Source organism: Arachis ipaensis, chromosome B9 (genome assembly GCF_059453495.1).
Source record: "Arachis ipaensis isolate K30076 ecotype BB chromosome B9, ASM5945349v1, whole genome shotgun sequence".
NCBI lineage: Eukaryota > Viridiplantae > Streptophyta > Magnoliopsida > Fabales > Fabaceae > Arachis > Arachis ipaensis.
Window position 1 is genome coordinate 64,999,612 of NC_142444.1, and position 72,089 is coordinate 65,071,700.

At 37.0% G+C, this 72,089-nt stretch overlaps 3 protein-coding genes across 9 annotated transcripts; all 3 read right to left on the reverse strand.

Moving 5' to 3' along the window:
• Nucleotides 1-870: 870 nt before the first annotated feature.
• LOC107615612 (uncharacterized) lies at nucleotides 871-2,779 on the reverse strand. Its single transcript, XM_088499011.1, has 4 exons — nucleotides 2,516-2,779; nucleotides 2,110-2,428; nucleotides 1,509-1,580; nucleotides 871-944 (listed from the first exon to the last, which is right to left on the reverse strand). Exons 1-4 carry the CDS (start codon nucleotides 2,777-2,779, stop codon nucleotides 871-873), a joined length of 729 nt encoding a protein of 242 aa, XP_088355137.1.
• Nucleotides 2,780-3,284: 505 nt separating this feature from the next.
• On the reverse strand, nucleotides 3,285-14,858 carry LOC107615611 (uncharacterized). The gene is made up of 5 exons (XM_088499012.1): nucleotides 13,719-14,858; nucleotides 13,455-13,523; nucleotides 13,209-13,331; nucleotides 3,696-3,977; nucleotides 3,285-3,596 (listed from the first exon to the last, which is right to left on the reverse strand). The coding sequence occupies exons 1-5, from the start codon at nucleotides 14,856-14,858 to the stop codon at nucleotides 3,285-3,287; spliced, it is 1,926 nt and encodes a 641-aa protein (XP_088355138.1).
• Nucleotides 14,859-26,919: 12,061 nt separating this feature from the next.
• On the reverse strand, nucleotides 26,920-59,680 carry LOC107615610 (ARM repeat superfamily protein). 7 transcript variants are annotated; one of them, XM_088500343.1, is made up of 29 exons: nucleotides 59,328-59,680; nucleotides 58,887-59,112; nucleotides 58,347-58,577; nucleotides 57,925-58,106; nucleotides 57,500-57,626; nucleotides 56,120-56,347; nucleotides 55,776-55,992; nucleotides 55,519-55,664; nucleotides 55,287-55,444; nucleotides 55,055-55,204; nucleotides 54,936-54,984; nucleotides 52,527-52,715; nucleotides 49,067-49,246; nucleotides 47,882-48,021; nucleotides 47,549-47,669; nucleotides 46,698-46,838; nucleotides 46,525-46,602; nucleotides 42,255-42,394; nucleotides 41,754-41,871; nucleotides 40,317-40,451; nucleotides 37,573-37,763; nucleotides 37,325-37,472; nucleotides 37,115-37,228; nucleotides 36,880-36,984; nucleotides 36,337-36,786; nucleotides 34,706-34,755; nucleotides 29,039-29,139; nucleotides 27,272-27,333; nucleotides 26,920-27,155 (listed from the first exon to the last, which is right to left on the reverse strand). In XM_088500343.1, the coding sequence occupies exons 2-29, from the start codon at nucleotides 58,980-58,982 to the stop codon at nucleotides 27,129-27,131; spliced, it is 4,074 nt and encodes a 1,357-aa protein (XP_088356469.1). In that variant the 5' UTR covers nucleotides 58,983-59,112; nucleotides 59,328-59,680; the 3' UTR covers nucleotides 26,920-27,128. The 7 variants fall into 7 exon arrangements, 6 of the variants coding, with proteins under 6 accessions (XP_088356469.1, XP_088356466.1, XP_088356468.1 ...); XM_088500340.1 differs by having other exon boundaries at nucleotides 27,263-27,333; XM_088500342.1 differs by having other exon boundaries at nucleotides 26,920-27,174; nucleotides 27,263-27,333.
• Nucleotides 59,681-72,089: the final 12,409 nt, after the last annotated feature.

The window sequence follows — 72,089 nt, forward strand, 5'->3', positions numbered from 1 at the left end:
TACGAATACAAACTTCGCATACAAGCAACATGATTTACAAAAATGGTGTCATAGAAGCTTACAATCTTGTTGGGAAGCTGAAATAGTTGAAAACAAAATTTAAATTTGAGAAACAGGGCGTGTACGTATGCACAGAAGTGTGCGCGCGCACGCCCAGGAGAAGTTTTAAAAAGTGTGCGTACGCATAGAGGTGTGCGTATGCACAGGTACAAAATTTCACAATTCTGTTTACTTGCACAAGCTGTGCTAGTGCCCTCAACAGAATGACCTTCCCAACGTGTGCGTGCGCACAGGGCTGTGCATACGCACAGGTTGTAAATCCTCATTGGTTATGTGTGCGCACAAGCTGTGCTAGCGTTGTAAACATTAAGCCTTTCCCTGCCTGTGCGTACGCACAACACTGTGCATGCGCACAGGTTTAAAATTTTGCAGGGTTGTGCGTGCACACAAGGCTGTGCGTGCACACATACCAGAAATCACAAAATTCTACAACTTTGCAAAATTTTAGATTTTTGACACCAAACCTTGAATGATCATAACTCCCTCTACAGAAATCCAAATTTTGCAAACTTTATATCGATTCAAAGAGTTTTCAATGGACTTTAATGCTAAACAAATTTTGACAAATTTTGAAAAATAAGACATGAGTTATAATCAGATAAAGTTCACAAAAATTCCTTTTTTACCAAAAGTTCACTAATTACCAATCTCCCAATTTTCACAACTCAAACCAACCAAAATCAATTAAAACCATTCCATACTCCATTTTTCATCAAAATCTACCCTTTATAACATATTACACCATTCTTACTAATTTTTCCTTCACATTTCATTATTATCAACCCCAACATCAAATGTATAACATTATAATCAATCCTCATTCACATTTTCCAACAACATTACTATTTCATCAATCTCAACATCACATATATCATTACCATTCACTTTTCAATCCACATAATTATTCATCGTCATCATATCATCATCAATCATCATAATTACTCAAATTCATCAACCCATTATAAATTATCATACATCATCATTCAACAACTCAACAATCATTTTAATTCAACCGATCCTATGGGTCACTAGTCTAAGTGTCCATGAATATTATAGACTACATAGAGGAAACCGAAACCATACCTTGGCCGATCCCCAATAAGCTCCAAAACCTTAATATGAGCTCAAGATAAGCTTTCAACCACAAGCAAGCCTCCAATTCCACTCCAACAAGCACCATCAAGTTCCAAAGCCTTCCAAACTCACAATAATCAAGCTATATACACACAAATTATCACTAATCAACCTAGGGCTCAATTTAATCATAATCTCACAAGGGTTTCAAGAGGTCTTACCATGCCCAACAGTTTTAGAATCCAAAACCACAAGCAATCAAGTGCTAGAGTGTACCTAAACACCCAAAACATAAGATTTCACTTAAAACCAAACCCAAAAATTTGAATTTCACAAGGGCACGAAAACTGGGAAAAAAAATTCGAAAATCTTACCACAAAGCTTGAATGGAGTGATGGGCTCGGCGAGAGCTTCGTGTAGCCGCTGACGGTACGCGAATCGAAGTACTGTAGCTCGAGATATCACAGATTAAAGTGAGAACTGAATAGTGCTTCTTCTTCTCCCTTCTTCCTCTTTGCTTTCAGCTGTGTGTGTTGTGTTTAAGTGAGTGTGGTGCTGATTGGGTTCACTTATGAACCTATTTATATGTTGGGCTTGGGCCCAATTTAGGCCCGGTCCAACCCGTTAGCGTTTTTAGCCCGTTTGGCCCAACTTTGGGCCAAACCTTTAAAATTAACGTCCGGTTTTTCATTTCTAATATTTTTCTAAGGTTTTTGACTGTTTTAACTTTTTCTCGCGCAGCACCGGGCAGACTTAATCTGGTTCGACCGGTTCGGCTGCCGATTCGCGATTTTTCTCGGTTATTCGTAGAAAATACATTTTCCGACTCAAAAAAACCTACTGAGTCCAAAAATCATATTTAAATCCTCAAATTTTCGTTCTAAATTTTCAGATTCTATTTTGGACCATTTAATTATCTAATTAGGCTCGGTTCCCACCAAATAAGAAATTTTACCCTCAAAATTTAGTGATTACCTGAGAATAACTTGGGATAATCTTTCCGCATCTCGGACTCTAATTCCCAAGTATGCTCTTCTACTCCTGCTCTTTTCCAAGCAACCTTAACCAATGAAACTTCCTTTCCTCGCAGCTTCTTCACACTAGTGTCATCGATACGCACCGGTGTTACTTGAAATGTCAAGTTCTCCTTCAACTCGACCGACTCAGGCTCTAACACATGAGCCACGTCCGACGTGTACTTACAGAGTTGTGACACGTGGAATACGTCATGCAAGTTTGACAGATGAGGTGGCAAAGCTACTTGATACGCCACCAGCCTGAATCGCCTCAGAATCTCAAACAGTCCAATGAACCTCAGATTCAACTTCTAGGTCTTGATAGCTCTTCCAATCCCAGTCGTCGGTGTAACCCTCAAGAATACATGTTCTCCTACATGAAACTCCAACGTCTTCCTTCTCTGATCCGCATAACTCTTCTGTCGACTCTGTGCCGTTAGAATTCTCTCCGGAATCTTCTTAATCTTCTCAGTGGTCTCTGCTACCAAATTAGGACCCAAAACAATTACTTCACCAGTCTCATACCAACAAAGTGGAGATTGGCACTTTCGTCCATACAGGGCTTCATACGGAGCCATTCCAATGCTCGCACGAAAGTTATTGTTGTACGCAAACTCCACCAATGGCATGTAACGGTCCCAACTTCTGGTTTGATCCAATACACACGCCCTTAACATATCTTCTAACGTTTAAATAGTCCTTTCTGACTGTCCATCTATTTGTGGATGATATGCGGTGCTGAGACACAGCTTCGTACCAAAAGCCCTTTGAAAAACTCCCCCAAAATCTTGATGTGAATCGGGGATCACAGTCCGACACTATACTCGATGGCACACCATGCAACCTTACTATCTCCTTGATGTACAATCTCACCAACTCCTCCATAGAATAGTTTACTCAAATAGGCAGAAAATGAGCGGATTTGGTTAAACGATCCACGATCACCCAAACCGCATCAAATCCTGACCTAGTCCTCGGTAATCCGGTCATAAAATCCATCGTAATTCCTTTCCATTTCCACTGAGGAATCTCAAGTGGCTGTAGCATTTCCGATGGTTTCTAATGCTCTATCTTTACTTTTTGGCACGTCAGGCACTTGGATACCACTGTTGCTACATCACCTTTCATCCCAGGCTACCATAACATCTTCTTTAAGTCGTAGTACATCTTTGTACTTCCGGGATGAATAGAAAACTCACCGTTATGAGATTCCAAAAATAAGTCTTGCCTCAAACTCCCGACATCCAGTATACAAATTCTTCCCTTGTATCTCCATAATCCTTCACCATCCTTAGTGAATTCTCCACGCCTCTTATCACCAACTGGTTGAAACAATTGCTGGAGCTTTTGCTCATCTTGCTGAGCCCTTTGAATCTCCGTTTTAAACGTACCTGAAATTTGTAACTGGTTCAAACAAGCTCTTCCGGCAACTTCACCAATATCTAGCTTAAGATCCACAAACTTATCCACTAGCTCCTCTTATTTGATTCTCATCCATGCTATGGTTAAAGACTTCCGACTTAATGCATCCGCCACCACGTTCACCTTTCCAGGGTGATAACTCAGTTTACAATCATAATCCTTTAACAACTTCATCCACATCCTCTGATGCATATTGAGCTTTTTCTGATCAAAGATGTACTTGAGACTCTTATGATCAGAAAAGACACTAAACCTCACTCCGTACAAGTGGTGTCTCCAAATCTTCAATGCAAACACAATCGCCACTAATTTCAAGTCATGATTTGGGTTTACCTCATGCGGTCTTAGCTGATGCGATGCGTAAGCCACCACATTCCGGTGTTGCATCAGCACGCAACCCAAACCCTTCAAAGAAGCATCACAATATACTTGAAACGGTTCATGCGGTTATGGTAAAATCAAAACAGGTGCTGAAGTTTATTTTTGCTTCAAAGTTTGAAAACTTTCTTCACACTCCGACGTCCACACAAAAGGCACTTTTCTTCCTTGTCAACTAGGTCATCGGCAGTGCTATCCGGGAGAATCCTTCGATAAATCTCCGGTATATCCAGCTAATCCTAAAAAGCTCCTAACTTCCGTCACTGTAGTTGGTCTTTCCCATTCCATCACCGCCTGATGAGCGGATAATTTATACGCTTTTTGGCATTATTTTTAGGTAGTTTTTAGTATGTTTTAGTTAATTTTTATTATGTTTTTATTAGTTTTTATGCAAAATTCACATTTTTGGACTGTGAGTTTGTGTATTTATCTGTGATTTCAGGTATTTTCTGGCTGAAATTGAGGGACCTGAGCAAAAATCTGATTTAGAGGCTAAAAAAGGACTGCAGATGTTGTTGGATTCTGACCTCCCTTCACTCGAAATGAATTTTCTGGAGCTACAGAAACCCAATTGGCTCTCTCTCAATTGCGTTAAAAAGTAGACATCCAGGGCTTTCCAGCAATATATAATAGTCTATACTTTGCTCGAGTTTTGATGATGCAAACTGGCGTTCAAACGCCAATTTCCTGTCCTACTCTGAAGTTAAACGCCAGAAACAGGTTACAAACCAGAGTTAAACACCACAAACAGGCTGCAACCTGGCGTTTAACCCCAAGAGAAGCCTCTACACGTGTAAAGCTCAATGCTCAGCCCAAGCACACAGCAAGTGGGCCCTGGAAGTGGATTTCTGCACTATCTGCACTTAGTTACTTATTTTCTGTAACCCTAGCTACTAGTTTAGTATAAAAACTACTTTTAGTGATTTATTTCACATCTTTAGACGTTTAGTCCTTAGACCTAGGTCTTGGTTATTCTGGTTCCCCCTCTGGGGCCGAAGCCAATGAACACCATTATCACTTATGTATTTTCAACGGTGGAGTTTCTACACCCCATAGATTAAGGTGTGGGGCTCTACTATTCCACATGAATTAATGCAAAGTACAATTGTTTTGCATCCAACAGTACTAAAGAAGCATCTTCTGAAGAAGAAGCTTATGATCCTGAGAACCCTGCAATAGCATAGGTGAATTACATGGGAGAACCCTATGGAAACACCTATAATCCTTCATAAAGAAATCATCCAAATTTCTCATGGAAGGACCAACAGAAGCCTCAACAAGGCTTCAACAATAATGGTGGAAGAAATAGGTTTAGCAATAGCAAGCCTTTTCCATCATCTTCTCAGTAACAGACAGAGAATTCTGAACAGAGCCATTCTGGCCTGGCAACCATAGTCTTTGATCTATCCAAAACCACACTAAGTTTTATGAATGAAACAAGGTCCTCCATTAGAAATTTGGAGGCATAGGTGGGTCAGCTGAGTAAGAAGATTACTGAAACTCCTCCCAGTACTCTCCCAGTGACTAACATGGCCGAACCTGGAGAGAGTGAGGAGGACGTGAGTCCCAGTGAGAAAAGCCTCATGGGATGTCCTCTGGATAGAAAGGAGTTTCCCTTTAAGGAACCAAAGGAATCTGAGGCTCATACAGAGACCATAGAGATTCCATTGAACTTTCTTCTGCCATTCATGAGCTCTGATGAATATTCTTCTTCTGAAGAGGATGAAGACATCACTAAAGAGCAAGTTGCTAAGTACCTAGGAGAAATCATGAAGCTGAATGCCAAGTTATTTGGTAATAAGTCTTGGGAGGATGATCCCCCCTTGCTCACCAATGAACTGAATAAATTAATGAGGCAGACATTACCTCAGAAGAAACCAGATCCCAGAAAATTCTTCATACCTTGTACCATAGGCACCATGACCTTTGAGAAGGCTCTGTGTGACCTGGGGTCAGGGATAAACCTCATGCCACTCTCTGTAATGGAGAAACTGGGAATCTTTGAGGTACAAGCTACAAGAATCTCACTAGAGATGGCAGACAAATCAATGAAACAGGCTTATGGACTAGTAGAGGACATGCTAGTAAAGGTTGAAGACCTTTACATCCCTGCTGATTTCATAATCCTAGACACTGGGAAGGATGAGGATGAATCCATCATCCTTGGCAGACCTTCCTAGCCACAGCAAAAGCTGTGATTGATGTTGACAGAGGAGAGTTGGTCCTTAAGTTGAATGAGGACTACCTTGTATTCAAGACTCAAGGTTCTCCTTCTGTAAACATGGAGAGGAAGCATGAAAAGCTTCTCTCAATACAGAGTCAAACAAAACCCCCACATTCAAACTCTAAGTTTGGTGTTTAGAAGCCACAACCAAACTCTAAGTTTGGTGTTGAGAGGCCCCAACCCTGCTCTGATTATCTGTGAGGCTCCATGAGAGCTCACTGTCAAGCTATTGACATTAAAGAAGCGCTTATTGGGAGGCAACCCAATGTTATCTAATTATATCTATTTATTTTCCATTGTTATTTTATATTTTCTTTAGGTTGATGATCATGTGAAGTCACAAAAACCACTGAAAAATCAAAAACAGAATGAAAAACAGCACACCCTGGAGGATAAGCTTACTGGCATTTAAACGCCAGTAAGAAACATCAGACTGGCGTTTAACGCCAGAAAGAAGCATCAAGCTGGCATTAAATGTTAACACTAGAAACAAGCACCAACTTGGCGTTAAACGCCAATAAAGGGAGTGATGGATTATTTTGGAAAATAAATTCCAACACCCAAGACTCACCGGCAAGTGTACCGGATCGCATCAAGTAGTAATAACTCACATGAGTGAGGTCGATCCCACAGGGATTGAAGGATTGAGCAACTTTAGTTTAGTGGTTGATTTAGTCAAGCAAATCAAGTATTGGTTTGAGTGGTTTGTAATTGACAGAAGCTAAATTTCATGAATTGTAAAGGGAGAGGGAAGAATTGCAGTAAATTATAGAGCAAAGAAAGTAAAGAAGCTGAATCTTAAAGTGCAAGTAATATAAATTGCAGAAACTTAGATTGCAAGAAATGTAAACAACTGAAGCTTAAAGTGCAAGAAATGTAAATTGCTTGAATAATAAAAGGATCTGGGGGCTGGGATTGCAGAATTTAAACAAGAAGAAGTTAAAGACAATTAACAGAGAAGTAGAAGAAGAATTAAGATGCAGCAGATTTAAACAAGGAAAGGAAAATTTCTTTGAACACAAAAAGAAAGTAGAATGTAATCCAATTGCAGTAGCTAAATGGAAATTGAATATCTCAGGGGTGGAAGAGACTAGAAAACAAGTCTAGATCTCAAGTCCTTCCTTGATCTAATAAGAACAATTGCAAAAGAAATGGAAAAGTAAATTGCAGAAGAAGTAGAAAAGAAAGCAGTAAAGAGGATTTGGATTCAAATCTCAATTGCTAAAATTATGCAGAAAAATGACAAAGAGATCTCAAAGTGAGATTAAAACAGAATTTCTTCAATTCTTCACCCAAGATCCAAGACAAGAAGTAGAGAATGCAAAGGCAAGAACAAGGAAGAAGAGAGATCAATTCTCCTTCCCAATTCTCCAAAATAAACTCAGAAATCCAAAATCAAAGTAAAGCTCTCAAAATTACAAGTTAAAATTCTAAAAGAAAGTAAAAGTCCCTATCTAAATCAAACTAGTTTCTATTTTTGCACTTCCTGTTTTTGGATTTTTGAATTTGGAGTGGGCCTTTTAATTTGGTGAAAAATTGAATTTAAATTGAATTTTGGTTCAATTGTGGTCCATGGGTGTTTGCTCCCAGTAGAGTGCTCTGCTCCTGGTGAGAGCGTAGCATTGTGGCTCATGTCCTTGGCCCTTTGTTACGTGCCAAGCTTGGGTAGCACCAGGGTAGCGCTCTGCTCTCCTTGAGAGCGCAGCATCATGCTGCCTTGGAGCTTGTCTTGTGCGCACCAATCCTCCCTGGGCCGTGTCCATGTTGCGCGCATCATGCCTCCTTGGCCGAGTCATACTTGCGCAAGGAATAAGGAGAGTAGCACTCTGCTCTTGGCAAGAGCGTAGCATTGTTACTCCAAGGGAAGGTTCCTGGTTCGAATCTTGCTGGAGGCATGCGCTGGCCAATTTCTTTTGTGCACAAAGTGGCGCCTTGCTTCTTGCTTCCTTGAGGTGCTTTGTTCGATCCTTGGGGATAGCATTTTAGCCATTTTTGGCTTATTTTCCTTTGTGAGTAGCGCTCCCTTCCTTCCTTAGGTGCCTGGTTCGAATCTTGTGGCAAGCATTGGCAACCATTTTCTTTGAATTTATTTTTGGAAGGCCCCCGATAATGCTCTTGACAAGAGCGGAGCATCATGCTTCTCCCCTTTCTTTCTTGGTTCATTATTATGCTCCGCTCTCAAGGAGAGCGTAGCATCCAAGCCTTCGCTTCCTTGGTTCATTGTTGTGCTCCCTTGGAGAGCACTGAGCTCTTAGGGAGAGCGCTGTGGCTTTCCTTCTTCAATGTGCCACGCTTCCTTGTTTCTTTTCCCACGCTTTTCTCTTCTTTGGGCCACGTTTTCTTGTTTTCTTCTTTTCTTCACCTACAAGTAATCAAAACAACCAATCAAAGTATCACCAAATTCACATGGTTTATGAATCATCCAAAAACCAATTAAATTTAGCTTAAACCTCATGATTTAGTATCAATTAAAGGGTGGTTGATTGATTCAAGGAAACCATGCAATTCCACTCCAAATTACTAACTTACAATGCAAGAAAGTGCATAAAACCTAATGAAACAAGTGCAAAAATGCTTGAAAAACTATCATATGATGACTTGTCATCAGGGAGAGAAGCTGGCGTTAAACGCCAGAAACAAGCAGCAACCTGGCGTTTAACGCCAGAAGTGCACTCTAAGGGCGTTTTACACGCCTAAATGGAGCAGGGATGATAAATCCTTGACCCCTCAGGACCTGTGGACCCCACAGGATCCCCACCTACCCCATCTCTCTCTCTCTCTTCTTCACACCTTTTCATCACACTCTTCCCCAAATACCCCTCACCACTCCTTCATTTTCACACATTACAACCACTACTTCTACTCCTTGGCCGAACCACATATCCCCCTCCATCTCCTTCATTTTCTTCTTCTACTACTACTTTCTTTCTTCTTTTGCTCGAGGACGAGCAAACATTTTAAGTTTAGTGTGGTAAAAGCATTACTTTTTATTTTTCCATAACCATTAATGGCACCTAAGGCCAGAGAAACCTCAAGAAAGAGGAAAGGGAAGGCAATTGCTTCCACCTCTGAGTCATGGAAGATGGAGAGATTCATCTCAAAGGTCCATCAAGACCACTTCTATGAAGTTATGGCCAAGAAAAAGGTGATCTCTGAGGTCCCTTTTAAGCTCAAAAAGGGCGAATATCCGGAGATCCGACATGAGATTAGAAGAAGAGGATGGAAAGTTCTCTCCAATCCTATTCAATAAGTCAGAATCTGAATGGTTCAAGAGTTCTATGCAAACGCATGGATCACTAAGAACCATGATCAAAGTATGAACCCGAATCCAAAGAACTGGCTTACAATGGTTCAGGGAAAATACTTAGATTTTAGTCCAAAAAATGTAAGGTTGGCGTTCAACTTGCCAATGATGTAAGAAAATGCACGTCCCTACACTAGAAGGATCAACTTTGATCAAAGGTTGGACCAAGTCCTCATGGACATATGTGTGGAAGGAGCTCAATGGAAAATTGACTCAAGAAACAAGCCAGTTCAATTGAGAAGACCGGACCTTAAGCCTGTGGCTAGAGGATGGTTGGAGTTCATCCAATGCTCTATCACTCCTACTAGCAACCGATCCAAAGTAACTGTGGATCGGGCTATCATGATCCATAGTATCATGATTGGGGAGGAAGTGGAAGTTCATGAGATTATACCTCAAGAACTCTACAAGGTGGCTAACAAGTCCTCCACTTTGGCAACATTAGCCTTTCCTCACCTCATTTGTCACCTCTGTAATTCGGCTGGGATTGTCATAAAGGGAGACATCCTCATTGAAGAGGACAAGCCCATCACTAAAAATAAGATGGAGCAAACAAGAGAGTCCACTCATGGACCTCAACAAGAGCATGAGGAAGTTCCTCATCATGAAATTCCTGAGATGCCTCAAGGGATGCACTTTCCTCCACAAAACTATTGGGAGCAAATTAACACCTCCCTAGGAGAATTAAGTTCCAACATGAGACAACTAAGGGTGGAGCACCAAGAGCATTCCATCCTCCTCCATGAAATTAGAGAAGATCAAAGAGCTATGAGGGAGGAGCAACAAAGGCAAGGAAGAGACATTAAGGAGCTAAAGCACTCCATAAGATCTTCAAGAGGAAGAACTAGCCGCCATCACTAAGGTGGACCCGTTCCTTAATCTACTTGCTCTTGTTTTTTCTATTTTTCGAAAATTTTACTTTATGTTTTATTTATGTTTGTGTCTTATTACATGATCACTAGTGTCAAAGTGTCTATGTCTTAAAGCTATGAATGTCCTATGAATCCATCACCTTTCTTAAAAAAAATGTTTTTAATCACAAAAGAACAAGAAGTACATGAATTTCGAATTCATCCTTGAAAATTAGTTTAATTATTTTGATGTGGTGACAATACTTTTTGTTTTCTGAATGAATGCTTGAACAGTGCATATGTCTTTTGAATTTGTTGTTTATGAATGTTAAAATTGTTGGCTCTTGAAGAATAATGAAAAAGGAGAAATATTATTGATAATCTAAAAAATCATAAAATTGATTCTTGAAGCAAGAAAAAGCAGTGAAGAACAAAGCTTGTGAAAAAAAATATGGCAAAAATAAAAAAAAAAAGGAAAGAAAAAGAAAAAGCAAGCAGAAAAAGCCAAGAGCTCTTTAAACCAAAAGGCAAGAGCAAAAAGCCAATAACCCTTTAAACCAAAAGGCAAGGGTAAAAGGATCCAAGGCTTTGAGCATTAATGGATAGGAGGGCCTAAAGGAATAAAATCCTGGCCTAAGCGGGTAAACCAAGCTGTCCCTAACCATGTGCTTGTGGTGTGAATGTGTCAAGTGAAAAGCTTGAGACTGAGCGGTTAAAGTCGTGATCCAAAGCAAAAAGAGTGTGCTTAAAAACCCTGGACACCTCTAATTGGGGACTCTAGCAAAGCTGAGTCACAATCTGAAAAGGTTCACCCAGTTATGTGTCTGTGGCATTTATGTATCCGGTGGTAATACTGGAAAACAAAGTGCTTAGGGCCACGGCCAAGACTCATAAAGTAGCTATGTTCAAGAATCAACATACTGAACTAGGAGAATCAATAACACTATCTAAATTCTGAGTTCCTATAGATGCCAATCATTCTGAACTTCAAAGGATAAAGTGAGATGCCAAAACTGTTCAGAGGCAAAATGCTACTAGTTCCGCTCATCTAATTGGAGCTAAGTTTCATTGATATTTTAGAATTTATAGTATATTCTCTTCTTTTTATCCTATTTTATTTTCAGTTGCTTGGGGACAAGCAACAATTTAAGTTTGGTGTTGTGATGAGCGGATAATTTATACACTTTTTGGCATTGTTTTTAGGTAGTTTTTAGTATGTTTTAGTTAATTTTTATTATGTTTTTATTAGTTTTTATGCAAAATTCACATTTCTGGACTTTACCATGAGTTTGTGTGTTTTTCTGTGATTTCAAGTATTTTCTGGCTGAAATTGAGGGACCTGAGCAAAAATCTGATTCAGAGGCTAAAAAAGGACTGCAGATGCTGTTGGATTCTGACCTCCCTTCACTCGAAATGAATTTTCTAGAGCTACAGAAACCTAATTGGCTCTCTCTCAATTGCGTTGGAAAGTAGACATCCAGGCATTTCCAGCAATATATAATAGTCCATGCTTTGCTTGAGTTTTGATGACACAAACTGGCGTTCAAACGCCAATTTCCTGCCCTATTCTGAAGTTAAACCCCAGAAACAGGTTACAAACCAGAGTTAAACGCCACAAACAGGCTGCAACCTGGCGTTTAACTCCAAGAGAAGCCTCTACACGTGTAAAGCTTAATGCTCAGCCCAAGCACACAGCAAGTGGGCCCCGGAAGTGGATTTCTGCACTATCTGCACTTAGTTACTTATTTTCTATAACCTTAGCTACTAGTTTAGTATAAAAACTACTTTTAGTGATTTATTTCACATCTTTGGATGTTTAGTCCATAGACCTAGGTCTTGGTTATTCTGGTTCCCCCTCTGGGGCCGAAGCCAATGAACACCATTATCACTTATGTATTTTCAACGGTGGAGTTTCTACACCCCATAGATTAAGGTGTGGAGCTCTGCTGTTCCTCATGAATTAATGCAAAGTACTATTATTTTTCCATTCAATTCAAGCTTATTCTTATTCTAAGATATTCATTCGCACCCAAGAACATGATGAATGTGATGATTATGTGACACTCATCACCATTCTCACCTATGAACGCGTGCTTGACAACCACTTTCATTCTACATTAAAAAGCGCTTGGATGCATATCTCTTAGCCTCCATTCCAAAAGATCGGAGTCTTCGTGGTATAAGCTAGAATCAATTGGTAGCATTCTTGAGATCCGGAAAGTCTAAACCTTGTTTGTGGTATTCCGAGTAGGATCTGGGATGGGATGACTGTGATGAGCTTCAAACTCGCGAGTGTTGGTCGTAGTGACAGACGCAAAAGGATCAATGGATCCTATTCCAACATGAGTGAGAACCGACAGATGATTAGCCGTGCGGTGACAGTGCATTTGGACCATTTTCACTAAGAGGACGGACGGTAGCCATTGACAACGGTGAACCCCCAACATACAGCTTGCATGGAAAGGAGTATGAATGATTGAATGAAGACAGTAGAAAAGCAGAGATTCAGAAGAAACAAAGCATCTCCATACGCTTATCTGAAATCTCACCAATGATTACATAAGTATTTCTATCTTATTTTCTATTTTATTTATATTTTAATTATCAAAACCTCATAACCATTTAAATCTGCCTGACTGAGATTTACAAGGATGACCATAGCTTGCTTCAAGCCGATAATCTCCGTGGGATCGACCCTTACTCACGTAAGGTTTATTACTTGGACGACCTAGTGTACTTACTGGTTAGTTGTGCGAAGTTGTAAAGAAGAATTGAGATTATGATTGTGCGTACCAAGTTTTTGGCGCCATTGAGATCACAATTTCGTGCACCACCACCTCTACTTTCGAAGGATCTATGGCTATCCCTCCTTTGCTTACCACATGACCTAGGAACTTTACTTCCTCCTTCCACAACTCACACTTCGACAACTTAGCATACAATTTCCGCTCCTTTAAGATTTGCAACACAATCCTCAAGTGTTCTTCATGCTCCTTCACCGTCTTAGAATAAACTAAGATATCGTCTATAAAAACCACCACAAATTTGTCCAAAAAGGGACGAAAGAGTCTGTTCATGTAATCCATGAAAACAGCAGGTGCATTCGTTAACCTAAAGGACATCACCGCAAACTCGTAGTGTCCATAGCGCGTCCTAAACGCAGTCTTAGGGATATCATCCTCTTTCACCCTTATCTGATGGTAACCGGATCTCAAATCAATATTAAAAAATACTCCAGCTCCTTGCAGTTGATCCATCAAGTCATCTATCCTTGGCAGCGGGTACTTGTTCTTCACAGTTACTTTGTTCAACGGTCAGTAATCCACACAGAGTCACATTTCTCCATCCTTCTTCTTCCCCAATAAAACTGGCGCTCCCCACGGAGATACACTCGATCGAATGAACCTCTTGTTCAGAAGCTCTTCCAACTGAGTCTTTAATTCAGCCAGCTCTATCGAAGCCATCCTATACGGTGCAATCGACACTGGTCCGGCTCCCAGCACCAATTCAATCGCAAATTCAATTTCCTTTTGAGGTGGAAATTCAGGAATATCTTCCGGGAACACCTCCAGAAAGTCTCTAATTACCAGAATTTGATCTAGTTCCTGATTATCCCCTAACGTATTCGCAGCCAACAGAATATAACCCTGACACTTTTCCCCACTACAATGCACCATTACCGAGTTCAGGTAGTAACCCTCAGCTATCACTGCTCTACTTTCTCCTTCTGGGATAAACCGAATTGACCACTCAAAGTAATCAAACAAAACTCGGTTCTTCAACAACCAATCAAATCTCAAAATTATCTCCAACCCAACCATTGGTAAACAGATCAAATCATGCACAAAGACTCTACCCTCAAGCTTGAAACCTACTTGCCTACAACCTGACTTAGTCATAACTGTCTGATACGGAGTATGTACATGCAGATCCAATGCTGACTCTGACACTTTCAAGCCTAGTTCCTCAACCTTAGCAAATAAAATAAACGAATGCGAAGCTCCAGTATCATACAATGCAATCAAGACTTTATCACCAATTAAACAGTTACCTCTCATCAACGGATCCTCCTTAGAAGCATCCTTGGCGTTCACAGCAAACACTGGCCCCTGATGCTGACTTTGACCCGCATTTGGGTTCTTCCCACGAGTGCAATCCCTCGCAAAGTGACTAGGCAAGCCATAGTTGAAGCAACCACCTAAACCAATCTTGCATGAGTCATATGGATGAAAATGCCCACAACGCACACAAGTCAAATCCAGAGAAATCTTACTTTGATTTCCTCTCCCTTTGGCATACTGAAACTTATTTTGAGTGTTCTTTCTGAAGCCTCCTTGCCCTTGAGGCGCATATCCTCCTCTCTTGAAACTCTGACCCCTTGGATGAAAATACTTGCCACGTCTCCAACTAGAGCTTCCTTCGTGAGTTTCCTTGGACGAAGCTACCGTTTTCGCATATTCTTCCACCACTCTCGCCTTGTTCACCAACTCAGAGAAGACACGAATCTCCATAGGAGCCACAGCAGTCATAATGCTATCCTTTAAGCCCTCTGGTACTTGATACACTTCCAACTCTCGTAGGTCTCCGGGGCACCCTGACACACCCGAGAAAACCTACAAAGCTCCTCAAATTTGCTGTGTAGTCTGCCACACACAAGGAACCTTGCTTCAGCTGCATAAGTTCCATCTCCTTTGCTTCCCTTGCAGACTCAGGAAAAGACTTCCTATAGAAGGCTGACGGGCGGAAAATTGCTGATTAAGAATTTATAGTGAAAATAGCATTGCAAGTACAGTTCTTAACCGACAAAAATTCCGCTTATCAATTTAAAAAGAGTTGACACAAATTAAGAATAAATTACTGGGAGTAGAATTCCCAGGTCGTCTCCCAACGAGTTGACAAAAGAGTGCAATTTATTGGTCAGGAATTTTCTGAGAAATTTTAGAGTTAGAGAACGGGAAAATAAAATAATTATTAATTAAAGCAATGAAAATTAACGAGAGATTTTGGGTAATTGAAATAAAGAAGCCTTGACCAGGAGAAGATTAATCGAAAGTTCTATCCTTGTTGAATTTTTCCCAAGTGTAATAGTAAGAGGTTATTATTTTTACTTAGTTAACCATTACCAGATAAAGAAAAGTCAAGTAATTGAGCCAACTCTGATTCACAAGTCCTAATCCTCTCCTATGGAAGGATTAGTGACTAGAAAGTTAACCAACAACTTCCAATTGCAAATTAACACTTGAGTATTCCAACTCAAGGGTCTCCTATTAATCAACTCCAAAGTCAAGTTAAGAACCTACTCCATTGACATGGATGCCAATTTTGCAGACATGTAAATGGAATAGAGAAGAGACATGGTAACTAAAATTAAATTGATAAAAACTAATTTTGAAATAATAAATCAAGGGAAGATGATACTCAAGCCAATAATGAAATTAAATGTAAAAATAATTCTCGCATTAATAAATTCCAAAATCAAAGATATTCATATGTAATTCGGAACAGGGTAAATGGGTGATAAAAGAATAAGGAAATAAGGAAACAAACTAGAATGATAGAAACTTCAACGGAGGTAGTAACTCTTCTCAATATCCCAATCAAAAGCATAAAACTCTAAAACTATGAAGGTGAAGAACCCTAGAGGAAGAAGTGTTTTTTCTCTAAGATTCCAAAACTAAAAACTAAAAATTGTGTAAAAGTGAATGTGTCTTGAGTCTTTGCTTGTCCCCTGGCTCTAGTCTGTGTTTCTGGGCCGAGAACTGGGTCAAAAGCCAGCCCAAAATTGCCCTTAGCATCTTCTGCGATTTCTGCATGTGGCGCACGTCACGCGTACGCGTCAGTCACGCGTACACGTCGATGGTCCTCTTCGCATGTCACGCATACGCGTCAGTTATGCGCACGCATCGCTGTGCAATTTCGGTTGTCACGCATACGCGTCAGGTACGCGTACGCGTCGCTGTGAAAAACTCCAAGTCACGCGCACGCATGAGCCATGCGTGCGCGTCGATCCTCGCTGGTCATCTCCTTCGTTTCTTGTGTTCCTTCCATTTTTGCGAGCTTCCTCTCCATCCTCTAAGCCATTCCTGCCTTGTATAGCCTGAAAACACTTAATACACAGATCACGGCATCGAATGGTATATAGAGGGATTAAAAATACACAATTTAAAGGCTTAGGAAGCAAGTTTTCAACTATAGAACAAAATTGGGAAGGATTTGTAAAACCATGCAAATTATATGAATAAGTGTGTAAAAGATTGATAAAAACCACTCAATTTAGCACAAGATAAACCATAAAATAGTGGTTTATCAAAGGCCGTTTGGAACACATCCTAAGGAACGTCGGCATTCTGAAGCTGTAACAAGCGGCACTCTGCTTGCCACCAATGCTGGGCCTCTCCCGCAAGCTGATAAGCAACAAATTCTACATATTGGTTGTTTGGAACATGCTGCGCCTGTAAAGCACGCTCCATGGCCTGGAACCAGTTGTCTGCTTCTGTAGGGTTGGTTGATCCTCTGAAGCTTGGCGGATGAACCTTGAGAAAAGTCGCCAAGGTCATCGGAGCACCTCCCATGTTGTCGCTGTTTCCCTCAACATTGTCATTCGTATTTCCTTCTCCATTCCCGTTTCCATTCCCAGCCGGTTCGCCTAATCTCTGCACAGCTTGCAGAGTTGCAGCAGCATTAGCTTCCATGGTGTTTGCAAGATTCGCCATTGCCACTATGAATTCGGCATGGTTATCCACCGGTTGGGCATTCCTACTCTCGGCTCAAGAACGTGTATGACCTCATCCGCGGGTGGCCATTAGGGTTCCTGTCTACACCAAACAATCGATATAAAGGTGATCAGTCTCAATATCAAAAGCCTAGTGCTTCAATTATCCCAAACAGGCACTCACAAACAACCATTCTATGCAATATCAAGTAGATAACCTAATAGCATCAAAGAAAAGACACGCAGAGTATGCAATGCAGCACAATCGGTCCATCCCTCAGAATCACGAGGACGAACCACTCTGATACCACTAAATTTAACACCCTAATTAGCCTAAGCCTTATATCGCGTCGTAAAGAAAAAGTTAATCAAAGGTTATGACAGTTCTAAAACTCATACATAATATATATAGAAGAATTAATATAATCTAGAAGCCCGATGAAGGATATGGGTCAAAAACAGGATTTGAAAAGTGCAAAACGTACTAACGAAGCTTCTAACTTAAAGCACAAGATATAGATATAATACAACAAAAGATAATAGTATAATATCATGAGAATCTAGCCACAGCTCGCGGAGTTTCAGCCAGCTAGCCACATACAGACATACAGAAACCAGACAGTTTAAAAATAGCTTGTATAGTTTTTCCCTCTCAATACGAGCCTCGAGGCAAAAGCAAGATACAAAAGTGACAGATATATACAAAATAAATCAAAAGACTCCAAAAGTATCCAGATCCTCCGCTTTTGTCACCATCCAAAGCAACTCACCGAGGTGGGTTGCGACCTGCGTTTGAAAAACAAAACAAAAATATGGTATGAGAACAGGAGGTTCTCAGTATGGTAACAGTGCCCAGTGATGTAGGATATAAGACCCAGGATGCCAGAGGCAATCCTGGACTTCATATCCATCACAAGATTTATCTTAAAGCATACTAAAACAATAAAGCATAATTTAGACCTCAAAACGACTTAAAGCCTCAGCAGTTTAAAATGGGTAGTCTAACTTAAAGGATTCTCTAATCCATCAGTCTCCGCTGTCCCACAGCCTTCACCAACCTATCCTCCATGCGATCCCATCACCATTGCCTTCCGAACCTCCTCAATCCCAGTAGAACACACAGATAATATACAATGCAAGTAAAACACAAGTAGAAGCATATAAGACAAGTAATTCAAGTAAGCAATTAGGCATGTTATACAAATAGGCAAACCATTACAAGTAGATAAAGCATACAAACAGATAGAAAATGCATATGATGAATGCCTGTCCAACTGGCTGTGATATCACATTGTCGGTTCAAATGCCAACCCGACACATCTCCATGGAGATGTCTCCCTTCGGAATCATCATTGGGAACCCCCGAGATATGGTGCTCGGATCACCGTCCAGGATTTTGTGCCTGCACACTCTATTGATCCGAAGGGATGCGAGCGGGATACTCTTGCAAAAGACCTCACATCTCAACATAAGTGGGATTAACCACCGTCCCTGCCGGGCGCATAGCGTCTCATCATTTCTCAGTATAAAACAGTAGTTCAGTGGTGTTTCAGAAAACATTTTCAATACCTCAACGGTTCATCATTTCATATTCGAGTCCTCGACTCATCTCAGCCACTGTCATATCAACATTTCCATGCCGAGTCCTCGACTCATCTCAACTACTGTCAATGCAACATTTCTGTTCCGAACTCAAAAGTTCATCAGTTCTCATTTCACATACTAGTCTACCTTCACATGCTGTCAAACCATCCTCAGTACACCCAAAACCTAAGCCTCCGTTTTCTAATTTTTCAAATGACATCAACTAAATCTCTAAAGTACTTTCCCATGTTCTCATACCCAAAGTTATATCCAAAAGACTTAAAATGGTGTCATAGAAGCTTATAATCTTGTTGGGAAGGTGAAATAGTTGAAAACAAAATTTAAAATTTGAGAAACAGGGCGTGTGTGTACGCACAGAGGTGTGCGCGCGCACGCCCAGGAGAAGTTTTAAAAAGTGTGCGTACGCATAGAGGTGTGCGTACGCACAGGTACAAAATTTCACAATTCTGTTCGCTCGCACAAGTTATGCTAATGCCCTCAACAGACCGACCTTCCCAACGTGTGCGTACGCACAAGACTGTGCGTGCGCACAAGTTTAAAATTTTGTAGGGTTGTGCGTGCGCACATACCAGAATTCACAAAATTCTGCAACTTTGCAAAATTTCAGATTTTTGACACCAAACCTTGAATGATCATAACTCCCTTTACAGAATCCAAATTTTGCAAACTTTATATCAATTCGAAGAGTTTTCAATGGAATTTAATGCTAAAAAAATTTCGACAAATTTTGAAAACAAAGGCATGAGTAATGATCAGACGAAGTTCACCAAAATTCATTTTTTACCAAAAGTTCACTAATTACCAATCTCCCAATTTTCACAACTCAAACAAACCAAAACAAATTAAAACCATTCCATACTCCATTTTTCATCAAAATCTACCCTTTATAACACATTGCACCATTCTTACTAATTTTTCCTTCACATTTCATTATTCTCAATCTCAATATCAAATGTATAACATTATAATCAATCCTTATTCACATTTTCCAACCACATTACAATTTCATCAATCTCAACATCACATATATCATTACCATTCACTTTTCAATCCACATAACTATTCATCGTCATCATATCATCATCAATCATCATAATTACTCAAATTCATCAACCCATCATAAATTATCATACATCATCATTCAACAACTCAACAACCATTTTTATTCAACCTATCCTATGGGTCACTAGCCTAAGTGTCCATGAATATTATATACTACATAGAGGAAATCGAAACTATACCTTGGCCGATCCTCAATATGCACCAAAAACCCAATTGAGCTCAAGATAAGCTTTCAACAACAAGCAAGCCTCCAATTCTACTCCAACAAGCACCAACAACTTCCAAAGCCTTCCAAACTCACAATAATCAAGCTATATACACACAAATCATCACTAATCAACCTAGGGCTCAATTTAATCATAATCTCACAAGGGTTTCAAGAGCTCTTACCTTGCCCAATAGTTTTGGAAGCCAAAACCACAAGCAATTAAGTGCTAGAGTGTACCTAAATACCCAAAACACAAGATTTCACTCAAAACCAAACCCAAAAATTCGAATTTCACAAGGGCACGCAAACTGGGCAGGAAAATTCGAAAATCTTACCACAAAGCTTAGATAGAAGTGACGGGCTCGATAAGAGCTTCGCGTAGCCGCTGACGGCACACGAATCGGAGCACCGTAGCTCAAGATATCGCGGATTAAAGTGAGAACTGAATAGTGCTTCTTCTTCTCCCTTCTCCGTCTTTACTTTCAGCTGTGTGTGTTGTGTTTAAGTGAGTGTAGTGCTGAATGAGTTCACTTATGAACCTATTTATATGTTGGGCTTGGGCTCAATTTGGGCCCAGTCTAACCCGTTAGCGTTTTTATTCCGTTTGGTCTAACTTTGGGCCAAACCTTTAAAATTAACGCCCGGTTTTCTATTTCTAATATTTTTCTAAGGTTTTTGACTGTTTTAAATTTTTCTCACATAGCACCGGGCAGACTTAAACCGGTTCGGCTGCCAGTTTACGGTTTTTCTCAGTTTTTCGCAGAAAATACATTTTCTGACTCAGAAAAATCTACTGAGTCCAAAAATCATACTTAAATCCTCAAATTCTCGTTCTAAATTTTTGGTTTCTATTTTGGGCCATTTAATTATCTAATTAGGCGGTTAATTAGGCTCGGTTCTTACACATAACCCGAGGTGGTACGTGACGTCCTGCAGGGTGATAGTGTACTCACCCCAAGGCAGGTGGAAAGTATGGCTCTCAAGACTCCAGCGCTCCACAAATACCATGATCAGGGAGTTGTCAAACATGAAATCCCTAATTGGCACCGCGTCGCTGAAGGCAGCCTACCTCAGGTAGGAGACAGTGGCGTGCGTTGGTGGGAATGTGTAACTCACTCTTCTAGAAAGAAGTAGCAAGGTCCCTGGTAAATAATAAAAAAAATCAAAATAAAAAATGTGTAAGCTTATCAAGCTATAAGAATTTCACAAGAAACTATTTTAACAAATAACGACAAATATTTACCCTTTAAATTAATTTAAATAAAAATATTTACTTAAATAATAAAATAACTAAATTAATAAACGTCTATATATTGTAATTTAAATAGAAATATTTAGTTAAATAATTAATAACAACATTCATTTTTCATCTCCTTCATAACGTACATTAAGTAAAAACATTTACTTAAATATCTAACAAGTAAATATCTAATAACAAATTTAAAAAAAACCATTTACTTAAATATTTAATAACTAGAAACATTAACATCTTGTTACTTAATTAAGTTAACTAAAAAATATTTAGTTAAATAATTATTAACTAAGTTAATAAACATATACTTAATAACTTAATTTAAAGAAAAATAAACCTAATTAAATATTTAACAAACAAATCCATCTCAAATATGTCTAAAATCATACCCTATCAGTTAAAATCATTGCTAACAATATATTCATTCGCCTAACATATACTGATAAGGTTATTGTGGGATTAGAGAGTTTAATAAAGACAAAGCATTAAAGTCCCAACGGAAGGGTTGGAAGGGGGATAAGAAAAGAATGACACAAAAAAAAAATTATTGGCATAAAGAAACACACCCTAAAGACACAGCGAAAAATAAAAGATAGATAAAGATTTTTCTACTAGACCTCTAAGATACCTGTTCTTAGCAACCTAGGCCACTGGAAGGGATTCCCTAACAGGGCTGAAGTTGAAGAAACCACCACCCATGTTCACCTTAGGTTGGATCCTTCAATATTCTTCATGCAACAAGCGAAGCAAATCACTCACCTCACTTAATCACACAATAAAAACGTGCATCAAAAAACTTAAAACTTTATTCATCAAAATTAATCTAAACTATCTAACCAAAAGTGTTTAAATAGGCCCCTAACAAACTAACTAAAAGATAAGATAACTTAATTTAAATCTCTTAAAGATAAAATAACTAATTTAAATCAAAACTGATTTTATTGGATTAGATCAGATTTGATTTAAATTTAAATTCCTAAAAATACTACTAAGCAAATCAGAAGTAAATCAAATCTTCAAACAAATTCCAACCGCAAAACAAACTAAAACAAAGGCCTAAAAAATTCAAAAATTTATAATAAATTATGCCTCCCACTGGGTGTAGCCTCCTCCGCAGACTGCGGAGAATGATTATGAATAGATTCTCGGGACTGCGCTCGTCGGCTAGGGGATAAAGAACTAAGTCTTGAAGTCAAGTCATCGAGACATTGTTCAATCCTTTTTAGTACGCGAGTGATTGTGTTGAGACGGAACGTCAGTTGTGGATTGGGGTTGCTTCGTCGTCAGTCATCACTAAGGAACCTATGAAAGAAAAGACTTCACAGCACTCTTCTCACATGTATTACTCGGAGTAGGACACTCGTGTTTACACTCAATATGTGGCTTTTATCCTCTATTGAGCTCACCATTCTTGCCTTTTTCTACTTTTGGATTGCTTTAACAAGTTGCACTTCAGAAAATGAGGAATTGAGACACCAAAACTAAGATAATCTGAATGATAGAGATGTTCAACTTGATAAGAAGACAACCAAAGTATGTGACAAAGGAAGAAAAACAATAAGTGATACTAAGATGACAGAAACTAAAAACATTGAATCCTAATTGGAATCCAAAGAAAATTCGAAAAGGTAAAAAAAGCTTAAAACAAATTGAAATTTCTTTTCTTTTTTTTTGCATTTTTTTTCCAGATGCTGACATAGTGACATTAATATATAGAAATTGCAGTAACAGAATTTAAATAATAGATTTTGTTTTTTTTTTTTAACTTTAAAGTAAGAGACTAAACAAGAATCCTGGAACGTGCAGATAAATAAAAATTTACCTACAACCTGTTACTGATACAAGATAATAAGAAGGTTATTGGGGGATTAGATAGTTGGTTTAATTACTCTATTGGTCTCTATAGTTTCACCAAATTTTTAATTAGGTCCCTATACTTTTTTTCCTCTCAATTAGGTCCTTACACTGCTTTAATTTTGTAATTAAGTCCTTCCTAGTGTAAAAAATATTAGAGTTAACTGAATATTTCTTCGCAAATTGAAAGTATTTATAATTAAAAAGTTAATTAAATTTTTGACCGCATGTATTTTGGTAAAAATATTATGTTAATTTTAACATTTTTAACATGAAAATGACGTAATTACAAAATTAAAAGCGGTGTAAGAATCCAATTGAAAGAAAAAAAAGTATAGGGACCTAATTAAAAATTTGGTGAAACTATAGGGACCAACAGAGTAATTAAACCTGGATAGTTTAATAAAGACAAAGTATTAAAGTCCCAGTGGAAGGGTTGGAAGGGGGATAAGAAAAGAATGACACAAAAAAAAAAGATTATTGGCATAAAGAAATACACCCCCTAAAGAAACAGCGAAAACATAAAAGATAGATAAGAATTTTTCTACTAGACCTCTAAAATACCTGTTCTTAGCAACCTAGGTTACCGGAAGGAATTTCTTACTAGATCTTCAAAGAACTTGTCTTTGACAACCTATATCAGAGGGCTGATGTTGAAGAAACCACCATGCAAGTTCACCTTACGTTGGATCCATTAATCTTCTTCATGCAATAAGCGAAACAAATCACTCACCTCACTTAATCACACAATTAAAACGTGCATAAAGCGACTAAAAATTTTATCATCAAAAGTTATCTAAATTATCTCACCAAAGGTATTTAAATAGACTCCTAACAAACTAACTAAAAGATAAGATAAAATAACTTAATTTAAATCTCCTAAAGATAAGAAAACTAATTTAAATCAAAACAAATCTTATTAGATTATATCATATTTGATTTAAATTTAAATTTCCTAAAAATAATACTAAGCAAATCAGAAGTAAATCAAATCTTCTAACAAACTCCAACCGCAAAACAAAGGCCTAAAAATTCGAAAATTAATAATAAATTATGCCTCCCACTTAATTTGAAAAGCATTATTAGGTTTCTTGCTGTCCTAACTTAGCCCAATGGGCCTTGTCATTTCTCCCTTGGTTAGAACTTGATGTAACTCCTCATGTATAAGTGCTGCCAAGTTTTCAAAGCTCTCCTTGAGTTTCTTTCCACTTGCTCTAGTGATGGAGCTCTTTGGAAGTGTGAAATTTTATGAAATTTTCATTCTACCCTTTTGCCTTAGAATGCCCCAATTGTCCTCCGAAGCATGTATCATATACTGCATACTACTTCTATAAAAGTACCCTAAGTATGACTATACATGTATGTAACATAAACATAAAACAAAAAACAACACCAACCTCAAAGTCGACTGCTCCAGCGATATGTCATCTCACGTTCAATGGGTTGATGTCCGCATCGTTTGCATCGACGTGCGCCATAACCTCATAGTAACTCGAAAATTTGATTAGAAAAAGATAAAAGTGGGGAAAAAAAGTTGAAGAAATGGATGCGATAAGGACTAGAAAAGTGTTGTGGATGAAATACATATATATAGGCTTCCTCCGCTCTTTTCTCATTTACAATTTAAACGAAATAAGAGTACACATATCTTGTTTATACTGTAAACAAGATAAAGCTATTACAAACCACGTGTACAAACGTGATACAGCCACATTGTTTCGTGCCTTATCTCATTTATAGTGTAAACGAAGTATGTGTACTCTTATTTCGTTTACACTGTAAATAAGATAAGAGATAAAATGCATTTTGGTAAAATTACAAATGGTATACTTTGATAAATAAACTTTATTTATTTAAAAAAAATCCTATCTATTACTAAGTGATTGTAATCATGTGTGCTAGTTTCTTGTATTTTTGTTGTCTTCCAAACAGAAACACCTTGTAGTCATGGTGGACCATTATGCCTCATCTGTTTTCACTATTGACATTGTCACTCAGCTTCTTTTCTAGAGATACATTAATGTGAGCCTCTAAAGGATGCGAGTAAAGAGAATTCCTATATAATACTTGGACTAAAAAACAAAAATGAAATACTATACATATTGTAAAACAATAATCTATTTTTAATATATAAAAATAGATACATAAGTTTACCCATATTACTTTTAAGATATTTTTCTTCTCCTACTAATGCCATGTCAGCAACATTGCTTATTTGGCAAAATTTTAGAATCAACCACTCAATTTTTGCCAAATCATCTATTATTTCTAAAACAGTAAAAAAAAATATACAAAAAACAATACAATAATTACCAACGACAATAACTAAAAATTAATAGCATCTAACTAAATTTGTAACTTACAAAGACATCAAATCCATATTTCTATATTTGTTATATCTTATCATTGTAAACAATACAATAAATTTATAATTCTAATAATTAATTTATTAATTTCTATAAATAACTCATTCAATGTAATAAACATCTATATTGCAAATGTCATAATAATATTATTAATCATAATAAATTTTACGTTACAAATATTCAAATTCCATACTATTTGAACTACTTATATAAGTCTTTTATTACTATTTTTTCAAATAACATCAAATTTAGCACAAAAAATTTATTTCCGAACTACACACAACCTCAAACTTACACAATGGAGATAATTACGTTGAATGTGAAAAGTGTAAGAAGAAAGTATATGAAAAAGGAGATAACTATATTTGTGACACATATAATCAAACACCACATTATCCAACAATAAAGTAACTCTATATATTTTTCATAATCTCATCTATCAAATTATTAGTTACTAACTCAATACTTATTTTAGGTTTGAAATTCAATTAAAGGTTTCAGATCAAAATAGTACAACAACTTTTGTACTATTTGATGACGAAGTAAAAAAAATTGTTGAATACAACTGTTTCAAATCTAATGGCACTCCAGAAAAGTAATGACATTGAAACACCACCCCAATTGAAAAATTTGTACAACCTCACTTATATTTAAAGTCAATATAAATAATTTTAATCTTAAAAAAAGTTCTAAACAATACACTCTTAGCAAGACATTTGTTCCAACAAAAAACACTGAACCTCAACACTTATTACAACAAACAAAACAGGTAATACTAAAAAAAATCACTTATTTCAGTTATTTTAGACATCAGTTTTATTTCTAATTTAAATTATTCATTGATTATAGGAACTACCTTCGCCAACACTAATATCATTAGATGATCGCATACCATCAAGAGATTAAGAAGAAAAAAAATATATAAATTCAAGACACATATTCGGAAGAACATACTTGCAAAGATGGAACAAACACCACAATAAAAAATACATAAAACTCAACAATTCATAAAGAACATGTCTTTACAAGAACCTACACAGAAAAAAGAAAGTAACAACTCTAACAACAACCAATAAAAAAAAAATACGGACGCCACATAAGAAGACTAAGTTCATCAACTAAAACAAATGCAAAAATCAAACTACCAAATAAAAATGTCATTTTGTACATATAACTCTAATATCCAAATTTTTTGTACTACAAATTATTTAAAATAAAATATCTTTTAAATTTAACTTTATTTTATATATTTAATTTAATTCTACAAAATATAACAATTTTTAATATTTATTATATACTATCATTAATTTACTGCCCTGTGCATCACGCGAGTTTCATTCTAGTATATATTTATGAAACATTTCAGATGCTCTATGGTATATGGTAATCTAGTGATTTTAGCCGTTGTTTATAATCATGTGTATATTTTATGATAATTTTATAATTGAAATCAATCGCTAAAATTACTAGATAACTATACACCATGAAGTACCTAAGATGCATCCATATATATTATTATAGCAGTAAAAGATTACGCCAACAATCGATTTTTGTTTTGCATAACTCTCGATATATGAGCTAGAGTGGCATGTGACCGCAATATTCCACTGTCAAGCCAATACAATTTACAGAACTTGGGCAGGTGGTTAATTAAAGGGAACGCGAATATTGCAATGAGCAAAAAATGAATCCTAAAAAGTGCAATTACATGAACTATATAATGTCCACATAGCATGATATTTATACTCTCCGTCTTGTTCTACGGACCTGAAAATGAACAACCAAACTTCAATAAGCCTAACAATAACGGCATCAGCAAGAGTAAAGAACATACGGTGCAAGTTGATTTTCATTGGAACACAAGGTCAACTTACAGCACATACATTGGTAGTCACATTTTGCGATGCTAATTTTTCCTTACATTTTCCACTTCTAATCAGGTTGCCTGCAGGAAAAATTTCTGCATCATTAACTGAACATTCTGATGTATCAATGACTAGCAGAAAACATTATTAGAGAGCTAACTTTGCAGCATGATTGGTTTGCAGTCTGAGTTTTTCCTTTCAGGTAAATTGGGTCATTTTGATGGGGAAATTACACTGACCTCACTAAAATAGGTCAAACACTTGCAACCTTCTACTTTTTGACATTCCCAGAAAACTTTATTTAAAAGAAAAGTTTATAAATAAAATTCAAGAACTTTCCTACATTCTCTATGATACTTCCCTGCCAGTCCTTCATATGAAAAAAGTCCCGACAAAAAACTCGTACTTAAACAACTTAAACAGGGCCTGAGGAGTAAATGATGGCATACACAAATAAACCCAAACAGGAAATATAAGGGGAAAAGAAAGTGTGAACAAATAACGGATCAGCTAAACTGAGCCACCCATAAACTCAATATTAACCATGAGTCCATGACTGTTGTAGCAGTTACCTATAGGAACAGAGAAGAAAATTTTATGTATTTTGTTTATCTATTTCAATTATAAAGGAAACTCAGTAAATTTTCAAACAAGGGAAACAAGTATAATTATCAATGACACAAGGGGAAAGTCTTATGAAGTTATCTTGAAGACTACTAGATTTATGGAGGTCACATCAAATTTTTGTAGATATATAGCATGTGAGAGCTTAATATGCTTCAGCAACATTACCCAATGGTCAATACAGAATGTTTATTATATGAAGTATTTCTTGTACTCTTGGAACTTTCTTTGGGTGCGACCCTTCTCCGGACTCGGGTAATACAGAATGCTTTGAACCAGGCTTCCCCCCCCCCCCCCCCCCGCCCCCCGCCCCCCTCTTTCTTTCTCTATTTATTCTTATCTCCAACTCAATATTAATCTTTTACAAAAATACTAGGAAAAGAGCTTACTGGAAGAAATAAGCAACCCTTCAAACCATGAAAGTATTTAGAGATAACTTGGCTGCAAACAGTATTGCAAATCTCTCTTTCATCATGAGTGAACTAGGCATGTGAATAACTCCATTTTGTCAAGTAAAGTGGATGCACTGATTAACACCACTGCTGATCTCAAAAGTGGCAGATATTTGATTTCCCCATTTGAGGGGGAGTTTGAATATTTGATTTGTTAATATTTATTTAAACATCCTTTCAAAGGTTTTATTTCCTTGTTTCTTAGGTCAAGCTTATAGAGTTATCAGGGATGCTATTTCCTAATATATCTCTTTTTGTTGACAACTTTTACTGGGATTAAGGAGATTTAACGGCTTACCTGGTACCATGTTGTCTTCTATTTATTCCTGTTTTAATGTATCATTTGAATATAAAAAATCAGACAATTCCTCTCTAAAAATTAAGCAATATTCCTTCACACGGGACTCGTATTAGTTGTCAGTTGGAAGGGGCAAAGAGAGCTGGATTGGCTTTTGGTTGTCAGTTGCCACGTGATTGCTCCTTTTCAAGCCCCTTTTAGAAAAAAAGAATAAGCCACTAAGTTGGCCTGCCTGTGCTTTCTAGCAAATAAACCTCCCAATTAGAGTTTACCACAAAGAACTGAAAGCAGATGGGAACACTTAGGCAAACAAAATTATCAACCAAGAAAACAGTAAAGGAAATATCTTTTTTGGGCTCCTGCACTACCACATAACAATGTATACCAATTGCTGGTTTCTGGATAACTCACCATTCTCCTGATTCAGTAACCTTTTGTCATTGGCAGTTAGACCTCCTGTTGTAACAACAGTTTCCTTTAGACTACTGAGAGAAGAATGCTCCACAGGATCACTGCAACATGCACATGGTAATCTCATGAAAAGATAGGAAATAAAAATGACATGATAAACATGATTCATTTGCAAATAAAAGAGAGAACCTGGTTGTATGAATTTAGTAAGTGGTGATGTATGAGGAGTTACAAATGTATATGCTAGAGATCAGGATAGAATCATATTATATAAGAGTATCAAATATGGTCTCTTAAGATTAGCATAGTTATTTATCATTATTCTCTGATTATTGTTATTGTCATTGTTATTAACTCTGCCTATGTTACACCTGCGGTACATAACCGATCCCAAACCCGAATAAAGGAGGAAGGTTGACAGCCAACATAAAAACTTAGTCAAATCTTCATAATATGGATCAAAGACGTTATTGCGCTAAAGTTAGGTCGTTGTCCGAAAGCAACGCGTTGTATGGCTCGCGTATAGTGTCAAATGAACAAGATTCGTTGCATCGGTTCCTGGGTGTAGTGTTAAATGAGCAAGGGTTCCCGCGTTTCTGTGAACGGACGAGGGTAAATAAGCTAGTTCACAAAGAAAAAAAAAAGGTCGAAGCGACAGAAGGTTGAAATTTGGGACATGAAACATAAGTACTCTAATAGGAAAATCCATGGGGATGTTGGATACCATGACAAGGAGGAAGATTAACATCATGTGCCTACAAGAAACAAAATGGATCGATGCAAAGGCAAGGGTGTTGGATACTTCCAGGTTCAAACTTTGGTATACAGAAAAAGTGAAGAATAGGAATGGGATAGGTATTATAGCGGATAAGCAGTGGAAGAACGACGTAGTGGATGTCAAAAAAGTGAAAAATCGATCATCCTCTATCAAATTTGTGGTGAAAGGAAATACTTTCATGTGATTAGCGCCTATGCACTGCAAGTGGATTCGGACGAGCAACACAAAATAAGGTTTTGAGAGGATCTAGAGAATTCGGTCCAAGACATACCTTCAAGAGATGAGACTTTTTTTAGAAGATTTAAATGGCCATGTTGGAAAGGAAGTGACTGGGTATAGAAGTATTCAGAGAGGCTATGGTTTCAGAGTGGTCAATACCGAGAATAAGACTATTTTGGATTTTTCCTCAACTTTTGACCTTCTCATCACAAATACATGTTTTGAAAAGAGAGATGAACATCTTATAACCTATAGGAGTAGCATGACAAGCTCTCAAATCGACTTCTTATTGAGGAGAGTCGACCGAAAATTTTGCATTAATTGTAAAATTATTCCGGGAGAGAGTTTAACAAACATAAGATGCTCGTCATGGATTTTCGCATTGAGTAAAAGTTGAGAAAAATACATCATATGAGAAATCCGAGGACGAGGTGGTGGCGGATGAAAGGTGAGAAACAAATAAGCTTCCTAAGACAGGTAGGAGAAGAAGCAAAATTGGATGGAGATGGAAGCACGGAAGAGATATGGAGGGAAATGACAGAAGCTATTAGAAGAATAGCAAAAGAAAGTTTTAGTAAATCTAGAAAGATAGGACCAAGAGACAAGGAGTTTTAGTGGTAAAATACGAGTGTACAAGAAAAAATAAAGACAAAAATAGAATGTTTTAAGAAGTGGTCTTTGTACCGCAATACAGATAATTGAAAAAAAAATATAAGGCAACTAAGAAAGAAACAAAAGTGACTGTAAGTAAAGCAAGAACATATTAGGGTCTCTATCAGTCTTTAAACACGAAAGAAGGAGAAAAATGTATATATAGAATCGCAAAAAGCGGTGAAAGAAGAACGAGACACTTGAATCAAGTTAAGTGCATAAAGGATAAAGATGGAGAGGTTTTGGCTCAAGAGAAAAAAATCAATGAAAGGTGAAAGAGCTACTCCTACAAGTTATTTAATGAAGAACAGAATATCAAAACTTCGACTACTATCGAAGGATTCGAAACTTCGAGATAAATGAAGTTTTAAAGCGGATTAAAAATGGTAGGACAATAGGACCCGATAATATTCCTATTGAGGCTTGGAAGGACCTTGGAGAAAAGTATCAATTGGTTAACCAAGCTTTTTAATGAATTTTAAAGTAAAAAAAGCTGGAAGATGAGTAGAGAAAGAGCATATTGGTACCTATTTACAAGAATAAAACGATATACAAAGTTGCAAAAACTATAGAGGGATCAAACTCATGAGCGATACCATGAAGTTATGAGAAAGGGTGATAGAAAAGAGGCTGAGACGAGACACAAGTAACAAAGAACCAATTTAATTTTATGCTAAGCAGATCCACTACTAAAGCGATATACCTGTTAAGAAGAATGATGGAGAGGTATCGTAGTAATGAAAGGGATCTACATATGGTGTTTATTGATTTGGAAAAAGCGTATGATAAGGTGCCAATAGAGGTCTTATGAAAGATTTTGGAAAGAAAGAGTATATTCGTGCAATCAAAAACATGTATAATGATACTACAACTAATGTGAAGACTCAAAGGACTACATAATAGAGCTCAATGATATCGTTTGATTCATGTAGCCGACCCCACCTAGTGGAAAAAGACTTTGTTGTTGTATTATAAATAGAGGCTATTCCTCTCATGTTACATATCACGTAAGAATAATATATTCTCCCTCATTTGGTGAGTTATTCTTTATTATTTTCTTAGTTAATCATGGATATTAGCATGGTATCAAAATTAGGATATCCTCTTTGAGCTCCCTGAGATCCTTCCGCTGTCACCAGTTCTCAACGTTCTCAGTTAAGTGCTGAAACAGAGCTAAAAACCTTTGTCCTCTTTGTTGTGCATCTCTTCTGGCAGCATGCCAGCATCTCACCACTATCCACTATCCACGAATATATTTTCTTTGCCATGCCCGTCCATACTATTCCCGTACTGTCGCCATCACCAATCAGTGAACACACCATCATATTTGAGCCTGTCCTCATTGCAGATCTGGTATTGTTCTCTTCATCACATCGCTTGTCATCTTCTGCATTATCAGCATTTCCATTCTTATCCCTGGCTTTGTGCGGCCTACTGCTGCTCCTCAGTGCTCATCTCACCGTGCTCTCTCTAAATCTGTCCTTTTCTCTTTGATCCAACCACCACTGCAATGCTGGTTTTAATCATTTTGTTCAAGTCAAACACTTACAACATTGTTTTAAGAAGTTAATTATTCCTAATTGATCCTAAATGATACATTAAGGAACTTTACTTTAATATCAACATTCCCCCTCATGTTGGCGCATATTCATATGCACCAAGCTTGTTACAAATGTAGTTACCACGAGGACCTCTAAGAGACTTTGGAAGAATATCGGCCAACGGATAATTGGAATTAACAAACTCTAACAATTTCTTTAGGTAAAACATTCTACCTTATGAAATGAGATCAACCTCCATGTGTTTAGTTCTCTCATAGAATACTAGATCAGAGGCAATGAGGCAATGTGAAGTTCAGGAATGCTGCTTGATTATCGCAACATAACTTCATTTTTATAATTGTTCCAAACTTCAATTTTGAAAGTAATTGTTTAACCCAAATTACTCACAAGCCACTAATGGAATGATGCAATACTCAGCCTCTGCTTTGATCGAGCAACGAAATTTTGTTTCTGACTTTTCCAGGATATAAGATTGCCACCAAGAACACAATACCCAGAGATAGACAGTCTATCAGTAAGACCACCAAGAAAAACACAATACCTCTAGAGAGACCATTTATCAATAGGAGATCTTCCCAATCTGGATCACAATACCCACCTTTATATATGTATAATAGTCCTTGTCCAGGGGCTTTTCCAATATACTTCATAATATGCATTACAGCATCCCAATGATCGATGCAAAGAGAACTACATAAACCGACTCACTACACTAACGGTACGAAATATCTAGTCTAGTATTGGTGAGGTAGTTCTGCTTCCCTACAAGTCTCCGATATCTCCCTGGATCAGGAAAATATTCTCGTTGATCAGGCAACAATTTGCCATTAGGATCAATTGGCTATCGACAGATTCTCAATTCATCATATCTGTTTCTTCCAACATAAGGGCATATTTTCTGTGACAAAGCAATACCACTTTTAGATTGATCCACCTCAATACCAAGAAAGTGCTTTAGTTTTCCCAAATCCTAAGTGAAACTGTTGATATAGATGTTTCTTTAACTAAGTTATCCCTTCATTACTATTCTTTGTAATGACTACATCTACATAAAATACCAAATAAATGCATTGCACATTTGGGGTTGTGTTGATAGAACAATAAGCAATAAACCCAGGTGGGCTGCTGCATGTATACTTCTAGTCAAGGAATCCATGAAGGAAGGAAGGCATTCTTGATATCTAATTGATATCGTTGCCAATGACAGATGGATGCAACACAAGGAAAAGTGCAGACAAAAGCAAATTTTGCTTCCAGAGAAAAGTTTCTTGGTAATCATATCAAATAATATCTCCTATAAGTTATTTAGGTTTCAAGATTGGTGCATATTATATTATCTATATGGTCAAGCTCTAGGGAGAGTGTTAGCAATTACTAATAGAGTCATATCATATAGAAGAATATCAAATATGGCTTCTTAAGATTAACATTGTTATTTATCATTATTCTCTAGATTTATTTCCTTTCTAATATTAGGGTTTACTATTATTATAAATAGATGCTAGTATTTCTCTCATGTAAATATCATATAAGAGTAATATTCTTTCTCTCATTTATCGAGTTACTCTTTTGTTATTTTCTTCATTGATCTCAAAGATCTTAATAGTATACATAACCAGTAAATGGAAGGTAACTGATTGCTTAGTTAGTTGCTAACTGTTTGCTTAGTTGGCATCTAGCTGTCACTAGAGCTTGTATGCTATACATGAGAGACTAAGCCGTCAATATATTAGTTCAGTCTATTACCAAATGGAAGGAATCCTTGTTAAGTCACTGAGTGAAAACCCTCTACAATGATCATGAGCTTTACACCAAATAGATGCTAGGCATCTAGTTATATTCCATAAGACATGTTTGTCAGAAAATCTGTCTATTGAAGGTGTGTGCATTAACCAAGAAGAAATATGGACAGATAGTGCCACTGTATATACGCAATTAACCAATGACAGACATGCAAGACATATTAAATGTGCATATGTTTATCCAAATGCACTTTTGAGAATAAGAAAACATACATGCTACATGTTTAGAGAGGAACATCAATTAACCAGTGTGATAATTAAGCAAAGGAATACTTATCCAGAAAAATTAAGGTGAGAACAAGCAAGTAAGCAACACAATTGAATTCATCATTCAAGATACACCAAATGATTAACTTATGCAAGAGTTTTGGGGAGAGTAACCAAGAGTTAATCATTTTAGGAATTAGTCATTTATCCTGAGAAGAAAAAGATGATATCAGTGTGTTTTAGCCATTGTAGACTCTCTTCATTCATACTTTTTTAACTTTTCATGATTTAAACAATGACATAGATAGATATCCCCCAAAGAAATATAGTGTTAAAAAGGAGCATTAGTTATTTTTTTGGGCACTATCTAATAAAATTTGAACTCGATTACATTTGGAAACAATGAGGGAAAAGACTAGACAGTAAAAAACTGTTGACTGAAACTCACCAGTGGGAGAAACTCTTTTTATTTGAAACATCTGCCAGTATATCTTGCTTCTACACAAAAAAAATGACATTCATTAGAATTGTTTCCACAAGAAATGTGCTTAGAAACATACAATACTAAAAGTCTAAATTACAAAAATAAAGGTCAAGTTGAATCTCAAAACAAGGGATACAAAATTATTGGCTGTCTTCTAAACCAAAAAGAGGATTGGGTATAAGGTATTCACTAATGATCTAATAAGAAACTGTACTAGAAACAAATACAGCTTGCTATTTTCATTGAATGGGAGTTTGCGGGGATATGCCTAATGTCAGTTAGATCAGTCCCAATTTTTAGTCAGGCTCAAGTATATGGTTCACATTCTGAACATGACCCCATTGGATCCTGTCATAAATGATGCCTATAGACAAGCTGTCACAATTTATGATATTTTAAATGTCATCTGTTTTTATTGGTCTTCCTCTACCCATATCTACTTACAAGTTTTCCAGAAGTGTTATCCTAACTCTCTCTCTAATGCGGTCACTTCTAATTCTTTCCCATCCCATCAGTCTATTCAACATTAGGAATATCCTCATCTTTGCAAACACAGCACTTAGTCTCTTGTTGGCTTTTCACACATTCAGGCCCACATAAATTTGAAAAGCTCATAATTGTGTGGTAGATGTTTTTCATAAGCTAGATGAACACTTTCCTATCAAGAACAACACTTGAAGCACTCCTCTATCATATAAGCCCAACTTGATTGAATCTTATGGTATGCATATCCTATTTCCCCATCATCTGGATGATGGAACAAAGAACTAAAAGGTATGACTTGAGGGACAAACATGATCTAATTCAATAACTTGTACCATTATAGCTCATGTATAAGAATAAATTCCAACAATTACATGATGAGTACAATGTCAAATAGCTGCTTTATGAAAGGAAGATACTTGAGAAAGGATTGGAAAGGGGACATTTCCAACCTAAGTATCATCCTAAAATAAGATCCAAAGAAAAAGAGATTGAAAAATTTGACATTAAAATCCAATCAGTTTTAGCTCCAAAGAAGATAGCTGAGAAAAGTGTCAGAAGGAGAGCTAGTCAGAATCTACTAACAACTTATAGTTACAGAAGTAGAAACAGATTCTTTACAAGAGGTTCTATGTGCAGCAGACAGCTATCACAATTAACACTTAACAAACTGTTTAAGAGCCTGATAGTTAGACTGGATTGATCCTAAGTTGAACCAGCAGAGTAGAGTTTACATAAACCAACTTGAATGATTAAATATCTACACGTTCCCTCACGTAAAACCCTCTTTTGGGCTTGAATTGTGAAGTAGCATTTTTCTATCTTTATTTAGAAAAATGGAGATACAAGAATCGAACTCTAGACCTTTTGCTCATAGAAGCTCTAATATTATGTCATGAAATCATGTCTTCTAAAAGTTTTAATTAGGCAGAAGCAATAAATGATTATATATCTAACTAGAGTTGCTGCACATAGATACATGCCCAGAGACAATCAGCCCCAGCTACAGCAATGGCATTGCCTTGATCTGACTTCTTGACATACACTAATATAACTTATAGATGGACATAAAATAACGCCAGATATTAAGATTCAATGAATTTCCCACCAACCTTTACACCACAGGAATCTTTGAGGTGGGTTTCAGGGCATTTGAAATGTTGAACAGTATGTTTGCAACTTGTAGGAACAATTTCTAATGTACAAGCAGCAGCTCTTTTAGATCTTCGGGATACCAAATGTAATTCTGGCTGACAACCCTTCCCACTCATAGAATCACAAGGCAAGAGCATGTTTGTCTCTGAAGTCTTTTCACAGTTTTTGGTTGCAATTTTGTTTTTCTTCTCTATTGATTCATGCAAACCAGTTGATCCACAATTAGAAGAAAGCACATGTTTACTCCTTTTCCGTGGGGGTGAATCTTGCCTCACATATTTAGCATTTGTTATTGCTCTCACTGATAAATTGTCCATTTTGCTAGATGTCAAATCTAGAACCCTGGAAATTTTGGTATTAGACTTGGGGAAAGCCTCTTGCCCCTTGCGACCATGCTTAGTAAGTGGCTGGTAATAGAGAGATCAAGCAATATGAAAAATAAATGCCATCAGCAAAAAAAGAAATACAAAATATTTGTGGTGTAATGAATAAGCACGAACCTTCTGAGCAAATGCCTGAGGGGTACAACGTTTAAGTGTAGCAAAGAGACTACATAGAAAACCTTCCTCGCAAAATGACTCTGAACATTTTGAATTGCCCTGTAACTGACAGATCACATCGAAAAACAAAGATTGTCCGAATAAAACTACAAATTAGATGGCATAAACAAAAGGTAAAATAAATATAGATTAAACCAGCCACCTAAAAAGCTGCGCTATTCTTAGAAAAACTCACTTTATAAAATGAGGAAGGAAGCAAAATCTGCCCAGGAGCTTGTGATACTGATATTGCACCATGATTAATTGCATTTAAAGCAAACATCCCAAATTCAGCTAGAATGTGCAGCTTCTGCATTTCACAGAACTCAAATAAACCCTATATACAAGATTCAACAAAGATGCAAAAATAAGTATGCTAATAACGGAAATCTTAAGAACATTTTACAGCGTTGGTCTGGGGATCAATGGCATCTTCAGCTTTTCTGATTGCCCGAAAAATACTAAAAAGATGCAAGACAGCATCATTTACAACATCCAGGTCACCATCAACTATACTGGCATTGGTAAATGCCTGCAGGACAAAGAAGAGCGGACTACACAATAATCCACATGTATTGCAGGTTTTAGAAGTCATTCATATCCCATAAACTGTAAAGCTTTAAACATGATATTGAACAAGAACAACAATATTACCTACAAAAGTCAGCATACAATTTTTCATTCCGACAACCTTTCAGTGGAAAGTCGCTATTCTGAGCAAGGACATGAATCAAATAGACGACCATGTATGTAGGATGTGCAACTGCTCCATGCGCAGCAGAACTTTGTTGTTTACGAGTGACAAGACCATAATCCTTAATAAATTCTGCAATATATTCATAGCTCTACAAAAAAGAAGTATCAGTAATCATCATGTAGCAGAAAGATACAACCCATAATCAAACTGACATTAATAACTAACATTATGAACAAAAGTAGTAATTAGAAATACAATAAAAAAGATGTAACCTCATGAAGAACAAAGATGAAATAAACAAGGAGTGAAAAGCATCACCCCCATATCAAACACCAAACTGCTAAATCACAGTGGAAATTTTACTACACAAAGAACAAACTCAGATTGTTTATAAAGCAAAGATTTCAGATGGAGGTCAGCAAATCACTGAGGTGAGATCAAAGGTTAGCAAAGCTTTTACATAAGCAAGGTTGCTTCATGTATACTTCATCAAGATCACCATGGACAAAGGCATGGGGGGCTACCTATACAATCTAGAATGCACATCTTATGAAGTAGAAATGGGAAGGTAAGGCTCAAGAGGACAGGCAACTGTCATTGAAGGAGTAGATGCCAGATCCAATAATAGCCAGAGAAAACAGCAACTCAAGTAGAGGGTCTAGGACAAGTTCGTACCCAGGCTTCAAGTAGTAGTTGAGCATCTACCTCAGATGGCAATAGGCAAGGATGTATATATATATATAGGACTTGGACATTATGGGGTGCCCAAAGTCCCCCATCGAGTAGTATGGATGCTTGATATTGTATTTAAGGAGTGTGTTTTTTCTCCCTTAATATCAAGCTTTTAGTAGTTTTTCCTTAAATATGAGAGAGAGAGAGAGAGAGAGATCTTGCAGTTCAAGTGAAAAATACAAGAGGGTAATTTAGTCAATACATAGTGTGGAACCCATCAGCTGTTAGCAGCAGGTTGTGTATGTGTGAGTGTGTGTGAGGGAGAGAGAGAGAGAGAGAGAGAGATCTTGCAGTTCAAGTGGAAAAACCAAGAGGGTAATTTAGTCGATACATAGCGTGGAACCCATGAGCTGTTAGCCGCAGGTTGGTTTAGGCTGTGACTAACGATTACTAACTGTTCTCATTTACTCAGTTACGCCGCCCCAATCACAACCGTCCCTGCTAAACAACTATTGAGATCTAATCTGCTGCGGATCCAAGCTAGGAAACTAGCCTTAGAGCAATAGGAACTTAACCTTTGAGACAGCCTCAGTGAGAAGATCTGCAGGTTGCTCATCTGTTGGAATATGCACATCAAGGACCTTGCCTGCATAACCTTCTCTTGAACAAAGAATAGTACACATTACACGACAAACTTGTGAATAGGAACCTTCCACTCTACCAGCAATGACTGCAGTGACAACAGTTCTGCTGTGAGGTCAGTGAATCGCTGAGGCAAGGTCAAAGCTTAAATTTGCTAGAGTTGGTTGAGTGTATGTAAGGCAGTAGTACGTGGAAGGGCTTTGGAGCGAGTTGTCATTGGGTGAGGAGTTGATAAGGGTGGCTGCACTAACCAAATCCACAGGAACCCAACCCATTAATCACAACTGGGGCGGGTTCAATCCTGATCCACAGTCGAGCAGGCTGGTTGCTGAGCAGATCATGTTGCATGTTTATTCAGGTTTAGGGCGAAGCCACCCTGACCGAACCAGCATGGAATGCATGCATGCATGCATGGCATACATGAGTTGGAATCATATGACACTAGTATCAATTTAAACAAACTTACACCGCTCGTAACTTTTTATAGAATATATATCTTATCAATCCAACCAATGAATGACAAAGTGAAAATCATCGAAGAACCTTTATTTATGCATGTTTTAAACAAATATATTACGTTGATTTTCAAGTATATAAACAGTATAATAAACAATTTTGGATTCACATGAAATTTTCTCGAGATAATATATAAGCTTTTAATCCAATGGCTAGGTTTTCAAAAAATTACATGAAGAAAAAAGTTATTTAATGGTGTAACATTTACACTAAGATCAAATGACACCAGTGTAAATTAAATTAGCTCTTACACCATTGAAAAGCTTTCCACTGGAGTTTTTTTTTTTTTTTCCTCTCTATATAATACATGCATATATCAATATTAATATTTTAATAAAATCTACATGATATATTAATTTATTTTAATTTCTTTACCTTTAATAGCTTAGAATTAGATGAAGAATCATATAATTTTATGTTTGAATGTGCTTTGGGTTATTGTTGATATCAAACTAGAAAGACCGAGCTTTCCACTACAATTGGTCCCATCTCATTCCAAGTTTTGTGGAAGGAGTTATGAGGGTTGGAAGTCGGCTGTCCCCGAAGACCACTCTGCTCTAGGCAACAAAGTTAAACCAACCATAACTCCACAAACATTGGTTGAGAATCTTTTTGGTGACAATAAACTATACAAACCTAGCTTTCAAACAAAACTAGTTTTCTTCATAATATGCTTCAGAGGTAGCAAGTTGGCAAGTCGATAACTCGACCAATAGAGCTCGTACCATTATAACTACTTGTTCAGCTTACTTTTCTTTAAGTTTGGTAATGTTATGGTCCAAATATCTAATGAAAATATTGCATTAAAAATGAATTAAAAAATATATAAAAGCAACAGGCACATGCATAATAGACATAGACATTAACATACATGATATCGGACATCCTCAATGCCATCTGTCACTCCAAATGCAAATGCACACGTGAATCTAATAGGTAGTTTACGCTCCTTCAACAACTTGTGGATTTTGGCAAGAAATGTTCTCCTAACAAAAGGCGAGGAGTCCTGGAATATGAAGTAGACACCAGAAAACACAACAAATAAAAAATGTGGTATTGACTAATGAACCAAATGAGAACTAGTAAAATATTGATAATTTAAAGAGCCATATATAAGAAAAACTCGATAGAAATTAGAACTAAATTTGCTTTATTCCTTACATCATATATTCTTTTTAATATTCCAGAGACTAAATATTCTTAACTGCATCTGTGGTATGCCAATTATCCTAGATCAGAAACAATCTATAGATTAAATGCCGAATGATATAATATTATCTAACTTATAAAGGAGAGTAGATAAGTTGATACTGTTAAGGAAAATAAGAGGGGTAAAAAGCCGTGTGTCAACAATTCTTTGGCTCAATGGTTGTCTTGAAAAGTCGTAAGGGTACACATACATGCAGAGTTCTGAATACAGATAACTAAAAATGCTAACTATATCACAATGCTGTTTCCAATGCTATATTAATCACGTTTGGTCCGATGAAACAAATCAGTCAACACTATTATCTATATCCTATATCCTGCTATTGACTACTTTGATTCAGAACCCTAGAAATTAAATTCTATTCTATACTACCTTCAAAAGATTTCCAAGAAGGTAGGTAACAGCTCTTATGTCAACATATCTAAGAGGGAAAGTCTTCCATAAAGATCATGAGCTTTGCATAGATGTTAGGAGTCCAATCCTACCCATAAAACATTGTCAAAACATTTGTCGTTGAAGGTGCGTGCATTATGGTCTTAATCATTTATCCCCCACCCCCAAAAAAAAAACAATTTTCCTATCTCGAATTCTTATAGTGTCTAACAATACATTTACATTCATTCTTTGGACATCCACTCTTTGCAAAATCCAAAAGTGTCCTTAGAATCAGCAATCCTCTTGGTGTTCTTGATTACATCTGTTGATATCATATTCAGATAATTCAGTCAATTAGTTGTTAGGTGCTGTTAGTGTCAATTAGGTTAGATTAGAATCAATTATGAATAATTGTGTTTTATCTTTAGTAGGTATTGTAATGATTAATTAGTGTATATAAATATATGAGCTGAGGAGTTCATATACCTCAAGCTATTCACATTAAATCATTGTCTAAACATAGTATCTAAAGCATAGGGTTCTTTTCTGTTTTCAACCACCACTGTCTGTGGTGTTCTATCAGTTGGCTGCTCTTATCTGGGAAAATCAAGCCCACATTTCTTTGCTTGTATTTCAATTGGGAAATAGTATATAAGTGGTTAGTCAATCTACATTTCTTGAGTGAAGAATTATTTTAAATTCAGATGTTACAGAAAAACAAACCTTTCCAATCAAAATAGTACAGCGAAAAATTTCTGGAGTAATATGCAAATCCCACTTCCTAGAAAGCTGAAGAACTGCCTTTGCTGCAGCTAATCTGATACGAGACATGTCATTTTCCCTGTGGGTAACATAGAATAACATTTCCGAATCAAGTTTGACCCGAGAAATTAAATAATTCAATGCAATATATGGTCAGATACAGAAAATGGAAGAGAAATTGTTTAACATATGAGTTCAGTTATAAATATCATAATAACTTAGAAAAGCATAGCTTATAAAGTCTTCTACAAACCATAGTTTGCTATAAATTGTGTTCAACATATAATTTAGAAGTTCTCTAATTACAATATCTTTAGCATGCAACTCTCACTCCAAAGGAAGCAGCTGAGAATCAAACAGATGATGCATAAAGTATTCACCTAAAGCAACAACATTTTACTTAGTACACAAAACTTGGAAAAAAAGAATAAGCAAGTTAGTAAATTACTTTAAAATCCATACCATGAGCCTGTCTCAGTCATATCAAAATTGTTGTTGTATAGCATTGTTGACAAAATATCCAACAAAAACTTAATATTGCATTTGATATGGCCTGCTTGATAAGGTAAATAACTCTTTACCAGGGTTTTAAGTCCATAAATCTGCCCAAAAAGAAAAAATAATTGTGAAAATTACAGAGTCATTATGGAAGAAATACAATGCACTCAATTAGGTTGTTCTCCACCTGCCCCGGTGTGCTATACATCCATAATCCTATAGGATACCACTGAACCACAAAACCTTCTCTTTTTGTACAATAAATTATACCAGTTACGCCCTTACTCAAACACAAGGTGTTTTACCAAATCAACCATACTCGTCATGTTGGCAGTTCACATTAATCAACCATACTCGTCATTAAATAATGCCTTGCCATTTAACTTAAGCGAACAAGTGACCTTTAGCAAACTTAAACTTGAGCATTGATGTATATGTATAGTTCAAATTAAATGTAAAAATATGCTTATCTCTCAAAATAAACAGCTCCATCAACTAGATACACCTTAAGACAGAAATGTTAGATAGCAATGAGGATAAACAAACCAAAGTACAAAACAGAAATGACCAAAGGACCAAAAAAAAATAAATAAATAAATAAAGAGGGAGTAAGGATTGTGAAGGAGAATGATGGCGATGTATTGGAAAAGGTTTTGGAAAAGAGGGGAGTAAGGATTGCATATATTGGTGCAATTAAGGACATATATGATAGGGTTAAACAAGCATGAGAACCCAAGGTTGTGTGACAGAGGGAATTCGTGTAAGATTACACCAGTTGTCAACTTTAAGCCCATACCTTTTCACATTAGATTTAGAAGTGCTTACTAAGCATATCCAAGGATGGCGCATGCTTTTTAAAGATGATGTCGTCCTTATAGGAGAATCGTGGAAAGGTTTAAACGAGAAGCTACAATTGTAGAGACAAGATTTTGAAGTACATGATTTGTGCAAAAGTCGCACTAAGACGGAATATATGACGTATAAGTTCAACACCAAAAGGGGGAATACTAACAAAAGTAAAAATTAGAAAAAGCATCATATCAAAAGTAAAGCTTTTTAAGTATTTTCTAGGATCCAAGTGGGTTGGTCAAAATGGTGGAGCATTTCGGGTTTTGTAAGCAACAAAAAATACTTTTAAAACATGAAGGTAATATTTTATGGCTCTACCATGCGGTGAAGCGTGAACATGAACGCAAGCTTAGCGTGGATGAAATGAGGATATTTATACGGATGAACAATAATATATGTTTATAGATAGAATAAGGAACGATGATATGAAAGAGAAAGTTGGAACAGCACCCACTATTGCAAATATAGTGGAATATTGTCTTAGGAGGTTTTAACACAGAGAAAAGACTAGTAGAGCATCTAATAAGGAAAGCAGATCAGATGGAAGATAGACCAGTCGTCAAAGGCAGAAGAAAACTTATAAATACTCTTATAAGATGGCCAAACGAGAACTATGTGTGAATGATCTCATTGCTGACATAATACAAGATAAGCCGAAATAAGTCATTTGATCCACTTAGTTGGATACAAGGTGCTGGTGATGGAGGTGGTACTTGCTAGTAAAAAACTACAGAAGAGGAATGGTGAAGAGGAGGATGATATAAGAGAAACATAGTATTAGAATTATAAAATTTTAATACGGACATTGTTGGAATTAAAAAAAAAAAAGAAAACTCATGTCTTAGACAACGTTTGATTTCAAAGACATAGATACAGAGACACAGACACGCTAGTACATGTCAATTGTTTGTTTGTTGAGATACAAATTTTTAATAGACGTACACAAATGCATATAGAATACATGTATTTAGTGTTCCTCTAAAATATTAAGACACAGACACAATCAATTGTACACAATTTTTTACACTTCTATCCCTTGTTAATTTTTAAAATAACAATTTTATCCCTAACCCTAATTCCTTTTTTCTCTTTCTCCTTCTCCATCCAATGAGATGCTCACCATCCTCCTTCCTCCCTCCTCCATCTTTCCTCTGCCACTAACCTCTCCCTCAAGCATTGCTCTTTCCGCCATCGCCGCCACTGCAGCTGCATCTCCTCCTTCGTCCAGATCTGCGGCTGTTGCCTCTCCCCCTCTTCGCAGCACCCACGGCCACCTCTCCGTCTTCCTCTTCGAGTCTGCCATTGCCGCCTCTCCCTCTACCTCGGTTCTTCCCCTTTCTCAGATCTGCTCCTCCGTTGCCTTCTCCTCCCCTTTCATTTTTCTTTTTTCTTTTGAAAAATAAATATTCTTGTTGATTCTTGTGAAATTTTTGCTGACTGATTTGTGGTTAATTGTGTGTGATGATGAATCTGTGGTGGTGCAGATGGTGAATGGTAGTGGCAGCAATGGTGGCTGCTGCTTTTTTTGTTTTAAAAGAAAATTTATTATAGGGATAATATGGACCATTTCTAATTTTATTGTGTCTTGTTCAATGTTTTTTACCAAACATAATATATATACACTAATAATTTGTGTCCATATCTTTAATGTTTATGTCTCTGTGTCTTGTCTCAAGAAATACATAAACAAAACGCTGCCTTAGCTATCAAGTGGGATATAAATTGTCTTAGTGTGTGTCCTTGTCAAGAAACTTTGTGTCTTAACTAAACAAAAGGTGGACGTGTGTCATAGTGTTCATGTCTCCCATGGACATGGACGCTAAGAAAATGTTTGGTTGTTGTCCATCTCCCTAGAGAATGGCACAAGCCCACCATTTGATTTGGTGAAACACAGTTCTAATGAACACGAGGCATAGAAACACACTAAGACATCAACACAACATTTTAAGCAATAATTTGCCAACTATGCCCTTATTCTAAATTTTTATAATTCCACAATTACGCTGATTATAATTTCATATCTCTCATCTTCTCCTTCTCCCTCCCTTCTAGCCAAACCACCACTGGCTCTCCTCGTTCCCAACCACCCAGACCACCGCTGCCTCTCCTCTTCCATACCTCACTTTCTTCACTGCCTCTATGCCTCTGCCACTTGCACCACCACCCCAATCTTAGTATTTGTTTCGCTTCCCAGATCTGCCGCAGTATTGCCTTCTGAATCTATCATCTCACCTCTGGCTCACCTTCTACATCTGACTTTGTGTTGCCACCTCCACCTCCATGTGCCTTTGGCCAGCCACCACATTGCCACCTTAGCCACCTTCTGTGTCTTCGTCTTCCTTTCTTGAATTTGTTTCGCTTTTTATTTTTGAGAAAGATTATTGAAAGGGGAAATTTTAGTGAAATGTTTTTTATGGTAGAATGGTGGTTGTGGTGATTAGTGGTGGTGGAAAGGTAGTTGTGATTGTAGGGATAAAAATGACATTTTGATAGAAGAGTATCTTGTGTCTTCCGTCCTATTCTTCATTATCAAACTAAAGATTGAAAAAATCATGTATTTTGTGTCTGTCTCCAGTCTTTATGTCTTATGTCTGTGTCTCTGGACAGACACTTATCAAACAGAGCCAAAACAAACACTACCACACGGACAGGCCCAGCCGATATATGGACAATCCCAGCTGGTCCCAACAGTTCCTACTGGCCGTGGCATGGCATGTCTCTGGCAATCCCAGCTGGTCCTCTTTTCTCTTCAACAGTCTTAGTCTTCATCATACTTCTTTTTCAAGAGTCTTATTGTAACAAGCTTAAAGCTTAACCTTTAGCTATAGGGATAGTGTCATATCAAGTAATATCTCTTGTAAGTTATTTATGTAACAAGCTTGATGAATATGGTATAAAGGCTCAGAGCTTGAGGGGGAGTGTTGAGAAAGTCGGTAGAGTCGTTAGTAGTTGAATTTATTGAAAGTAGTTGAGTAGGTGCTTATATTTATTATTCTCTTCTATGTATATGTAGGTGTCATCTATTGTCAAGAAATTGAGAGTCATTCTATTATTTATTGAGTTACCTATTATTTCCTTGACTTCGTGATAAAACATCATTGCACCATCAGATCCATGTAGTCAATCCAAACTAACGGGAGATGTTCTGGTTATTTTATATATACATACTCAATTCCTTAATAGTGTTCATACTACAGGGGGACTGCAGCTTATAAAAATTACAACTGTTAGACCTCTTCCTATTTGTCTAATATAAGAAAGACATCAACTATCAATTACTGGGATCTGAACTTTATTTCATTTTTTCCCCCTCTTTTGTTGTCTGCATCTACACCAAAATAGAAACTACTGAATTCAAATAGACCATCCGATTTGTCATACTAACCTTTAATTGACAAGATTCGCAACATTGAGCAGTATTAGCTAAGCATGTCACACTATCACCATCATCCAAGTGCTCCATCTAATAAAAAATGCAAGGTGTAATAAATTTGCAGATTATTAGCCTTATTCCGGCAAGATGAATAAACAAGATAAGTTATGTTTAATTCAAATTACTTGAATAATCTTTTGTGTTATATATGATGTGATCTCTTCGCCTCTAGTTTCAAAAGTCAAAACAGAGTGTTGTGCAATACAACCCAGGGACTGCAAAACTGTCGGGACATTCCACTGGCTATACAAAGGATCGATCAACGCCTGTGCAAAAAACAATAAAAATAGAAAACAAACAGTTTGAATCGACAGTCATCAATAAGAATTAAATGACCTATAATCAAACAGCTAAAAATCAACACTTGTACCAGTAGTTAGAATAACAAATTAATCTTCCGAAAAAATAATGTCTAGAATAAAAAAATAAGTTTTTGGGCTTTATATGACACCCTTAACACTTATTTTAGTTGTCTAAATACTGGCTTTAGTATTTTTCCTTTCTTTATTTCTTCAGTTATTGACTTTTCGATGTAGTTTACACAAGATATCAGAGGCTCTTCATGTAACTTGGGCCTTATTGTGTACTCCTTGGCCACAAAGTCCACTGGTCTAATAATTAGTGATCACTCTCGAGCAAAGTTGCGGGTTCACTTCTCTAGTGCATGATGCCCAAGAAAAGTAAGCTCCAGTTACTTGTCGAGGACCAAAATACAACCTTAACCCATGTTCTAGTTGTCCAAATATATGCTTTAGTATCTTCTTTTCCCTTTTCTATTCCTTGAGTTTTAGCTTTTCATTGTACTCACATTATTCAATTGATGATAGATTTGAAATCTGAAAAATATTCGGTTTCTGTTCTTATGATATCCAAGCAATACAGGAAAATTCTTGACCAAACATGGATGATGGAAAATATGAACACAATGTTTTACTCCATCAAAATTATAATCACATTGGCATCCTTATAAGATTACCTCGTATAAATTTAAGAAAACTGATTGCTCAGTAGTTATGGCAGCTATTGCAGAGACTGAAAATTTGGCCTGTGTGCGAGTTCCATCCAAGCACATTTTCTTAAGAAATGGATAAATATCACTGCAAAGTGAAAACACACAGAAACTTAGAATGGCAACCAAAAATCAGTTCACTGATAACTAAATATTAGTTTGCTTATACTGAAAATGGATAATTAAATATTAGTTTGATACATTGGAAAGTTTAATTGTATTAAAACATGCATTTTTTAACAATTTTTACATACATTACACACAACACACAAACAAGATAAAGACATGAAAGCAAACTACCTAATATTAAATGAAACATGAGCTCCTGCCTTTGCTATAATCTCAATCAGCTTGTCATTAACAGGACTTTTCTGTTCCAATAACATTTGAAACTGCATTTCCAAGCCTTTCAGCATTGTAGGGAAAATTCTGACAATAACCTGGTTCAAGAACAACGTCAATAACTCTAGAAGCATTCAACTAAGATACTATTACCTGACTAATAGAAGCAGAGGCTTTCTTCAATTTGGCCACTATAGTATATATAGAAAAATTTGGTAGATGTAAAATCCTTCATGTTCATAACTCTAACTTTTGTCCTAACTACATTAACATAAAGACTAGGACCGTTTTAGAGGGATATCTCAACACCCTTCCTAGGTCCTGATGGCTTAACCAATAAGGCAGACCAAAAAAACCAAACCCATTAACCAAATTTCACCAATTTGATCCTCAACCTCCACCAATACCCACATAACTGGAAATATAAAACCTGAACATAAGAAAATAAAAAATTGATGGTGTGAATCCATGACAGAGACTTGCGAGATCAGTTGTAAGGAGATCTCTGCGCATTGTAACAACATACTGTTAATTATGAATAACAGAGTTTAGATTTATCATTTACCCTTCCTTGATAAGGCAAATAACTCTTCAAAGTTGCTTTAAAATGCAGTGTGTAAAACAAAATTTACACGTATACCCAGTCATAAAAAATGTTTGATTTACCTTCAAGTATCTTGAGAGTTTTATAAACACTACCATCTCATTAGATGATATAGTATAAAACACTATGAGTTGTATTTAAAAGCTACTGATGGATAAGCATTACACATTAAGAGATAGTCACTACAGCACTGAAGTACTTTTGCTGATACAAAAATATCGACCTATTTGGCAACGTATGGACATCAGCATCCAAAAATATCTGGTAGTGGCCCAAGATGCTTGAGAGCAAATCAACAGTATAGGATGTTGAATGAAATCAAATCAAATCAAATCAAATGAGAGGAAGAACTAGTTAATAGCAATGATAGTAGACAAAAAAACATAGCTAGTACTCACTGTTGAAAGGGGATAAAATGGTTGTAATCTCCCCCTCTCACGAGAGAGAGAGAGAGAGAGAGAGAGAGAGAGAGAGAGAGAGAGAGAGAGAGAGAGACGAAAAAAAGTAATTAAATAAAAGAAAGTAGCGACTTTAGTTACCAGAAGAAGATCCACAGAAGAATCCTCCAAGTGATTATTTCCACTTTGGTTATTCAACAGAAAATCTAAGATATACTGGACATGCTCTGAGCTGAAAATGTTATTTGAACATCTGGAGAAGATTGATTGCAGAAATTCGTGATACGGATGGTTGTCTCCAATCATTCCCAGCAGAACATCCTGTAAAAGAAATAAAACAAGATAGAAAAATTGAATATCAAAAGATGAAGTAATAACCACAATGGGAACAATAATTATGAAAAATATTAGGGGTTTATATCACATACATAAGAAATCTACCCTCGAGTAGCTTCCTATACAAGCTATTGCTACAGAATATTCATAATCTCTCTGTCCCCCTCCTCCCGCACCCCCCAAAACCCTTTTCTCTCTTTTTCCCCTCTCTCTTTCACACACACACTAAGATCTAATATGGTATCATAAGCTCCCAAAAGTGCTAATGCATCAAGCCACAATAAAAAACCCCCCATCATCAGTGACCCCACCGCCGATTCCCACACTCTCACAAACTCGATAAAAAGAACTTTCTTCTATTGCACCGCAAAGTTCTGGCTGCCATCAAGAGCGACTATATATACAGCCTGATCGATCGTGCACCATTCACCTTGACCAGTATGACTAACCAAAGGCGGTACTTGGGAGGAGAAATACGGCAAATGGTCATTACTTGGCTCACAATGTCAATATGGCTGAGGCTAATTCTCACTCTCATCATCGACCATGACTTTACTTGCCAAGACTAGGAGAAGCTCGAGCTCTACTCCTCAAAGGCTTGAGCTCATGTTTATCAACTCAAGATAGAGCTTAGCAACGTTGCGAAGACCTCACAACTATTAAACAAGTACATCCTTAGATCTGTGCACTCACCAATGCTCTCACATCCGCTAGAAGTCTGATTTCCAAACAAGAGCATGTTTCCGCTATCATAGCTGGCCTTTCTAGCAAATACGATGTTTTTGTTACTACTATCAACACCAGATCAAATTCCCACTCCATTCCTAAAGTCAAAAAGCACATCATGACTCGTGCAACAGGAGTAGAGAACACTAGAAGCTATGGTTAACTACAAGCTATGGTTATTGCTCCAGGCTCACGTTGCTTCAAGAGATTCGAATTTTGCTGGTCAACTACAAGTTATGGTTAGTTTCAGAGGTGGTCATATTGGCAGTTTTTAAACAAGGATTATTCTGTGAATTTTTGAGGAAAAACCTCCGCAGCTAATGGTTATACATATACATTGAACTACATACTCTGCATAATTACTATCTCAAATAAAGGGAAACGACAACAAAAACAAAGCCTTATCCTAATAGATATGATCGGCTACAGGGATCAAGCGACCCTATTGTGCCCTACCGGGTATAATGTCTGCAGTGAGATTGTTTACACATAGATCTCCTTTGACCACTTCGTGTATGGTCTTCTTAGGTCTTCCTCTTCCTTTCACTACCTGCCTATCTGCGGCTGATCCAGCCTCTAAACCAGATGCTCTGCCGATCTTCTCCCCACATGTCCAAACCACCTGAGACAAAATTCTATCATCTTTTCAACAGAAGATACTACTCCGAATTTTCCTCTTATATGCCCATTTCTTATTCTGTCTATAAATGTGTTTCAGTGTTTGTACGCTCATCCATCTAAACATCCTCATCTCTATCACACTAAACTTATGGTCATGTTCACCTTTTTGCCACCCAACACTTCATTCCATATAACATAACTGGTCTAATGGCAGTGCGACAAAATTAACTCAAGTTTTAAAGGTAAAACAAGAGACCACTTTAACCAACCAGCTTGAATCTTATGTTTTACATCCTCAATTTTTCCATTGTCCTATGTAATACACCCAAGATACTTAAATCTCTTTATTTGTGGTAGGGTGCTTTTTCAAAGTTTCACTTTTTTGTTGGTGTTTTCCCTCATCATCCCGTACTTATATTCCTTATATTCCATATATTCCCTTAACTATGCCTTATGTGCAAACCATACACCTCTAAAACTTCTCTGAACAAATATAGCTTCTGACTTAAATTTTCCTTTGATTAGAATAATGTCGTCGACAAAAAATATACACCATTGTACAGGCTCTTGGATATGCTCGGTAAGCACTTCCAAAACCAATATTAAAAGATATGAATTAAGACATAACCCTTGATGTAGTTCTACACCAATGGGAAATTCCTTTGTTACACCACCTTGAACTTGGACAAAACTAATCCTCAAGAACTTGTGTCTCCTGTCTCAATCTTCGTTCTATAATTGTCTCCCATAACTTCATGGTATGACTTATGAGCTTAATCCCTCTGTAGTTTCCATAATGTTGTTATCATCCTTATCCTTGTAGATAGGAACTAAATACTCTTCCTCCACTCGTTTGGCATCTTCTTAGACTTTAAAATCTCATTGAAAAGTTTGATTTGAAAATCAAATAAGTCGTATCTTACTCAAACCGATAAAAAGAGCTGAGGTTATGCTAAAAGCCGCTAGTAGAAAACCGAAATAACTAGTTATAGTGGGCATAAAGAAGCTAAATGAAATAAGTTCTTTTTATACGTATGTTTACAAAGCACTTCCCTAAGTTTCCAAGGAAATACAATCGAATAGGAGAAGAAGAAAAAGATACCATTTGAGAAATACAATTGAGATTTGTGGATTTATCAATCATTATAGACGAACAAAAATAGAGTGACATTGGTAAGAAATCAATTCATCACCTATGACAACTATCCATCCTGTGGTTCAAAATCAACAGATTTTTTGAGCAACTCGTTCAAATATTTCCTAGGCCTACTATCCTACTTTTCTTCATCCGTCTTAGCACCTCTTTTCTTCAAATCTCCTAATAATTAAAGTTTTGGTCTTCTTCCCTCATATGTTAACGACCAAAACACGGAAAAATCTCATGTCATTCATTAAATAACTTGTGAAAGTAGCTCTTCCACTTTTTGTTAAAGCATATGTGACCAAAATCTCACCATTCTTGTCCTTAATGCACTTAACTTAATCCAACTCTCTCGTCCTTTTTTCTCAACGCTTTGCTATCTTGTATATACCTCTTTCCCCTTCTTTTGCACCCAAAGACTAATAAACACCCTCATATGATAGGTAATCTACACACTTCTAATGACAGATTCTTAGGAAAGTAGTAGTTTGGGATAAAATTAGGTGTTTAGCATCTATATGGCATAAAGCATATGGTTTTGCAAAAGGACTTTCCCTCTCAGATATGATGAGAGATTATAAAGCTGCAGTTCATTAAAGTTTGTCTCTGTGTGTGTTTTCCTTTAATTTGTATTTCCTTTGGTTTGGGAGGAACTCCTTTCCTCCGCTCCTTTGTATTGTTCACTCAATACCTTAATGAAATTCTTTCTTTTGTTATAAAAAAATAAACTAAATAATGTTAACCAAGAACTGTAATAGGATAAACTAGAAAACATACTTGGTTGGCTTGTCTAACTATGAAAGTCTGTTTCTCCAATAGTTGTTCAATTGATTTAAACAACTTATTATCTTTAGTCAAGTTTAAACTGCGAAAGCCCTCTTTAGCCTTGTGACAATCCGGGAAGGATTCAGCCATTTCTGCAAGAATATCTTCAATCTTCTTATGTAGGTCTTCAGAACCAACTCCCTGAAAATATGTTAAAAAGAATAAAAGATCTATTATTTCCCGAATAACAATTATGATCTGAAAGCATAGGAGCTGTCTCAAGCATTATGACATCAATCATTTAAGTCCTAAAGTATTAACTATCAACAACAAAGCATTCGGCTACTAGGCAAGATCAACTGCATAGATCAAATGTCGTCACAATACCCTATCATAGAACATATCTTTGTTCAATCCATTTGTACTTTAACCTTTTCTAATGTGGTACTTAATATAACTACACCCGAAAAAGAGAAATATGCAATAAAATATTATTTAAGAAAATGTATGAGCAAAACAACATTTCTTAACAAAATTTTGAAAACAACTTATGGACTATAAAATGTAAGCATATCTACTAAAAAATGAAAATAAAGGATCCCAAGAAAACCAAAAATAATCCAGCAATAGTATTTCGCTTTAGGTGCAGTCCTTCCCCAGACCCTACAATGCGAGATGCTTTTTTATTATTATTACACTACATTCAGGGAGAAATTTGGACATGCACCAAAATAGACACCCATAATTTTTGTTCGATAATTAATCTGCTTAATGCATTACCCAAATCCCCAAACAAATAATACATTAAGATTCTTGTTGGGGGTTCTTTGGGTACAAGAGTTGGGAACTTGGCTTCGGAGATTTGTTGTAGGCCACAAAAGGAGGCTTGAATATTGACAATCTAGTGTCTAGGAACACTATATTGACAGTGGAATGTCTACGGCAATTTCCTTGAGAGCCTCACATATATCGCATCATGTTTTATGGAGTAGGTATGAATTGGAAAAGAATGGTAAGGGATGCTAATTCTACTATCCATACAATTTCTACCCTCTAAAAGTTCATTACTCAAGGTTATGCTACCTTCAAACCTTTGCTTATCATGGGTGATGGTTCACATTTTAACATTTTGGAAGACCATTGAATATAAGACTCCTTTTATTCTAAGCTTTTCTCATTGTTGTTAAACTCCTTATCACCTATCTTCCTTGTGAAACTCCCAATCCAAAACTTCTATACTAAATAGGATTCTACGTATTGTTAGGACATCTACCCTTTTCACAACATACATGATAGAGTCCACTAAATTATTCATTCTTTTCTCCATGATAATGTTCCTTTGTCCTCCATGATAAAAGGTGTCTTCTATTGAATCACCTGGCTTGTATAGTTGTAAATCGTATTTGAAGTTCCTTACTATTTAAATCTAAGCCTCTTTCAACCTTGATAAATCCATCTAGAAGTTCACAACTCCCTCTAAATCAACTCCTTCATCTGGAAAATTGTGTTCAATAAAATTAATAGCAATGACAATTTGAACACATAGCTTCTCCCCTAATGTAGAGTGGGAAATTTAAAATCAAAATTTTATCTGCTTTTCGTGTGTCTTATGCCTAACTTTTTATGGGATACTTTGGTTGGTAGCTTTGGTGGGAGTTGGCAAAATCTGTGGCAATGCATAGTATACACCACGGAATGGAGCATTTCGTTAGAGCCAAATTCACACCTTCAATTATACATTTTTGGACAAGCGAATTTCATTGGATGAGATTCAATGTTTAGCCTTATTTTGATGTAAAGCTGATAATGATTTCAAAGGACAACCCCCAACAAACATGTTGAGAGATAGAAAAGCTACACTTCATTGATAGCTTCCTTTTTCTCTCTTGTAAGAAAGGTATCTTATCCTTACATCTTGTATTATTCCTCTCTACATTAACGATATTCTTTTATCAAAAAGGAAAAACTGCAATAGGGCTTCATTAACTGGAATGTATGATAGACATCACATCAGTGCATAGGAGGTAATTCAATCTAAAGCATGTAAACAGCATATCGGCCAAATAATGATCAAGACATTGCTATTGGCTAGGTAACCTTCATTCTTGCTCCATTATGTCACACAAAAGTACACAACGAATTCAAGCTTCGTAACTATCCTCATCATTATCTTAGATACATTTGTATTAGAAGCTACTTATTTTCCACACCCAGATGTGTCACTCAGCAATTACAAACCGGAAGCATCTACTCCACAATTGTTACTTATTAACTTGCTTTCAATGCTTGTATATTACTTTCCACCACTGGTATGTTCACAACTTTGTATTCTACCTATTTCTAAACACCAAAAGTAAAAGGAAACAAGGCTAAAGGCATGCCTCACATTCAATCATTGTAAATGTAATTCAATATTTGTACCTTCAATTTCTTCCTCATAGCCAGATAATTTTTCATTTCATTTTGTAGCCTGAAAACAAGAACAACTTGTAAGTAATACTGCATCTTCATCCTGTTCACCATAGTGCATTGGTTACTACCTTCTCTTTTGAGTCAAAATAGTAAGCAGAGCTTTTTCATGTTGAGAACTAAAAAGTGAAAACATGTGCATCCAGTGCTTTGTCCTCTCCTCTACAGGAAGGTTCTCAGGAAACAAATCATCAGCAAAAACAAATTCCATGTTCTGTGACCTGAATATATAAAATAAACATTTATATTTGACAAACTCTATTTGTTCTTATTTAATTAGCAAGCTAGTGTACTTAAGCTCACCCAAATTCCTTGCAATCTTTATCATAGCAAAGCAACATAATTTTACATGGAATCTTCTCAAAGTGGTCGCTAATTGTCATGCTGCCTTTCCAACATTCCGTGCAGTAATCTTGATACACTTCAATCATCTTCTTCAAGGCCCTCTTTCTGACGGATATCTGGAAAAGCATTTGTACCAGTCAGGATTCCTATATTTGTTCTTCAGCAAGAAAAAGTATTCAATAGCACATGCCTTTTTATCCCGAAGTCTTTCAGTGGCTTGAGATATTAGTTTGGATGGAACGAGTTTCAGGTTTGACCTGGAAATATCACAGGCAACAAGAACTGCCTGCATTCTCACTCGGTCATCAAAGTCCAGCAACCGGTCTTCAACAGCAGCTGCTTGGTTGAAGAGTTATCATAAGTTAATTTCATGTACATCGAACAAAACTGCTTTATCACAATGATAAGTAAAAAATATCAAGAACAAACATATGTCATGCAGCTTACAGATAATTTCATCTGATTCTGTCCCATAAGGTTTGGCCACATAAATAGCTTTCGAACACTGTAGAGCACTAATCCTTACATCCACAGATTTATCAGAAAATCTTTCCAAAAACTCCACAAAAAGATCGTGATACTTCTGTGCAACAAGCTCCTCAGAGAATGCAAAAAGCTTGCCAACCAAATTAACAGATTTTATCCGAACATCAACCTGATCAGCCTATGAAGTGGGTTGAAGAATTGTTTTTCAAGAGAGGAGGGGGGGGGGGGGGGGGGGGAGGGGTGCATCAATTCATCAATTCATATGAAGAAAATAAATAGTGTCAAAATGGTTGAAGTGGATATACCAACAATTCCTCAATTAAGCTTGGGATGACAGCAACTAGCATTTGAGGTGCACATTGAAAAACCTTGAATATGATTTCATGATATGATTCTTTAAGCTCACTGACCATAGCATCTCGGGCATGTATACAGGATATAAGATACCTACAAACTAGGGAGTTCAGTGCATCCTCTTCTGCACAACTTTTGATGACTGATGCAGCTAGTTGATAAGCAGCAGAAGTTGCATCCTGTTGTTGGGTAAGTTACAGCCAAGTGAGATTATGAAACAAGCTATCTTTCATTTAATTCAAGATAAATGTCTTTTTGGATGAAAAAATAAAGAAAGAAATGTCTTATGCACTTGTACTCTATAATTAAGAGCCATTATACCCAGCAATTAAGGTGGACATCCGGCATAAAGTATTCAATAACTATTACTGATATTATAGGTAGTGTTTGGTTGATGTCCATGTCTCATTGTGACACATGTCTGCTGTTTGGTTTGGTGAGACACAAATTTTTTATGGACACGGGAGGACACGGATGGACACAGAGACACTAAATTTGTGTACCTCCAATTTGATGAGACACTGAGACACAACTTATGAGACACTAATTTTTTACTCTTTTACCCTTATTCAATTTTTAAATTTTCAAAATTTATCCTCTTATCTCTTCAAATATTTCTTTTTTTACTTTCTCTTTTAGATTTTACAACCAAATTTGTTCTCCCATTTTTTTCAAAAAAAAAATTATACATTTAACTTTTTATTTATTTAAATTTTAATTAATCTTTGATAAATTTTAGGCTTTGGTTTTCTATTTTTAAAAAAAAAAAACTGTATATTTAATATTTGAATGATAATTTGAGATGATATTAGAAGGAAAAAATACGAAAAGAAATAAAAATTTAATTGTAATGACATATGTAGCATTTGAGGTGATGGGTGTGTAGTGGTGTTGATAAAATTGTGGTTAAATGAAGGGTAATTCAGTCTTTTTCAAATATTTGCGTCTTGTTCATTATTTTTACCAAACACAATACATAGACACAAATATTTTATGTCTATGTCTTTAATGTCTGTGTCTTTGTGTCTGTCTCATCCTATACATCAACCAAACGGAGCCATAGTTACACTGATGCTTTGTCCAACTACTCAATGATGAATTTTGCCCAACTTTACAACCCATGTATTCAATGAAGCCTTAATAGAAGCTACTTCAACTGATGTTAATGCTTGAATTCATCTATGAGAAACTGTGAAAGCATCACTAGCAACAAAACAATTGAATGGAAATTCAAGCACACTGCTAGTTAGTACTCCTTAAAAATTTGCTCAAGTATGCAACCAAATAAAGCATCAATAGAAGCTAGGCATGAACATAAAAAAATATCTTACCTTTTTCCCCTTTATAAGATTTCGCAAAATCACTTCCAACAGTTGCTGAGAAGCCTCCTCACTCTCATTCAATAAGTTTAGCATTATAGAAGACATGGAATAAATCAAACTATCATGGCTATCATCGCTGCAAAAAGGGATGAAGTAGATTAAGTGTCATTAACTCTTCAATTATAATTAATAATATAGATACACATAAAGTTTCTTTTAATTATTAAAGTAGTGGATGCTGCACAGGAAAAGCAACAAAGGTCAAGAACTACAAAACTCCCAACCACTGCTTCCTATCACTATATGATAATGTTAACGTGGATAATACATGACAATATAACAAGACCTAAGTTATAACAAAATTGAATCGCGTGCAATGTAATCCAATAAAACAGCCAAGTAAAAAGAGGATGAAAGGAAAGGTAGATCTCAACCTCACAACAGAGAAGAAAATATTGAACATCTCAAGAACCAAATCTACGCAGTCAATCTCCAGCATTATCACACAACACCTTAATTGAGCCACAGTGTCCAATAGTTTAACCCTCTTTGAGAAGTATGGGCTTGCAATATCAGCAAGATCCGCAAACGAATTAACAATGAGTTTAAAAACCTCCTGAAATTGAATGAGAAATACATTTCCAATCAGCACAAAAGAGCGAATACAACTCAAGCCTGAAATAATAATAATAATAATAATAATAATAATAATAATACAAATTGGGGATAAGGGATCCCCTATGCAAACACAAAAACAAACAACCCAAGCCTTAATAATAATAATAATAATAATAATAATAATAATAATAATAATATTAATATGCACGTATTTAATTATTTTATGCAAAATGAGTACCCTTAAATACTTGTCTTCAAAAGGTGGTTCTGGTGCTTTGACTCTAAAAATTTCCGTGACACAAATAGCAACCAAAAGCCGAACATCTTTATCAGGATGTCGAAGCAGACCACAACAAAGAGAATCCACCAGCGGCTTCAAAGCAGCTTCTCGTTTCTGAGCAGCCTGCGCTTCTTTAGCGTTTTGCGGCTGAGGAGACTGCTCTAACTTACACAAAGCATTTACAGCTTCCTGTTCAAGTGCAAAAAGTTAAAATAAGATAAAATAAACAAACCAAATAACAAAGACTCCTCATCTTAACTTTGATTACTACTGTAGTCTCAACAACTTGTTTCTTAAAGTAGGGTAGCATGGTAAGAGACTTTCTTAAAAAACAATTGATGGTAATAGCATCGACTTCCACTTCCGAAAAACAAGGAATATCAACCAAGCAAGAATTTTAAAAGAAAAAAATGGACAGAAAAGAAACAAAAAAGAATAGAAAATTGAAGCACGCATGTCACGTAGAGAATGAGAGTAGGGAGGGAGGATGATGCTTACTCGAAGCGATTTGACAATGAAATCCTTGTTTGGACGAGTTCGGTGGGCAAGTTGAATGCCGAGTTCGGACAGGCGTTGCAGCAAGGGTTCGTCCATAGGGATACTAATGAACGAAAGGAATGTTACGAGAACTTCTCAGAGAAAACTAATCAAACACCTGATGCATTCTCAGACATCCTGCTCATAACAATTAAAAGTTCTATTTCTTGACGCATTCTCAGAAGTCCTGAAAAAAGTCCAAAACTCGAACCAACTCAGAATCATTCAGTAGCCACGATCTACAACCATCAACCGAGTAACATCCATAACAGAGTATCAATTATCAAATTATTAAAACTGATAGAATAACAGACGAAGTGACAAACAGGTAACTAACAGCCATAATAAATGCTAATTTTAATTTTGAAAGAGATGTGACGGAGATGGAGGGCGAAGATGTACCAGAAGGACAGAGAGGAAGCGGAAGAAATGCCAGAGCAAAAGCAGGGGCGAATGGCGGATTAGGACGACAGAGCAGAAGCGCAGGCAACGATGGAGCACCACCGACCACTAACGTAGCAAATACGAAGGCGAACGTGAGGGGAAGGAGCAGAAGCAGCGGCGGAGGCGGCGAGTACAGGAGGAGCGGAGGCCGGAGAGCGTCTCCGAGGGTTTAGGATTCAAGAATGTCTCTGGTGAAATCGGATTTTTTTTTTTTTTCCTTTTGGGTGTTTGGTGAAATCGGATTTTATACTTTGATTTACTTATTTAAAAATAGAGAGTATCATGAAAATTGGTTGCCGCGGCTTTTATCCAATGTTCTGAAAACCGGACCGGACCGGCCGGTAAAACCGGTCAAATCGAAAACCAGCGATAAAAATGGTCCGATTCGCCTCTAATAACCGTCCTTTGGCAAATCGCTGTAAAATAGTCGAACTGGCCGAAACAGGTTGGTTGGACCGGACCGATAACCCGCCGGTTCTTGATAAATAAACGGCGCTGTTTTGATTTTTTTAGGAAAAAAAAGCCCAACGTTGCGTTTACTCCCCCCTCCCCCCAAACCCCTCTACCAATTCGTGAATCAATATACTCTGTGATGGGTTGGAACCGAAATTCCAACACCTAAACTCACCGGCAAGTGGATCGGGTCGCATCAAGTAATAATAACTCACATGAGTGAGGTCTATCCCACAGGGATTGAAGGATTGAGCAATTTTAGTTAGGTGGTTGATTTAGTCAAGCGAACAAGAGTTGATTTAAGTGATTTGTATCCAACAGAAGCTAAATTGCATGAAATTAAAAGGGAGAGGAAAAATTGACAAGAATTTAAAGTGTAGAAGAATTAAAAGAGCTGAATCTTAAAGTGCAAGTAATGTAAATTGCAGAAACTTAGATTGCAAAAAATGAAAATAGCTGAAACTTAGATTACAAGAAATGTAAATGGCTTGAATCATAAAAGGATCCGGGAGTTGGGAGTGCAGAATTTAAACAAAAGACAATAAACGTCAATCAACAGAGGAATAAAAGATGACTTGAATTGAAACAGATCTCAAACAGAAGAGTAAAATTGCTTGAAGAATTTAAAACAGAAAGTAAATGCAGCTCAATTGCAAAAATTAAAAGAGAAATTGAAGATCTCAGGGGTTGGGTGAGACTAGAGAACAAGTCTAGATCTCAATTTCTTCCTTGATCCTCCCAAGAACAATTGCAAAAGAAAATAGAAGAGTAAATTGCAGAAGAGGTAGAGGAAAGCAGTAAACAGAATTTAGATTCAAATCACAGTTTCTAGAATTATGCAGAAAAATAAACAAAGAGATCTCAATGTGAGATTGAAACAGAATTTCTTCAATTCTCCACCCAAGATCCAAGAAAAGAAGTAAAGAGTGCAGAAACAAGAACAATGAAGAATAGAGATCAATTCTCCTTCCCAATTCTCCAAGATCCAAAGTAACAATTCACCAGAAATTAAAAATTCTAAAATGAGGGTAAAAGTAAAAGTTCAAAAGTTCTCTCTAAATCAAACTAGCTTCTATTTATACACTTCCTATTTTTGGATTTTAGAATTTGGAGTGGGCTTTTTAATTTGGTGAAGAATTGAATTGAATTGGATTTTTAACTGAAATTTCAGCCCATGTGTTACTCCCAGGATTAAGCTCGGTTCATGTGGAGAGCTGAGCTTTGGTGTGATTATTCCACTTCAATTGCTTTTCAGCCCATGTGTTGCTCTCAGGGTCAAGCTCGGTTCATGTGGAGAGCTGAGCTTTGGTGTTGCTTGTGTGTTGCGCACCAAGCTTCCATGGTCGTGTCAATTGTGCGCATCAAGCCCCCTGGTCCGTGTCAAGTGTGTGTGACATGCTTCATGTGGCAAGGGAAGTAGCGCTCAGCTCTTGGCAAGAGCTGAGCTTGCTCTTTGTCTTTGGTGAGGTCCCAAGTTCGACACCCAGGGAGAGCATTGCTTGGCTTCTCTTTCTTGGCACCAAAGTAGCGCACTCTCTCTTGCTTCCTTGAGGTCCTTGGTTCGATTCCCATGGAATGAAAACAAGCCAATTTTGGCTTGTTTTTCTTGCAAGGTAGCGCTTCATCCTCCCCCCTTGGCCTTGGGTTCGAGTCTTGTGGAGTGCATTGGCAAAGTCTTTTTCCTTGAATTTCCTTGAGGCCAGCACGAAAAAGCTCTTGGGGAGAGCTGAGCTTTGAAAATTTTGCCTTGCTCCCTCCTTGATATGTAGCGCTCGGTTCTTGTGGAGAGCCTAGCTCTCCCCTTGCTTGGCCTTTGGCCTTTGAAGTAAAGCTCTTGTGGAAAGCTCTAGGCTCTTGGCAAGAGCTTTAGGCTCTTGCTCTTTGTATGTGCCACGCTTTCCTCCTCTTATGGCTACGCTTCTTGTTTTCCTTGGGCACGCTCCTTAGGCCACGCTTTTCTTATTTTTTTTCTTTTCTTCACCTACAAATAATCATAACAACCAATCAAAGTATCATCAAATTTACAAGGTTTAAAATTCATTTGAAAATCAATTAATTCAAGGTTAAACCTCATGATTTTGTGCCAATTAAAGGGTGGTTGATTGATTCAAATAAACCATGCAATTCCACTCCAAATTACTAACTTACAATGCAAGAAAGTGCATAAAAACTAATGAAACAAGTGAAATTTGCTTGAAAAGCTAGCATATGATGACTTGTCATCACAACACCAAACTTAAAACTTGCTTGTCCCCAAGAAAGCACTAATTATAAGAGAAAATGAATTGAAACAGAGAAGTATGCATGTTCTTATTTAGCAGATAGTTGAACTTGGTTTATGGGATTTTATGCAGACAATGATAGCTCATTTATTACTTGCTGTTACATAAGATATGTTTCCTCAAAGATTCACTAAGGTTGCTGCTATAATGCTTTACTTTTTTTTTTTGCTTAATCCCTTGCTAGCTTTTCCTTCTTTATTTGTGCTTAGAGCTTATTGTTCATTGAAGGCTTGGTGGCAAATGTTGCAGCAGCCTTTGGCTTAGTTTTGCTCAACATTTCTTCACCACAGACACACGGCTCACATTTTCTTCCTAGGATCATTGATGCCCAGCATCTCTATGGATTACTAAATGTTTTGTAGCTAGGTTGCTCTTTATTGTGGACTTTCAGTTGGCAATCCCAAATAGTTGATCTAAGTGGCCAAGTTTTGAAATACTCCTCAGAACTTACTTGTCCAAGCATATCCTAGTACAAAAACACCACAGGCATGTGTCCTAGGGTCCAAGCTATTGGTGTCTAGCCTTATTGTTTGTTTCTTTGCCAATTCTTGGTTTTTCTTTTTCTTTTTCTTTTTGTTTTGATTCATTCTCAAGGGACTTTAATTAATTGAAAGATTATAGCAGCAAACTAGCTTAGGCTTCAAGGAACATGTCATTATGCAGCATTTATTTTGTGAGCTAACAATTTAATCAAACACATACCACCACTAACTTTCATTCTAACTCTTGCAACATTGAACAATTACTTTTCTAAATCAACCATTTTTTCTTTTATTCAAGCAGCAGGGGAACAAAACAAAATCTAAGATAGTGAGGGATGACACTTATTATGCATATCACTTTCAAGCTAATTACTCAAGCAAAAATGCAGAATAAAGAGCAATTGGAGGCATATCATGTTTCAGACATACATCTTCCTTATTTAATTTGAAATTATGAAAGAACTTCACCACCTTCTAATTGTTTTGTTCCTGATTTTTGCTTGATTCTCCCTTCTTCTTCTTTCTCTTCTAGAGCTTGGAGTAGTCCTGAGCTTCTTCGCCAGGTCATCTTCTGTCCCAGACAGAGTCTGTCAAACCTATGAGTCCAGTCTCTTCTAATCTAGATCACATACGGTCTGAATTATTCTGAGTTCTTGCTCTCTGACGGTTCACTAACTCCGGGTATTGCTCATATGGCTTGATTTGTGGCTCCAACGCTGGCATGCAATGGGTTAGATAATCCAACTTTGCTTGAGTGTCTTCATCATACTCTATTCTATCTATGTGCCTATTTTCTCCAATAGTATGATACACATTCTTCCACTGATACAAGTTGTGAATATATTCCCCAGATTTGGCTTGGGTCAGGAACATTTTATCATATAACTCTTAGAGATTTATTGTTTGTTCTCTCTGCCCCTCAAGAACCTTTGTTTGGAATTTTTGTTGTTGAGCCATCAGTTGTAGCTGCCAGCTTTCTTGCCTCTCCTCCATTCTGCGCTGCCAAGCTTCATTTTGCTCTATATCCTTCAAATATTGCTCTTAGTGCTCTAGATATTGCTCTTGTTGTTGCAAATATAGCTCTTGTTGCCTTGAATACTGCTCTTGTGCTCTCACATTTTTTTGTGATATTTCCTCAAGAGCTCTTTGCAATTGACTCATATCTATGGCACCGTGAGTTTGCTCAACCTCCCTTTGTGGTCTTCTTCTCCTTTGGGGTTCTTCTTCTTGATCATCCTCTTCAGTGATGCCTTCCATGCTTCTCTTTGTGATTTCCTTCCCCTTTTTTACTTTTTCTGTATCCTCATCTTCAAATATCACTCCAACTTTGTTGCATAGCCTTAGAATGGTGCTTGGATGACTAAGCCTACTTGACTTGTTTGTGCTTTCAGCCATCTCTTGGATACTGTCGGCTATAAGTTGAGCCAGATTGATTTCTCCTCCATGTAAGATACAGTATACTAAGAGTGCACGCTTGATTATGACAGTTGAGGTGTTTCCAGTGGGAAGTATAGATCTTTTTACTATCTCATACCACCCCTTGGCCTCAGGAGTGAGATTTATTCTTTTCAAGTGGCTTGGAACTCCTTTTGAATCTCTTTTCCAGTCTGTGCCTTCCAAACATATCCCTTGTAAGATCTCATCGGGGTCATTCTCCCCTTGCAGTCTGGCTTCATAGCTAAACTCTTCATAAGTTATGGTTCTCAGCTTCAAGGCCCTTGTGATTGATGATGGACTAAAATCCACTTTAACCCCTCTGACATAACTCTTGTAAGGGGAACTGTCTTCGCTCTCTTTCATCGCGTTTGCATAGAATTTCCTTATCATAACTGCACTAATGTCAGTGAAAGGATCGCATAGAAGCTCCCACCTTCTCTCCCTAGTAATTTGCCTCATGATGGGGTACTCTTCTTTCCTCAGCTCGAAGCCCTTCTCATAAATGATATGCTTTGTTTTCATGAGCCTATGATATCTTCCTGCATGAAACTGAGATCTAAATCTCCTTGTATCATAGGTTGGAGGTTTGGTCACCATTGGTTCCTTGCCTTTTCTTCTCCTTGAACTTGATGAGGCCATGGGTTTAGAAAAGAAAACAGAGAAGTAGGGGTGAACTTGTGGTGGTTGAGGCACGGCTTTGTAATGCAAAGAGGATGAAGAAAGGAATGTTGTTGTTGAGTGGGGAATGGGACGTGTTTTGGGTATGCACAAAGTAGAACGAAGGCTTATAATTGTGAAGAGGGATTGTAGGAATATGTGATGCAAGAGATGTCTCAACCTATTTATAGGCAAGGTATTAAAGCTTTGGACAAAAACACACTTGAAGAGGGATTCGGTCATGACTTATGAAGGGTGAAGATTGAGTTAAGCAACATAGTAACTTCATGAGATGAACGGCCTGCATGTTCTATTGAGGATTGACAGGGATTCTCTCCCCATTGGTTGCATGAGGTTCGACCTCCAAGGTGGCTAGCATGCAGATTTTGTTTCCCAAGGTAGGCACACCTCTCTAAGCACATGTGACCCTTCTCTCTTGGCTTGTCATAGCCGTGTCTTCTTCTTGTCTCCATCTCAATCTTCTTTTTCCTAATTAAATCAAAATGATAAGCTCTAGGTTACAAATGTAGCACGGTGATGTAGTGGTGAGTGCTTAGATTATTTATTATGCTTCTTATTCATAAAGAATCAATTGTGTCCCTTAATTAGTGAACAAAGGTTTGGTGAACACCAAACTTATCTCTTGCTAAGAGATTAATGTAAAATGCAAGCAATTCATCACAATTGATACCTTCATTATAAGATATAATGAAATAATGCATGATCCATCTATGCATGATTTTGATTCTATGAACAGGAAATGATTCTTCTGAAAATCAATATATATGCAGACACCAATTTAATATTGGTCATATACTTCATAAAATTGACTAAGCATATGGTCTAAGAATGCTTGAAAAGTTAATTTGGTGTGCTTTCGGGCACACCAAACTTAGAAGTCTGGCATATGCTTTAAAACAATGCATGCGTTTATCAAGTATGTTCATGGGAATTCAAAATCATGCTAGGATGATCGTAGATTATTGAATTTAAAACAAACATAAATCTTAAATCATGGGTTGCCTCCCATGGAGCGCTCTTTTATTGTCACTAGCTTGACATTGGGCCCTCATTAGGGTGGTTGATGACTGTAGTGTCTCAGCTTGTCTCCCCTCACTGTGATATTCCTTTTTGTGCCTTGATGCTCAATTTCAACATGCTCTAGTGAGAGTATTTTGCTGACAGTGTAGTAGTCATCGGCTTGTTGGCTTGCCCCTAGTTGTTGGTAGATTAACTATACTTTATTCCCTTTTTGGAATCTCTCAGTTGGGATCTTTTTGTTCTTCCACCCCTTTTTAACCCTTTTTTTGCCTTTCTTCTTTCTGTGTGTGGATCCTTCCTCCTTTTTGGCAATGGGTTGTATCTTAGGACTTTCCTTCTCAGTAGCTAACACTTCAGCTTCTTCTTGCTTTCCTACATCACTCTGCACAGTGTCATTCTCTTTTTGCCCTGCTGTGTTGTTTGTTTCTTGCTCTGAAAGGTAATCAATGATTGTCTTATTTGTTTTCTTCTTCCATTGCAAATTTCCTTTATCAGTCTCCATGTAGTTTCTCTTTTCATCAATGTGTTGTATTTCTGGGAAGACATTCAAGGTGATGCTTTCATCATGCATTTGGAGGGTCAGCTCTCCTTGCTTCACATCTAAAATGGCCCTTGCTGTGGCCAAGAATGGTCTTCCTAGTATAATGGAATCATCTCCATCTTCATCTGAATCTAAGACCACAAAATCTGCAGGGAATATGAATTTGTCCACCTTAACTAGAAGGTTTTCAATCACACCCCTGGGACATATTACTGACTTGTCCACTAATTCTAAAGACATCTGTACTGTTTTCACTTCCTCTATGCACAACTTCTTCACCAAAGAAGAGGGTATTAGGTTGATACTCGCCCCTAAATCACACATCGCCTTATTGATGATCATGCTGTCAATGGTACAAGGCAAAAAGAAACTTCCAGGGTCCAAGTTTAGGGGGAAGTTCTTTCTGGATTAATGTTCTGCACTCTTTAGTGAGCAGTATAGTTTTCTTCTCTTGCCAACTCCTCTTTTTGTTGAAGCTCTTTCAAGAACGTGGCATATAGGGGCATTTGCTCTAATGCCTCAGCCAGTGGAATGTTTATCTCCAATTTCTTGAAAACTTCAAGGAATTTAGGAGTGTTGGTCCTTAGTCTCCTTGTTGAACCTTTGGGGATATGGCAATGGAGGTGAGAAGTTCACTCCCTGCCTGTGATCCTTGGTTGGTTCTTTCATTGCTTTCTTTGAATTGTGTGGCTGTTCCTCCTTTTCTTGAGCCTGCTTTGAAGTTTGCTTGCTTGCTGTTACATTCTTGTCATTGGCTTTCTCTTTTTCATCTTGCTTCTTGTCATTTTCCTTTGGCTTCTTGGTTGCTCCTTCATCTTTCACCAAGACCTTTCCACTCCTTAGCTGTATAGCTTTGCACTCTTCTTTTGGATTAGAGATGGTGTCGCTTGGCAATGAGCTTGATGGTCTCTCAATAGCAATCTGCTTAGAAAGCTGTCCAATCTGCCTTTCCATATTTTTCATGGAAGCTTCTTGATTTTTAGTTGTAAGTTTTTGGTTCTTCATCATTTTCTCCATCAAGAGCTCCAAATTGGTGATCCTCTGAGAGTCTTGTGAGATTGGTTGGTTGTGAGATGTTGAGGGTTGATGGTAAGTGTTTTGATTGGTGGCTTGGTTATTGGCTGGATGATGGTTGGAGGTGGGGTAATTATTTTGGGGTTTTCTGTATGTATTTTGATTATTATTCTGCTGGTTGTTGTGGTTTGTGTTTTTCCAACTGTTTTGGTTTGAATTCCTTTGCCATGGCTGTTGAGTCTGAGTATGATTGTCTCCCCATCTGAGGTTGGGGTGGTTCTTCCAGGAGGGGTTGTAAGTGTCACCATAAACCTCATTGTGTCCAGAGCCTTGATTGTGCATGTAATTCACTTGTTCTTGCTGTTGATCTTCACAAGCTTCTTCACCTTGCCCCCATGTGGTTGATGGCTGGCTTGTATTTACTACTGCAACTTGGAGGCTATCAATCCTCTTAGCCATTTGCTCAAATTATTGTTGAATTTGCTGCTGCATCATTTTGTTTTGAGCTAGGATTGAGTCCACTCCTTCCAACTCCATCACTTCTTTCCTTTGTGATGGTTGGCGTTGTCTTTGGTGAGCAAAGAAATATTAGTTGTTAGCCACCATATCAATGAGACTTTGGGCCTCCTCTGCAGTTTTCATCAATTGTAAAGAGCCCCCGGCTGAGTGATCTAGAGCCTCCTAAGCTTTCAATGTCAAGCCTTCATAAAAATTATGCAATATGTCCCATTCATTGAATATTTTAGGAGGGCACTTCCTAATTAGAGCCTTGTATCTCTCCCATGCCTCATAGAGAGGTTCAGTATCCATCTGTGTGAATGTTTGTACTTCAGTCTTCAACCTAATAATCCTCTGAGGTGGGTAAAATTTGGCAAGAAACTTGCTCACTAGATCTTCTTAGTTGTTGATGCTATCTCTTGGAAAGGATTCCAACCATTGAGTAGCTTTGTCTCTGAGGAAAAATGGAAATAACAGCAGCTTGTAAATGTCAGGATGTACACCATTTGTTTTGACAGTATCACAAATCCTCAGAAAAGTGGATAAGTGTTGGTTTGGGTCTTAAAGTGGTCCTCCTCCATAGGAGTAGTTGTTTTGAACCAAGGTGATGAGTTGTGGCTTCATTTCAAAGTTATTTGCATTAACATTTGGGGTAAGAATGCTACTCCCACAATGTCTAGGATTTGCAAATGTATAGGAAGCCAAAACTCTTCTCTGTGGTGGATTGTTGTTGTTGTTGGCTGCTCCTGCTGGTGGATTTGTTGGGTTAGTTGAGTGTTCCTCCATTTCCTGGAACTCTTCCTCTGATTCTTCCTCTCCAACAACACTTTTCCCTCTTGCTTCTCTTCTTAATCTTCTGAGGGTTCTTTCGTCTTGTTCACAAAAGGTGGGAATAGCTCCCCTTGTCCCTGACATACAAACCAATCATAAAAATCACACAAAACCAGAAAAACCAGGAAAACTTCACTCTATTGCTAAAGTGAGGTTTTAATTAGTTTAAGCAAAAATTCAAACAGTTAGTGTGTTAGTCAAAAAGTAAAGAAACAGAAAAGAAAAAGTGCTTGATCTAGACCTCCACCTTCCTTAGTCATTGTCAATCTAATCAATCCCCAACAACGGAGCCAAAAACTTGATGGGTTGGAACTGAAATTCCAACACCTAAACTCACCGGCAAGTGGACCGGGTCGCATCAAGTAATAATAACTCACATGAGTGAGGTCGATCCCACAGGGATTGAAGGATTGAGCAATTTTAGTTAGGTGGTTGATTTAGTCAAGCGAACAAGAGTTGATTTGAGTGATTTGTATCCAACAGAAGCTAAATTGCATGAAATTAAATGGGAGAGGGAAAATTGACAAGAATTTAAAGTGCAGAAGAATTAAAAGAGCTAAATCTTAAAGTGCAAGTAATGTAAATTACAGAAACTTAGATTGCAAGAAATGAAAATAGCTAAAACTTAGATTGCAAGAAATGTAAATGGCTTGAATCATAAAAGGATCCGAGAGTTGGGAGTGCAGAATTTAAACAAAAGACAATAAACGTCAATCAACAGAGGAATTAAAAGATGACTTGAATTGAAACAGATCTCAAATAGAAGAGTAAAATTGCTTGAAGAATTAAAAACAGAAAGTAAATGTAGCTCAATTGCAGAAATTAAAAAATAAATTGAAGATCTCAGGGGTTGGGTGAGACTAGAGAACAAGTCTAGATCTCAATTCCTTCCTTGATCCTCCCAAGAACAATTGCAAAAGAAAATAGAAGAGTAAATTACAGAGGATGTAGAGGAAAGCAGTAAACAGAATTTAGATTCAAATCACGGTTTCTAGAATTATGCAAAAAAATAAACAAAGAGATCTCAAGGTGAGATTGAAACATAATTTCTTCAATTCTCCACCCAAGATCCAAGAAAAGAAGTAAAGAGTGCAGAAGCAAGAACAAGGAAGAAGAGAGTTCAATTCTCCTTCCCAATTCTCCAAGATCCAAAGTAACAATTCACCAGAAATTAAAATTTCTAAAATGAGGGTAAAAGTAAAAGTTCAAAAGTTATCTCTAAATCAAACTAGCTTCTATTTATACACTTCCTATTTTTGGATTTTAGAATTTGGAGTGGGCTTTTTAATTTGGTGAAGAATTGAATTGAATTGGATTTTTAACTGAAATTTCAGCCCATGTGTTACTCCCAGGATTAAGCTCGGTTCATGTGGAGAGCTGAGCTTTGGTGTGATTATTCCACTTCAATTACTTTTCAGCCCATGTGTTGCTCTCAGGGTCAAGATCGGTTCATGTGGAGAGCTGAGCTTTGGTGTTGCTTGTGTGTTGCGCACCAAGCTTCCATGGTCGTGTTAATTGTGCGCATCAAGCCCCCTGGTCCGTGTTAAGTGTGTGCGACATGCTTCATGTGGCAAGGGAAGTAGCGCTCAGCCCCCTGGTGTTGCTAATTTTTGCTGATTTTGTGCTGCTGCTCTTTCTTTACTTCCTGAAATTTTTGTCGAAATTTTTGTGTTGCTGCTAAAATTGAAAATCAAATCATTGTTGAAATTTTTGTTTAGGGATTAGGGATTACTTGTTGCTGTTTTGTAATGTTTGTTGAAATTTCAGGTTTAGTGTGATTAGGGATTACTTGCTGTTGTTGAAATTTCAGGTTCAGTGTGACTAAGGATTACTTGTTGCTGTTTTGTAATGTTTGTTGAAATTTCAGGTTTAGTGTGAATGTGTGATTATGGATTACTTGCTGCTGTTAAAATTTCAGGTTCCGTGTGATTACGGATTACATGTTGCTGTACTTGCTGCTGTTGAAATTTCAGGTTCAGTGTGACTAGGGATTAGTTGTTGTTGTTTTGTAATGTTTGTTGAAATTTCAGGTTTAGTGTGACTAGGGATTACTTGCTGCTGTTAAAATTTCAGGTTTAGTGTGATTAGGGATTACTTGTTGCTGTTTCGTAATGTAATAATGTTTGTTGCTAAATGATAATTTGTACTACTACTGTTTTTAATTTTGTGAATGAATGATTTATTAATTTTAGTTATGGATGATGATAATATTAATCAAGAAGCAATTGCTGCTAATAATGCATTTGTGAATAATAACTTGCCTACCAATCTTTCTATTTTGATTTTATTACTTTTAAATTTGCTCTAGTCCATTTACAGGTTCATAAACACGGATGAAGTTGCCTTTGTTTATAACTTCTATGTTTCTTTTGCTTTTCTAGGATTTTTAATTGATATATAGCGTTAATTCAGTCACTATTTTTGTTGCTGGTCTGCTAATGGTTTGGTATTGCTCTTATAATTGCTGCTTTACAATTGCTGCAGCCACTGCAGAATAGTTCCTGTGCATATGTGTGGACCATTTATTTAACGTACATAGCAACTTAAGAAAAACCAGAGCCATGCATTTGATATAAGGGTTGGCTTTTTTTAGATTTGTATATTTACTATTTACAACCTAAGCAATTTCTTTCTGCTATTATAATTATTATTGCTTACCGTATCTGTTTAGTAGTACTTTTTATGTTTTTTCATTTTCAATTTGTTATAAATTTCTTTTGTGTTCCATAATGTAATATATACTAAGGGCATCTTCAAGTTGGCATTTAAGTATTTTTTTTTATTTAACTTTTGAAATTGGCATTTAGGCTTTAGGGTTTAGGGTTTATTGTTCGGTGTTGAGGGATTATGGTTTAGGGTTTAGACTTTAGGGTTTGTGGTTTAGGGTTTAGGGTTTAGGGTTTATGATTTGTGGCTGAGGGTTTATGGTTTAGGGTTTAGTATTTATAGTTTAGGGTTTAGGCTTTAGGGTTTGTGGTTTATGGTTTAGGGTGTAGGATTTAGGGTTTATGGTTTAGGGTTGAGGGTTTATTGTTTAGAGTTTAGGCTTTAGGGTTTGTGGTTTAGGATTTATTGTGTAGGGTTTAGGGTTCAGGGTTTATGGTTTGGGGTTGATGCTTTATGGCTTAGGATTTAGGCTTTAGGGTTTGTGGTGTAGGGGTTAGGGTTTAGGGTTTGTGGTTTGGGGTTGAAGGTTTATGGATTAGGTTTTAGGATTTAAAGTTTAGGATTTAGGCTTTAGTGTTTGTGGTTTAGGGTTTAGGCTTTAGGGTTTAGGGTTTAGGGTTTAGCGTTTGGGGTTTAGAGTTTAGGCTTTAGGGTTTAGGGTTTAGTGTTTAGTGTTTAAGATTTATGATTTACGGTTTAGGGTTTAGTGTTTGGGCTTTAGGGTTTATGGTTTAGGGTTTAGTGTTTAGGGTTTATAGTTTAGGGTTTAGGCTTTAGTGTTTGTGGTTTAGGGTTTAGAGTTTAATGTTTAGGGTTT

What these genes read in the sequence shown, in the direction of transcription:
- LOC107615612 (XM_088499011.1), bottom strand. Translation starts at nt 2,779, where the DNA reads ATGCCATTGGTGGAGTTTGCGTACAACAATAACTTTCGTGCGAGCATT. An exon ending in AGTTTCATGTAGGAGAACAT is followed by an intron (nt 2,429 to 2,515) that starts GTATTCTTGAGG and finishes GGACTGTTTGAG; the next exon opens with ATTCTGAGGCGATTCAGGCT. An exon ending in TTATCCCAAGTTATTCTCAG is followed by an intron (nt 1,581 to 2,109) that starts GTAATCACTAAA and finishes CTCGAGCTACAG; the next exon opens with TACTTCGATTCGCGTACCGT.
- LOC107615611 (XM_088499012.1), bottom strand. Translation starts at nt 14,858, where the DNA reads ATGACTGCTGTGGCTCCTATGGAGATTCGTGTCTTCTCTGAGTTGGTG. An exon ending in TAAAGTTCCTAGGTCATGTG is followed by an intron (nt 3,978 to 13,208) that starts GTAAGCAAAGGA and finishes GCTTCTTTGAAG; the next exon opens with GGTTTGGGTTGCGTGCTGAT. An exon ending in TGAGTTATCACCCTGGAAAG is followed by an intron (nt 3,597 to 3,695) that starts GTGAACGTGGTG and finishes GTGGATCTTAAG; the next exon opens with CTAGATATTGGTGAAGTTGC.
- LOC107615610 (XM_088500340.1), bottom strand. Translation starts at nt 58,982, where the DNA reads ATGGACGAACCCTTGCTGCAACGCCTGTCCGAACTCGGCATTCAACTT. An exon ending in ATCTTATAAAGGGGAAAAAG is followed by an intron (nt 56,348 to 57,499) that starts GTAAGATATTTT and finishes ACCCAACAACAG; the next exon opens with GATGCAACTTCTGCTGCTTA. An exon ending in AAAGACTTCGGGATAAAAAG is followed by an intron (nt 55,445 to 55,518) that starts GCATGTGCTATT and finishes ATGCTTTTCCAG; the next exon opens with ATATCCGTCAGAAAGAGGGC.